A 72,089-nucleotide genomic window follows, 5' to 3' on the forward strand; every position below is an offset into this window, starting at 1 on the left:
CAGTTAGGTGGTATATATTATAATAATAATACAATTATGGATGGACGGACTGCCTGCCGACTGCCGACACAGAGGTAGCCACAGCCGTGAACTACCGCACTGTACACTGGTTGATAAAGAGATAGTAGTATACTCGTAACAACTAGTATGACACTATGACGACGGTATAAAGAAAGAAAAAAAAATACCACAGTTAGGTGGTATATATTATAATAATAATACAATTATGGATGGACGGACTGCCTGCCGACTGCCGACACAGAGGTAGCCACAGCCGTGAACTACCGCACTGTACACTGGTTGATAAAGAGATAGTAGTATACTCGTAACAACTAGTATGACACTATGACGACGGTATAAAGAATGAAAAAAAAACCACGGTTAGGTGGTATATATTATAATAATAATACAATTATGGATGGACGGACTGCCTGCCGACTGCCGACACAGAGGTAGCCACAGCCGTGAACTACCGCACTGTACACTGGTTGATAAAGAGATAGTAGTATACTCGTAACAACTAGTATGACACTATGACGGTATAAAGAATGAAAAAAAAACCACGGTTAGGTGGTATATATTATAATAATAATACAATTATGGATGGACGGACTGCCTGCCGACTGCCGACACAGAGGTAGCCACAGCCGTGAACTACCGCACTGTACACTGGTTGATAAAGAGATAGTAGTATACTCGTAACAACTAGTATGACACTATGACGACGGTATAAAGAAAGAAAAAAAAATACCACGGTTAGGTGGTATATATTGTAATACAATTATGGATGGACGGACTGCCTGCCGAGTTCCGACTGCCGACACAGAGGTAGCCACAGCCGTGAACTACCGCACTGTACTGTGTCTGCTGCTAATATAGACTGGTTGATAAAGAGATAGTATACAATACATACAACAATATACTACTATACTGGTGGTCAGGCACTGGTCACCACTAGTCACACTGGCAGTGGCACTCCTGCAGCAAAAGTGTGCACTGTTTAATTTTAAATTAATATAATATTATGTACTCCTGGGGGCTCCTGCTATAACAACCTGCAGTGCTCCCCAGTCTCCCCCACAATTATTATAAGCTTTGCCTTTTATACATTGATGTGCAGCACACTGGGCTGAGCTGAGTGCACACAGACTGAGTCACACTGTGTGACTGGCTGCTGCTGTGTATCGTTTTTTTTCAGGCAGAGAACGGATATAGCAGAGAACGGATATATTATATTAAAATAAATAAAAGTTAACTAACAACAACTGCACTGGTCACTGTGGTAAACTCTGTCTGACTCTGCACAATCTCTCTCTCTCTTCTAATCTAATTTCTAATGGAGAGGACGCCAGCCACGTCCTCTCCCTATCAATCTCAATGCACGTGTGAAAATGGCGGCGACGCGCGGCTCCTTATATAGAATCCGAGTCTCGCGAGAATCCGACAGCGTCATGATGACGTTCGGGCGCGCTCGGGTTAACCGAGCAAGTCGGGAGGATCCGAGTCTGCTCGGACCCGTAAAAAAAACATGAAGTTCGTGCGGGTTCGGTTTCAGAGAAACCGAACCCGCTCATCTCTAGTTAATAATACTATGGGATCAAAATGACCCCCAAATTCTATGATTTAAGCTGTTTTTGAGGGGTTTTTGTAAAAAAACACCCGAATCCAAAACACACCCGAATCCGACAAAAAAATGTTCAGGGGGGTTTTGCCAAAACACGTCCGAATCCAAAACACGGCCGCGGAACCGAATCCAAAACCAAAACCCTAAAAATTTCCGGTGCACATCACTAATTATAAATGACATTATTGAACCATATCTAAGGTAAACATATTTGTCATGGGGCACTAGGACCCCTGCATGCCATTCCAAAAACGGCTGTCAGGTTCTGAGTTTGTACAGTACCCCGGACTGGGACTGCAGGGCAGGACTGGCTTAGAATGAAGTGAATAAATCTAGGAGGGTGAATGATACTTTGCATCCGGGATCACCAAAAATGAAACACAGGAGAATAGAGTAAAACTAGGTTAAAGCAAGTATGCTACCTGGCTGTGGCAGTTATATAGTACAGTAAATGGGATGTAGTTATGTGACCGGCAGTTACATTACCGACAGCTAAATCCCGCACCCCGTTAAATCAATTGGCATGCCGACTAGCAGGACCTATTCCCACTCGTTGGTGCCTGAGCCTGCAAGGGGCTTATTGCACTTGCCCCGCCCACCGGCATTCTGCTGCTGGGATCCCGCGGTCGGTATGCTGACCGCCGGGATCCCCAGTGGGAGTAACACATACCCACCATAGTAAATAAACTAGAACACATCAGTGCTATAGATACAGTATGATTCAGTCTGTAACACACTAGAACATGTACAGATCTAGCAGTCCTCATCTATCCTGTGATCTGTAAGCACAAATGACGGGATAGATTTGTGTGACCAGGTACGAATAGTCAAACCCGCAATTAGACAATGCATTGACTATGGGTAACGGGGGCAAATAATAGTACATGCCCATTCTTGGGCACACTATCCATCAAAAAATAATCATGGGTGCAATAATTCACATGCTAGATGATGATGATGATGGCTACATCTGTATGTCTGCAATAGCAGCTGTGGAACTGGTGACAGTCAATGTTTGCAGCTCTGGACATGGATAACAGGTAGTGCTGGAGACTACATGCAGGAGGCTACAGAATAGTAGATCATAGTTGGAGGCACAGGTAAAACTGCAGGTAGCAGACGGCACACTGGTGTATGATGAGCGCTGATTACAACAGGGAGAGTAGATTATTATTCCTTGCTGCAGAATGGAGAGCAGTGAGCGCAGGGCTGAATCAGGTAGTAGTAGAGTAGAAAACTCTGATTAACACTGGAGAGGAATTGAAGCAGATGCCACTTTTGACTAGAGATGAGCGGGTTCGGTTCTCCGTACCGGACTTCACCACCCGAGCCCAGATCCGAGTCAGGTTTGGGTTTTCCCGCCTGACTCAGAAACCAGAACGAGGCAAAACGTCATGATCCGCTGTTGGATTCTCGCGGGGTTTGGCTTCCATATAAGTTGCCGCTATTTTCACTCCGGCATTGGAGAGTGCAGAGAGAGGACGTGTCTCCGTCCTCATTGTCCTGCATCAGTCCAGTGGTGGTGTCTTATGCTGGATCAGTCCAGTCACAGTGGTTGTGTCCTCTGCTGCCATATGATGTTTATTAAATGCACACGGATTATAACAGAAATAGAAACGGATGAACTTGAAATAATTTGGTACAGGAAATGCTGACAAAGGTAATATAAACAGTCACAGATATTCAGTCGGTCTGGGAACCAGTGCAGTAATATAGGCAATGAACCAGTCTGGAAACTGAAATAGCAATCTGATAGTGATCACTCCCACAGATGGATTGAAACCCAGCAATAATTCGTCACACAGTCAATAGTAATGCAAAGTCCACAACCAAACAAGGTTTAAGCAGGAGACTGCATGAAATGCACATGAAAAGGTTGTATTAAGTGCCAGATGTCATAGCACAATGCAGCAAGCAAGTTAACCATACACAGGTGAAAACAATAGATAGCACCTGGAGAGAAGTCTCTACTGCAAACGGTGGAAGCTGACTGAAGCAGAAGCTGGAGCTGATGTAATGCTGGGACCTGTAGTTCCACAGGAATGCTGGAACCGGGAGATCACTTGGAGATAACAGAAAATAGGAGATTGCTGGAAACAGGAGTCTGAACACTGGAGACTGGAAACAGGAGTCTGAACACTGGAGACTGGAAACAGGAGTTTGAACACTGGAGACTGGAAACAGGAGTTTGAACACTGGAGACTGGAAACAGGAGTTTGAACACTGGAGACTGGAAACAGGAGTTTGAACACTGGAGACTGGAAACAGGAGTTTGAACACTGGAGACTGGAAACAGGAGTTTGAACACTGGAGACTGGAAACAGGAGTTTGAACACTGGAGACTTGAAACAGGAGTTTGAACACTGGAGACTTGAAACAGGAGTTTGAACACTGGAGACTTGAAACAGGAGTTTGAACACTGGAGACTTGAAACAGGAGTTTGAACACTGGAGACTTGAAACAGGAGTTTGAACACTGGAGACTTGAAACAGGAGTTTAAACACTGGAGACTAGAAACAGGAGTTTAAACACTGGAGACTGGAAACAGGAGTTTAGACACTGGAGACTGGAAACAGGACCGGGAACCAGGAGACGCAATGCAAAGCGTTGTCCAAGGCAATGAGACTGAGCCAGGAACTGGAGTTTATACCCCTTGCTCAGTAATGATTGGATGTTGCATCTCTGTGAGAACACACCCCGCTGGATTGGGTGTTCAGATCAACTGTGAGTTAGCTGGAGCTAATGATTCATCCGGAGAGTAATTCTGCAATGCACTGCTGATTGCTGGCTGGGCTCAGTAGTGCACCGGGAGTAAATGCTGTTAACTAGAAGCAATGTGTACTCCAGGCTGCTGGCTGAAACCAGTAGTTTACCAAATGATAGTACTGGTTGGGTGGAGCACAGTGAGCTGTAGGCTGCAGGAGACTGAAGACTGGAACGGAACTGAAACTGGAACCGCTGGGACCTGTAGTTCCACAGGTCCAATTCACAGGGGATACTCTGAAGACAGAGGACTGAAGCCAGGAGATGCCTGTTCACAGGAAGTGATGCGATGGAGAATGCAGATTCCTGACACCGGGATTCCTCCGGAGGATCCTTGAGTGGTACTCCTGCTGTTGCTGCCGCTGCTGCTGTTGCTGCTGGGAGTCGATCGTCATCCCAGAAGGGAAGTCGGAAGACCACTTGTCCTACTTTCAGTAAGCAATTGACTGTACAACAGTCCTTTGTGAGGAAGATGAATTATGACAGCAGTCATCCTGTTGCAAAGTGGATAACTGAGACCTTGACAGCTATGTTGGTGTTAGACGTGCGTCCATTATGCATGATTAGATCAGTGGGACTTAGAGAATCCCATCTAGATTCCATTTCACTAGGCAGGCGATACGAAGAATGTACACAGACAGCAGAAAAAGTGTCCTCAGTGTCCTAAAAAATGCAGTTGTACCCACTGTCCACTTAACCACGGACATGTGGACAAGTGGAACAGGGCAGACTAAGGACTAAATGACTGTGACAGCCCACTGGGTAGATGTATTGCCTCCCGCAGCAACAACAGCAGCGGCACCAGTAGCAGCATCTCGCAAACGCCAACTCGTTCCAAGGCAGGCTACGCTATGTATCACCGCTTTCCGTAAGAGGCACACCGCCGACACCCTCTTGCGGAAACTGAGGGACATCATTGCACAATGGCTTACCCCAATTTGACTCTCCTGGGGATTTGTTATATCGGACAACACCACCAATATTATGCGTGCATTACACCAGGGCAAATTCCAGCATGTCCCAAGTTTTTCACATACAATTAATTTGGTGGTGCAGAATTTTAAAAAAAATGACAGGCGCGTGCAGGAGATACTGTCGGTGGCCCAAAAAATTGCGGGCCACTTTCGACATTCAGCCACTGTGTGCCGAAGACTGGAGCGCCAGCAAACACTCCAGAACCTGCCCTGCCATCACCTGAAGCAAGAGGTGGTAACGAGGTGGAATTCAACATTCTATATGCTTCAGAGGATGGAGGAGGAGCAGCAAAACGCCAATCAAGCCTATACATCCACCTATGATATAGGCAAAGGAGGGGGAATGCACCTGACTCAAGGGCAGTAGAGCATGATTTCCAACCCTTCGAACTTGCCACACGTGAAGTTAGTTCAGACACTGCCAGCTTGAGTCAGGTCATTCCCCTCATCAGGCTTTTGCAGAAGCAGCTGGATAAATTGAAGGAGGAGCAAAGACGGAGCGATTCCGCAAAGTATGTGGTACTTGTGGTTGGAGCCCTTCATTCGCTTTGCCGGGATTCAAGGGTAATCAATCTGTTGAAATCAGAGCACTACATTTTGGCCACCGTGCTCGATTCTAGGTTTAAAGCCTATCTCTCTTTCTGGCAGACACAAGTCTGCAGAGGTTCAAAGATCTGCTGGTGAGAAAATAGTCAACTCAAGCGGAACGTGACCTGTCAACAGCTCCTCCTTCATTTTCTACCACCACTGGGGCTGCAAGGAAAAGGATAAGATTTCCTAGCCCGCCCGCTGGCGGTGATGTAGGGCAGTCAGGAGCGAGTTCTGACATCTGGTCCGGACTGAAGGCCCTGCCAACGATTACTGACATGTCTACTGTCACTGCATATGATTCTGTCACCATATGAGTGACAGCATCCAAGTAGGCATGTCAGACAGTCCGTATGTATATTGACAGGAAAAAGAGGCAATTTGGATGCCCTTGCACAACTGGCATTATTTTACCTAAGTTGCCCCCCCCCCCCCCCCACACCTCCATGTGTACTCCGAAAGAGTGTTTAGTGCAGCCAGTAACCTTGTCAGCAATCGGCATAAGAGGTCAATTCCACAAAATGTGGAGAAGATGATGTTCATCAAAATGAATGATAAATTCTTCCGGGAAGATCTTTACCAGCAATTGCATCCAGAAAATACACAGGGACCTGTGATGGTGTATTCCAGTGGGGACGAATTAATACTCTGTGAGGAGGAGGATGTACACAGTAAAAGGGGTGAGGAATTGGAGGATGAGGATGAGGTCGACATCTTGCCTCTGTAGAGCCAGTTTGTGCAAGGAGAGATTGCGTGCTTCTTTTTTGGTAGGGTCCCAAACAAACCAGTCATTTCAGCCACAGTCATGTTTATACAACATAAGAGTGGGTGGGAGGGCCCAAGGACAATTCCATCTTGCACCTCTTTTTCTTCTTTGCATCATGTGGGGACTAGTTTTTTTAAGTGCCATCCTGTCTGCCACTGCAATGCCACTCCTAGATGGGCCAAGTGTTTGTGCCGCACACTTGTGTCGCTTAGCTTAGTCATACAGCTACCTCATTGCACCTCTTTTTCTTCTTTGCATGATGTGCTGTTTGGGGCCTATTTTTTAAATCTGTCATCCTGTCTGCCACTGCAGTGCCACTCCTAGATGGGCCGCACACTTGTGTCGCTTAGCTTAGTCATACAGCCACCTTGGTGCAACCTTTTTGCCTAATAACAATATTGTGAGGTCTTCAGAATGGACTGGAAATTAGTGAAAATTAATGTTATTGAGGTTAATAATACCGTAGGAGCAAAATTACCTCAAACTCTGTGATTTTATCTGTTTTTATGGTTTTTTCCCCCCCAAAATCATCTAGATCCAAAACCAAAACCAAAACACGAAAGGGTGGTTTTGGCAAAACCAATCCAAAACCAAAACACGAGCGGTGAATTAGAACCAAAACCAAAACACAAAACACGAAAAGTGCCCACCACACATCTCTACTTTTGACACAGGATACCTAGAAGACTGGTTGTACTGGCAAAGGGAAGGTGGCAGTGAGTGGTTTAAATCGGGAGCTCCAACACAGGAATGGATGTTGACATCATGGGCCTAATTCTGACTTGATTGCTAGCAAGCGATTTTTTGCACTGCTGCGATCAGATAGTCACTGCCTACAGAGGGAGTGTATTTTAGCTGTGCTACGTGTGCGGACGCATGTGTAGCACAGCTGTACAAACTGATTTTGTGCAGTCTCTGCACAGCCCAGGGCTTTCTCAGCCACTGCGATCACATCAGCCTGTCCGCGACTAGAATTGACGTCCGGAACCTTCCCTGCCAACGCATGGACACGCCTTCGTTTTTCCAGACACTCACTGAAAACGGTCAGTTGACACCCACAAACACCTTCTTCCTGTCAATCTCCTTGCGATCGTCTGTGAGATTGGATCCGTCACACAAACCCATCGCTGAGTGTCGATCCACTTTGTACCTGTGCGACGCACCTGCACATTGCGGTGCATACGCATGCGCAGTTTGGACCTGATCGCCCGCTGTGTGAAAACGCACAGCAGCGATCAGCTCTGAATTACCCCTCATGTGTAGCATAGAGACACTGGACATGGCTGAATCCATCTGATCTCAGGCAAACTGGCAGCACACACGCCACGCCAGCCCACAGCTACAGGGAGATCCTGAGATGACTGGATAGCGGCATGTACCAGCCAGTAAGAAACAAAAGAGTCTCACATATGCAAATATGCATGGGACACTGGATGAATTCCGCTAAGTAAAATTCCTGTTTATGAAGGACCAAACTAAATGAAAACCATAATTGTCCATCTTAAACACAATTTGACATGCAACCACCGTTCTCAGTTGACAAGTACCCATCCAGCAAACAAGTTAAAAAGATTAGACCTACAAGCAATTAGAGAACAGACACAGCCTCAACAAATGATAACAAGTCAAATGTGTGCAGCAATTAGTTCCTCGGGTACATTTAACCATTGGCCATCATTTAAACTGCACCCAGTACCTCAGCATCCAGCAACCATGTCAGCAGCTACTACACCATCAAGATAGAGGGGCGGAGGCAGATTGATCTCTGTGCACGGGCAACAAAGTCAAACCTTTTGCATTTAGCGCATGCTCAGAAGTGGCTTTCTGCATATTTGTGTATCCAATAGCACGGAGGCCATGCACCCTCTACTAGCCCCACCCCTAAACCTGTGATGTTGTGACATCACACCTAGAGGGCAGGGCCGCCGAATCTGGGAAGTAGAGCTCTGCCCCAAGCATCTGCATTTCCAGCGGCTGCAGGGTGTTTGCATGGAGCATCCTTTGGATGGTCTGCGGGGCTCTGCAGTAGAGTTACTGGCTGCCATACACCCTATGTGACAGCACCACTTGCATACCCAATGTTATGGTCCTGTATTTGTGTATGCTTATCTTATTCTGAGTCAGACACAACTTGGTCATATCTGTCATCTGTGACATAGGGTGTTCTTCGTGGCAGGTGATGACTCATACAATAATTTATGCAGCCCAGGCACTGCATACTGAAGTTACAGCAAGACAACGGTTCTAGATCAGTGGTTCTCAAACTCTGTTCTCAGGACCTCACACAGGGGGTAATTCCAAGTTGATCGCAGCAGGATTTTTTTTAGCATTTGGGCAAAACCATGTGCACTGCAGGGGAGGCAGATATAACATGTGCAGAGAGAGTTAGATTTGGGTGTGGTGTGTTCAATCTGCAATCTAATTTGCAGTGTAAAAATAAAGCAGCCAGTATTTACCCTGCACAGAAATAAAATAACCCACCCAAATCTAACTCTTTCTGCACGTTAAATCTGCCTCCCCTGCAGTGCACATGGTTTTGCCAAACTGCTAAAAAATTTCCTGCTGCGATCAACTTGGAATTACCCCCACTGTTCACTTTTTCAGGTCACCCGGCAGGTGCGCTGTGTATCATCTACAATCACATTTAAAAAGACCACAGGTGACCTGGAAAACATGAACTGTGTGGGGTCCGGAGGACCGAGTTTGAGAACCTGTGTTCTAGATGATCTCTCACTTGTTGATAGAGATTCAGGATGTGTATGCTACTTAGCCGAGACATATATAGTACCTCCTGATATGGGAGGGAGTCCAGGGTCATTCTAGCTTTAAAAACACATCTTGCGCATAACCTTTGTGGTTCCTTGTTCTGATTTTCTGTCTGCCTACCTACACTACTCCTCACTGAGACTAAGGAGGTCCCTGAATCAGCACTTAAAGGTGTTTCCAAATGCTGTCATCACTACAGTCACACACAAGGAAAATTGCCTGTTTTTTTTGTTTTAAATGTGTTATAATAGACCACATATGTGTAACTGTGCCTCAAGTGTATGATTTCATCTCTCTTGCTTTCCAGGGCCACGTCTGTTGGTTTATTTGGTGCATTTTTATCGACTATACAGCTCTCTGGCTATGACACCTGGCGACTTATATGTTTAACGTTAAAAAATTGGGATATTAACTTGGGTCGCGTTGAGTGTGATTCTGGTGGGTTTCTGATTCTATTACAAACATGCAGGAAATCTGATTGGGATCGTATCAGTTTCTTATTATCAGAGGCTATTACATTCCACACATTGTCAGTGTTGTGACTGCATATAGAGTGTCGGAAACAGGAGGAATGTGGGTTTTGTAGTATAAAGTTCAACTTGGTTGTTGGAATTCACAATTAATAACTTCAAAAAATGACTTGATGTTATCACATTATTATTAATAGCAGATTGTCTACAAACCAGCCTGTACAGTATGTTGCTTACATCTGGTATAAGACATCCTTACGTCTGTTATCTCAACTGAAGGCTATTTACCAGTCTGTTGTAAGGATAACTGTTCATTTCGCTTTGCTACCTCACCAGCAGGAATGATATCCATTTCAAAATGAACTTGGTCTGAGAAAGTGCTGGATAATGTGCAGTGGAAAGTACAATGTTTAAAAGTGTAATGTGATAACAACTTCTGATATTAGTACTTCTGATATGACACTATATTGCTTCCACATTATGTATTATGTTTTACAGCAAATAAAGGTCATCTAATAATGAAAAGGGCAATTTTTACACATTTACAATCTTCCATATTGTAATCTAGATTGAGGTGTATTTTGCTTTCATGTAACATTTACTTGCATGGGGCTCAACAATGACAAAGTAAAAGGTTGGAGTCACTGAGCCTGGTTTTGAGTCACATGAGGTTCTGTACAGGGGCGTTTTAAGAGACGAGGGGACCCGCGTACAGCCTCCGTCACGGACCCCCCACTCTCTGGCAGCTAGTAGACTCTGGCTTAAAGCCAGAGCCTACTGCACATGCGCAGGTCTCCAGCAACATGGAGTCCGCTCCTTGTTCCTGGGGACACCTCCAGTGCCCATGTGTAAATTACTCGGAAATGGCTGTGCCGGCCATTTTCCAAGTGATTTGTGTCCACACTGCAGAGCCTCCACCGTGGGACTCCGGAGGGGTAAGTAGACTCTATGGGTGCAGTGTGTGCACTCATTATAGAAATGCCTATGGCTCTATATACAGCTGCATGTTGAACGTGTATATTTAGCTAACAGAAATCTGATGTGACTATATGCACGTCTTCCAGCGTACGCACCGCACTGCACACTTGTGCTATGTCTGCAGTTGTCATCATTATTTGTATCAGGACTTACACCCACCCATTGCTGGATGCCAGACATTTATCTGAAATAAGCTCCATATCGACATACGCACCCCTCAGAATTGGATGCAACCAGTGGAGGCTCCAGAGGTGGAGCCACTCCTACTGCTAGTGAGTCAGTTTGGGATGACAGTTGGTGGCAGTTGGTGTGGCTCTCCTATTTGAAATTAGGACTGTGCTGCAGCCTCACCTCTGGAGGTGTTGGGGATGGAATGCAGGCGGCCGGGATCCTGGAGGTTAGAATGCCGGCAGCGGGGTAAGCTCTAGAAATACCCTTTGCAGGCTCTCTGCATTCGCAACGCTGTGAGCTTGATGGCTCGTTGCACTCACCAATGGTTCTATTCCCACTGTATGGGTGTAGTGGACACCCATGAGTGGGAACAGCCTTGTGCAGCTGTTGGCATTCTCGGCCGTTGGGATCCCAGCGTCGGTATTCTGAACGCAGGGATCCTGACCACTGGGATATTAACTACATCCCCTCTGGAGCCACCATTGGATGCAATTCCGAGTGCATGCCATAGCACTCCCATGCATGAGTTGCAATGTTGCTACCCAGTTGCATCAGAGAAATACCCATTTAATGGCCACAGAGAGATGGCTGAGATCTGTCCAACTCGGAATAGACATGCAGGGATGCATATGTTTGATACAGCGCATGCTCAGTTTCCTAAATTCACTAGATACGATCAAAGATCTTGTTTTAGACAAGATTTATTTAAAATTTGCTCATCATTTGTGTGATACACAGGAATCCTTTTTTGCAATTTGTTGAAATAGAAGTAATAAGTTTAGTACCCGGTTTAATAATTTTGATGTCTTGTAAATCACTTTTTTCCTGGTTCAAATTAGAAGAGAATTTAACAGGAACAAAGTAATATACCAGGTGTCAAAATTATTAAACCGGGTACTAACCTTATTACTTCTTTTTATGTCAAACCTACTGACCGCAAGACTTCGTTGCAGGTCCAAAGCTGTCACCTTAAGAATCTAAAAATGGGGTTACTGTTTCGCAAATGTTAAGGGTTATGAGGATTAATAGTGATAGACAATTTGTAGATTGCTTAAATGATAGATAGATAGATAGATAGATAGATAGATAGATAGATAGATAGATAGATAGATAGATAGATAGATTAGTAAAAAGAGGATATGCTTGTACTTTCTACTTGATACTTGGTATGATAGGAAATCCTTGCTATCCCAAAGACCTAGCAAAGATACTCAAAATTCAGTTTACCTTTGGTCTGTAGATTTAATGGAGCTTCCCTACAAATTAATAACATTTCTAAAAACATACTGTATGGCCCATTATTCAATCATTTGAGGTACTTAATTTAACTCGTACTAAATTGATGTCTTGCTATTCTTTAGTACATATCCTCAGAGATCTTGGTCAACCCTAGAGATATCTTGCTTAATTAAGTCTGATGTTTCCAAATTACTTTAGGTAAACAGCCTTCTAAACATTTTCTACCTAGTAATAGTCAGGGCTCTTTTAAATGTTTCTGTGTTACTTGCCAGTAAATTATTGCAGGTAAAATATTTTCTTATCCACAATTTGCCAAGATGTATGGCATTATTTATACACTGCTCAAAAAAATAAAGGGAACACTAAAATAACACATCCTAGATCTGAATGAATGGAATATTCTTATTAAATACTTTGTTCTTTACATACTTGAATGTGCTGACAACAAAATCACACAAACATTATCAATGGAAATCAGATTTATTAACCCATTGAGGTCTGGATTTGGAGTCACCCTCAAAATTAAAGTGGAAAAACACACTACAGGCTGATCCAACTTTGATGTAAAGTCCTTATAACAAGTCAAAATGAGGCTCAGTAGTGTGTGTGGCCTCCACGTGCCTGTATGACCTCCCTACAACGCCTGGGCATGCTCCTGATGAGGTGGCGGATGGTCTCCTGAGGGATCTCCTCCCAGACCTGGACTAAAGCATCCGCCAACTCCTGGACAGTCTGTGGTGCAACGTGGCATTGGTGGACGGAGCGAGACATGATGTCCCAGATGTGCTGAATTGGATTCAGGTCTGGGGAACGGACGGGCCAGTCCATAGCATCAATGCCTTCGTCTTGCAGGAACTGCTGACACACTCCAGCCACAGGAGGTCTAGCATTGTCTTGCATTAGGAGGAACCCATGGCCAACCGCACCAGCATATGGTCTCACAAGTTGTCTCAGGATCTCATCTCGGTACCTAATGGCAGTCAGGCTACCTCTGGCGAGCACATGGAGGGCTGTGCGGCCCCCCAAAGAAATGCCACCCACACCATCACTGACCCACTGCCAAACCGGTTATGCTGGAAGATGTTGCAGGCCAGAGCCGGCCTTAACCAATATGATGCCCTAGGCAAGATTTTGGCTGGTGCCCCCTAGCACCGCCGCTAGTTTTGCAGGAGATGCCTGGCATGAGTCAGCTGGCAGCTCTGCTAACATCGGGCGCCTTTTGTTTATGAAAATGCATCTTATTTGCATTACTGTGTGGCTAGGATGCACAAGCAGCTTCTGTTGATTAAAATGATATGCAGCATGCCTATATACTGTGTGAGACTGTGGCTGTATCTGCATACGAAATGCTACATTACAGTGATTTCCAGGAATACCCTGCAATATAGCATTTTGTATGCAGATACAGCCGCAGTCACACACACAATATAGGCATGCCGCATATCATTTTAATCAGCAGAAGCTGCTGGTGCCCCTAAGCATACCAAATGCCCTATTCATTTGCCTAGTTTGCCTATGCCTAAGGCCGGCTCTGTTGTAGGCAGCAGAACGTTCTCCTTGGTGTCTCCAGACTCTGTCACGTCTGTCACATGTGCTCAGTGAGAACCTGCTTTCATCTGTGAAGAGCACAGGGCGCCAGTGGCGAATTTGCCAATCTTGGTGTTCTCTGGCAAATGCCAAACGTTCTGCACGGTGTTGGGCTGTAGGCACAACCCCCACCTGTGGACGTCGGGTCCTCATACCACCCTCATGGAGTCTGTTTCTGATCGTTTGAATAGACACATGCACATTTGTGGCTTGCTGGAGGTCATTTTGCAGGGCATTGGCAATGCTCCTCCTGTTCCTCCTTGCACAAAGGTGGAGGTAGCGGTCCTGCTGCTGGGTTGTTGCCCTCCTACGGCCTCCTCCACATCTCCTGATGTACTGGCCTGTCTCCTGGTAGCGCCTCTATGCTCTGGACACTACGCTGACAGACACAGCAAACCTTCTCACATTGATGTGTCATCCTGGATGAGCTGCACTACCTGAGCCACTTGTGTGGGTTGTAGGGAGGTCATACAGGCATGTGGAGGCCACACACACTACTGAGCTTCATTTTGACTTGTTTTAAGGACATTACATCAAAGTTGGATCAGCCTGCAGTGTGTTTTTCCACTTTAATTTTGAGGGTGACTCCAAATCCAGACCTCCATGGGTTAATAAATTTGATTTCCATTGATAATTTTTGTGTGATTTTGTTGTCAGCACATTCAACTATGTAAAGAACAATGTATTTAATAAGAATATTTCATTCATTCAGATCTAGGTTGTGTTATTTTAGTGTTCACTTTATTTTTTGGAGCAGTGTATATAAATACAGTATACTGTATAAACTCTCATCTCTCTCAGTGATTAGATTCTAAATTTATACTACTGTATTGTAAGAAGAAAATATTATTTAATGTTACAAGAACTGTTTGTTTGTTTTTTTCGCTTTGTTATTTTTGGTAAACTCTGAAATCAAAAACAAAACATTAACCTGATTTTGCCAAGATCAAAACCAAAAAATAAGGTTTGACTTTGGAACAAAACCTAAGTCATAACACTTGGTACTGTAACTCTCTCATCCTATATAATAAAAGGCTAACGCTGCTCCTCACCTCTATGGGGGAAGTTAAGTGTTTTGCATGCCAGTGGCCTCTAGATGCTGCCCGCCGGAGCAATTAATTTTGACGGACTGGTAACTAGTCTAATATTAAAGTAATAAGAGGCCTGTTTACCTAGCCCAAAAATATAGTCTTTCCACGGAAAGCATCAGTTTTTTTGGAGGATTGATGCTTTTTGAGCATTGGAGGTATTTAACAAGCATGTAAGAGAGCAGATATCAGATATACTGTATCTGCTCCGTTCCCCCCTGTATAATTGCAAAAGCAACCGCTACACTGTAGCTTTCTTTGATGACTATGTAAAAGTCAGATTTACCAAGCTTCCAAAGGCTTTGCTTTTCAGAGTTTGTCCCTGCTAGCAAACACCATTTGTGGATGGCATTAGCCCGTTGTAGCCTGACAGAGATGGATCATTTGGATCACTGGCCAGTACAGTAATTCTCACATTGGCTTAGCCGAGTCAGGACCTGGAAGCAAACTGATTGCATAAGACAAAGGGGGTAATTCAGACTGCATCATTGCAGTGGCAACGATCGCAGTCTGAATTACTATGCGCAGTGCGCTCGCGCAGCTGGCGCACTGCGCATGTGCAGCCAGTGAGATGCAAAAGCATCTCACTGAAGCAATGCGAAAGCATCTCACTGAAGCAATCACCTCTGCCTTAATGACAGGTAGAGGCGGTCGCAGGGCAGGAGGGGTCCGGACAATGGAGGCATGTCGGACCACTGGGTGGGCGGGCTGCGGTGGCTGTGTAATGTCACATGCAGCTGCTGCAACCCGGGATGCACCGGTTAGCCCCCTGGCAGGGAGCTATTTGTCAGATACAAAAACATCGCCGCTGTGCGATGCTTTTGTACCTGTACGGGGGGGGGGGGGGGGCTGACATGCGGGGTGGACTAGACCTGTGCTGGGCGCCCCCCCCCCCCCACATGTCAGAGTAAATGAAAGTAGATGTGCTAAATTTAGCACATCTACGATCAACTCTGAATTACCCCCAAAGTTTCCCAAAGTCTGTAGGTACAGTCCGGGTTTTAAGGATATCCATGTTTGAATCCAGAAGGTAAAAATAAATTGATGACGTACAAATGAAGTGACCTGTGCTCAAGCAAGAATATCATTAAAACCTGGACTGATAGCAGAGTTTGGAAACTGAAGTAAAATATCCTTTTATGTTTTAGAGTTTGCAGGGACAAGTGTGCAATTAAATTAATTGAAATCAACAATAAGATGCTGTCATCATCAGCAGCATATTACTATTTCACTGATGCACACACAGTATTGTTTAATTATGTGAGGAGATTTTAAACTTACTAATCATCAATAATATTCCATTATAGTTTAATTAGTCATCTTCATTACTTTTTTTCTGTGCTCTGGACTACTTTGTCATTGAATATCTTAAATTTATTTAAAATTATGTTCTTTGCCTAACTCAGTGGTTCTCAAACTGTGCCGTGGCACCCTGGGGTGCCTAGGGGTATTTGCAGGGGTGCCCTGGGTTGATGGTCCAGGACCTATTCAAATTATTTATGGTCAGTGTAATAGGCAAAATGAGTGCTTGTGGCTGCCAATCATAAAACATGTGGACAAACAAAAGCAACTCGTGCCCCTCACCACATAACTGAACCTACAGTAAGGATGACATATAAACACAGTTTACTTAATTTATTATTTTTTTCTGAATTCCTCAATAAGAAACTTTTGGCCTAGGGGTGCCGTGAAAATAATTCTGATTCTATAGGGTGCCATGACTCAAAAAAGTTTGAGTACCACTGGCTTAGCTAATGTTTTGTTGCTGAGTTAATGATGCTTTTGAGGTGTTATTGAATTATTCAAATGATACACTACGGGCCTAATTCAGACCCAAACGCAGCCGTAAAGCCTCTACGCAGCAGCTGCATTCAGGTTGTCTGCATTGTGGCCACATCCAGAAAGGTGATTGACAGTGGTGGCTGTTGAAGGGGGGTGCGTTGTTGCGGCATTGGGGGGCGGTCGAGGAGCTAAATGCATATCTGGCTACATATGCAGTGATCTGCATTCTTCTCTGAATAACCCCCTACATGCTGAAACAGACTTAGAGAATCAAAGACAGTTTATGGCAGGCAAGTTTCCCCTTTTTACACATTATGGCAGGCAAGAGTCCCATTTTTACACATTATGACAGGCAAGAGTCCCATTTTTACACATTATGGCAGGCAAGTGTCCCCCTTTTTACACATTATGGCAGGCAAGTGTCCCATTTTTAAACATTATGGCAGGCAAGTGTTCCCTTTTTACACATTAGGCAGGCAAGAGTCCCCTTTTTACACATTAGGCATGCAAGAGTCCCCTTTTTACACATTACGGCAGGCAAGTGTCCCCCTTTTTACACATTATGGCAGGCAAGTGTCCCCCTTTTTATAGAGAGAGAAAGAAAGAAAGAAAGAAAGAAAGAAAGAAAGAAAGAAAGAAAGAAAGAAAGAAAGAAAGAAAGAAAGAAAGAAAGAAAGAAAGAAAGAAAGAATACTTACAGAGGTGATTCCCGCTCTTCGGCCCACCTCACCAGTCGTTCCTCGCGCCGTCCACCTCTCCCTCTTCTTAGCTTGGCTCCCCCCTCCTAATCAGGACTCCGCTCAGGGGGTGCGGAGTTTCGCGGGATGACGCGGTTATGTTGTGACATCCCGTGACGTGTGACGTTGTGACGTGGCGTCATTCTGTGAAACTCCACCCCCCGAGCTGGGTACTCGGGGAGAGGGAGGAGGGGGAAGCCAGGGAGCCACAGTCAGTGCCGCGGCAGGCGCCCCATGCGATTGCACAGCTTGCCCGCCCCAAGAAACGGCCCTGGACACTAGTGTAACTAACAGTCACCAAACTACTATAAGGGCTCCCTTTAAGAATGAGTCACAACCCCTTTAGCACTTGCTATAGGGGTTATGTTTTCCTTTCCGAAGTCAACAAACAACGGTAAACTAGAATTACCACTGTGTGAACTATCCGTGATCAGTAGTGAAATGTATATTATAAATATATAAATACTCAGGTGCCAATGCGTTCACAGTGGACAGTAGTGTGGGAACCCCAGGAGGGGGCACAGGCAGTGTTGTGGCGCTCTATTCTTATAGGTCTACAGCGGTCAGTTCCCTAACACTGGTGATCTTCTGGCTACAAATCTGCATTATTATGGTAAAACCTTTCACAATGTTTCACCCATCTGCAACAGAGGAAAGTTTTTTTTAAATAGCACCACAAACATCATATAGTATAATCACCTGAATAGTGATTATTAGTATGCTTCTAAATTGGAATAAATGAACCTGTACACAATAAGTAAATGAACAGGCAGGATTAGGGGCACTAGTAGGGACAGAGGCCCTCATTCCGAGTTGTTCGCTCGGTAAAAATATTCGCATCGCAGCGATTTTCCGCTTAATGCGCATGCGCAATGTTCGCACTGCGACTGCGCCAAGTAAATTTGCTATGCACTTAGTAATTTTACTCACGGCTTTTTCATCGTTCTGGCGATCGTAATGTGATTGACAGGAAATGGGTGTTACTGGGCGGAAACAGGCCGTTTTATGGGCGTGTGGGAAAAAACGCTACCGTTTCCGGAAAAAACGCAGGAGTGGCCGGAGAAACGGAGGAGTGTCTGGGCGAACGCTGGGTGTGTTTGTGACGTCAGACCAGGAACGACAAGCAGTGAAATGATCGCAGATGCCGAGTAAGTCTGGAGCTACTCAGAAACTGCTACGAGGTGTGTAATCGCAATATTGCGAATACATCGTTCGCAATTTTAAGATGCTAAGATTCACTCCCAGTAGGCGGCGGCTTAGCATGAGCAAATCTGCTAAAATCCGCTTGCGAGCGAACAACTCGGAATGACCTCCAGAGTCACCAGTGAGGGATGGAAGAAAGGAGCACAAAGGTACACTAGTGACTAGAATAGTCCCAGGTGGAGAAAATTAAGAAGGAGGGCCCTGAGAGGGAGTTGTGTAACCAGGTGGGTGGCTATTGTGGTTGACTATAGAGTTATGGGGAGGGCTGATAGGCTTTTAAAACGTGGTACATCTTAAAGACTTGTTTGAAGTTATGTATGCTGGATTGTGTGTATTTTGTCGACAGATTGTCAACATGATAATGTCGACATGCTCATAATATCAACATATAACATTGCAGATGCAGAGGAAAGTACCTTAAGTCTATCCCTGAGCCTCACCCTAACTCATCAGTTGCAGCTAATGGACTCGATGCACTAAAGGAAAAATGCGCAAGTCTCATTATCAGTGTTTTTACCGCATTTCCATATGTACTAACCCCTCTATTCCTGGGCTTCGGTGCACAGGGTATTGCCAGCAAAAGCTGGTGTTACCCCATAGAATTCTATGGGCTTCTTTTCACACTGTGCTGTGAGGGGGATCCGATTGGCAACTGTGACCAACCCACTAATTGGGACCAGTACTACAATCTCTCAGAGGGTGCTTTGGAGGATTCTTCAAATTCAAAGGATTGCTTTCCCAGGAGAAAAACATCCTGTATCGGTGGACACTGGTAATTATAATCTGCCGGACAGTGTGCTCTGTCCAAAAGACATTTTGCCTTTTCTAAACCCTGATGCCTATAAATCTAATGTGGGCACTTTGAAAATGGACATTTTTGACCAAGCAGCTTTAAATTATTCTGGTTTTAATTACAACAGGTGTTGAACCTCATATAATTAGGGATAAACAGGTTCAGATCTCCGAGATCTGAACCCCCCGACCTTCACGATCTGTGCAAGGATCCGAGTCCAGCTCGGGTTTTCCCGCCAGACTTGGATCCCAGATCGAGGCAAAATGTCATCATCCTGCTGTCGGATCTCACGGGTTTTGGATCCCATATATAAGATGCTGCCCATCGGCACCATCTTCACTCCAGAATTGGAGAGTGAGGGAGACAGATCTCTGTCTCTCTGTGGGTGGTGTCACTGTGTGTGTGTTGTTTAGGGGTGCTGTCCTGTGTGTTGTTAGGGGTGCTGTGTAGGGGTACTGTACAGTGGTGCTGTCCTGTGCTGTTAGGGGTGCTGTACAGGGGTGCTGCTCTCCTGTGCTGTAATTGGTGCTGCTGTCCTGTACAGGGGGCTGTCCTGGGGTGCAGTCCTGTGCTGTCAGGGGTGCTTTACAGGGTTGCTGTCCTGGGTTGCTGTTAGGGGTGCTGTCATATACTGTTAGGAGCGCTGTCCTGTGTGCTGTAAAAATAAAGGGGTGCTGTGACGCAGTCCTGTGTGCTGTAAAAATAAAATGGCACTGTCCTGTGTGCAGTAAAAATAAAAGGGCACTGCGACGCTGTCCTGTGTGCTGTAAAAATAAAGGGTTGCTGCCCTGTGCTGTTAGGGGGGTGCTGTACAGGGGTGCTGTCCTGTGCTGTACAGGGGTGTTGCAGTCCTGTGCTGTCCTGGGGTGCTGTCCTGTGCTTTTAGGGGCACTGTCCTATGTGCTGTAAAAATAAAGGGGCACTGTGGCACTGTCCTGTGTGCTGTAAAAATAAAAGGGTGCTATCATGTGCGCTGTAAAAATAAAGGGGCACTGCGGCACTGTCCTGTGTGCTGTAAATATAAAGGGACGCTGTCCTGTGTGCTGTAAAAATAAAGGAGCGCTGTCCTGTGTGCTGTAAAAATAAAGGGGCACTGTCCTGTGCTGTTAGGTGTGCTGTTAGGTGTGCTGTACAAGGGTGCTGTCCAGTGCTGTACAGGGGTGCTGTCCTGGGGTTCTGTCCTGTGCTGTTAGGGGTGCTGTCCAGTGCTGTACAGGGGTGTTGAATTCCTGTGCTGTCCTGGGGTGCTGTACAGGGGTGCTGTCCCTCTACCCTATCAGTCCAGGGGTGCTGCCCCACTGCTGTTTAAGTCCAGGTGTGCTGCTGTCTGTCATCTGTGCTGTGTAATTCTCCAGGGGTGCTGCCTATGCTATATAAATCCAGGGGTGCAGCCCATCTGCTGTATAAATCCAGTGGCGCTGCCATATAATTCCAGTTGTGCTGCTCTACTTGATCCTAGGTTTAAACTAAAACCTAGAGCAGAATATGAAAGAAACTTCAACATCACAACCAGATTTGTGAAAGCATATAGCCACAAAGGTGGAAATGGAAATTCCAAGTTTGACGAAGTGTTTCCAATAAACATACAACTCTGAGTACAAAATGGGGAGAGACCACATTTGTGGCCAAAGTCAGTCAGAAGAGACAGAATCATAATCCAGTGGAATGTGACATGGCAACATCTCCTTTTTCATTTTTCCAAACACACCTATGTCTATATGTCTGTCATATTATTCCAGCGGTGCCCTGTCTGAACTCGCTCATCTCTAGTAGATATATCTTCTACTGTGCATTAGCGAGAGGTTCTTCTCAATTATTTCATGTTAGGGACTCAAATTAATGGCTCCAAATAGTCAACCTTAATTTTGATTTATTAATGTTCCACAGTTTGGGATTATTTACAAGATGCGCATTTATTGTACAGGGTTTTTTTCCTTTATTTTGTAAATGTGTTCTCCTTAATAAGTGTCACGCCCGGCGACAGGGGGGGTCAAAGAGGACAGTTATACCAAGCTCCACATTTCAGAGGGGACCCGAGGCAGAAGGGCACAGAAAAACGGGAGTCAGAGCTCCTGATAACTTTTACTACATAATCCGCTCCGCCCACAAATTAAGTGAAATAAAAAATAAAAAAACTTGCCCCTCTGTCCATTGTGGTCCTGCACAGCCAATTTACGATGCTGCGCCGGACCTCCCACCAGGCACATCATCCAGGGTAATAACCCCCACACCCGGTGACCTTCTCTCTCCCGGCGATGCCTTCTCCCCCAGCACACCTCTCCCCGGCAACCCCATCAAATGGGTCACCTGGTGTTGTAATAATGAATGACGCCGTTGTCACTGTGCCCGTGTCATCTCTCTGTTGCATTAATCTCTGACACCCTGCTGAAGGAGAAGACCTGGCTGTCTGCTGGATGCAAGCTGATGCTGTCTGGTACTTTTAGTTTATTTAATTGACATTCTAAGATATATATATATATGTATATACACTGCTCAAAAAAATAAAGGGAACACTAAAATAACACATCCTAGATCTGAATGAATGAAATATTCTTATTAAATACTTTGTTCTTTACATAGCTGAATGTGCTGACAACAAAATCACAAAAATTATCAATGGAAATCAAATTTATTAACCCATGGAGGTCTGGATTTGGAGTCATCCTCAAAATTAAAGTGGAAAAACACACTACAGACTGATTCAACTTTGATGTAATGTCCTTCAAACAAGTCAAAATGAGGCTCAGTAGTGTGTGTGGCCTCCACGTGCCTGTATGACCTCCCTACAACGCCTGGGCATGCTCCTGATGAGGTGGAGGATGGTCTTCTGAGGGATCTCCTCCCAGACCTGGACTAAAGCATCCGCCAACTCCTGGACAGTCTGTGGTGCAACGTGGCGTTGATGGATGGAGCGAGACATGATGTCCCAGATGTGCTGAATTGGATTCAGGTCTGGGGAATGGGCGGGCCAGTCCATAGCATCAATGCCTTCGTCTTGCAGGAACTGCTGACACACTCCAGCCACATGAGGTCTAGCATTATCTTGCATTAGGAGGAACCCAGGGCCAACCGTACCAGCATATGGTCTCACAAGGGGTCTGAGGATCTCTTCTCGGTACCTAATGGTAGTCAGGCTACCTCTGGCAAACACATGGAGGACTGTGCCGCCCCCCAAAGAAATGCCATTACTGACCCACTGCCAAACCGGTCATGCTGGAGGATGTTGCAGGCAGCAGAACGTTCTCCTTGGCGTCTCCAGACTCTGTCATGTCTGTCACATGTGCTCAGTGAGAACCTGCTTTCATCTGTGAAGAGCACAGGGCGCCAGTGGCGAATTTGCCAATCTTGATGTTCTCTGGCAAATGCCAAATGACCTGCACGGTGTTGGGCTGTAAGCACAACCCCCACCTGTGGACGTCGGGCCCTCATACCACCCTCATGGAGTATGTTTCTGATCGTTTGAGTAGACACATGCACATTTGTGGCATGCTGGAGGTCATTTTGTAGGGCTCTGGCAGTGCTCCTCCTGTTCCTCCTTGCACAAAGGTGGAGGTAGCGGTCCTGCTGCTGGGTTGTTGCCCTCCTACGGCCTCCTCCACGACTACTGATGTACTGGCCGGTCTCCTGGTAGCGCCTCCATGCTCTGGACACTACGCTGACAGACACAGCAAACCTTCTTGCCACAGCTAGCATTGATGTGCCATCCTGGATGAGCTGCACTACCTGAGCCACTTGTGTGGGTTGTAGGGAGGTCATACAGGCACGTGGAGGCCACACACACTACTGAGCCTCATTTTTACTTGTTTTAAGGACATTACATCAAAGTTGGATCAGCCTGTAGTGTGTTTTTCCACTTTAATTTTGAGGGTGACTCCAAATCCAAACCTCCATGGGTTAATAAATTTGATTTCCATTGATAATTTTTGTGTGATTTTGTTGTCAGCACATTCAACTATGTAAAGAACAAAGTATTTAATAAGAATATTTCATTCATTCAGATCTAGGATGTGTTATTTTAGTGTTCCCTTTATTTTTTTGAGCAGTATATATATATATATATATATATATATATGTATATGTGTACATATATATATATATGTATGTGTGTGTGTGTATATATATATATATATATATATATATATATATATATCCACAAAGAGTACAGGCTCTCACCACTTCCTTGATGATGAAAAATTTATTACAACTCACAGTTGTATCTCACATAGAGACAGTCAACAGCATGTCAGCAAAAGATGTCGACATTTCGGCTCCTTCTGAGCCTTTTTCAAGACAGATACGATCACATCAGGTTCACACCCAGCAGCCCATAACACACACCAAACCCTGAAGCACTTTTATAGCAGAGGCATATCACAAACGTCGACATCTTTTGCTGACATGCTGTTGACTGTCTCTATGTGAGATACACCTGTGAGTTGTAATAAATTTTTCATCATCAAGGAAGTGGTGAGTGCCTGTACTCTTTTTGGATATGTTTTGGACTTCTTGAGAGCCCTTTACCGAGCACCGCCCATGTTGTGAACTGCAGCAGTGAGTGTGGACTTACCGGATATATTGGGGAATGGTTTGTGTTGCAAATTGTTTCTTTAGTCCGACACCCGCCTTAATTTCCATATAAGATATTTTTTGTGGAGTCTTTTGTTCCCAACTAGCCCTTATGCCATCCTTTTCACTAACATATGGTGATTTTTTAACTGTTTTATAATTTTTTGGATAATCATCTGTGAACTCTAGTGTCGGCCCCTGGTCCAAATTTTGTGTTTGTTATTAGATTACTTAAGTGTTGTCTAATTGTGTTGTGGTCAGTATGTCAAATGACCCTAATCAAGTGATTGATGAGGCTACCTTTCAGTTAGCACACAGCACTTTTCTATCTTTGACTGATGACGACGCTGAAAAAGTGCTTTTTGACCATATTGAATTTGCCAAGTTACCGGATGAGACACCACATGACTTGTTCCATAAAATATTGAGATTAAGGAAGCGGGAGGTCGATCTCACTCTACACAGCTAATTCCTCTCGGACTACTATAGGAATAAGAAAATCCCAAGAGGATTTCGTGTAAACAATGTACCCACCATTGGTCGCAATAGTCCAACGTTCTGCACCAAATGGTGTGGTGTTCTAAATAAATGTTCATTGGACCTCATCCTCCTCGTTATTGAGGAGGTTGGGGTAGAATTGAAACAAGTGCGAGAGGAATTGGTCGTGTTTAATTCTACACATTTGTCCACACTGGTGGTTGATACTGCTGACAAGTGGCTTGATCGCTTGACTGAACAAGTCAACACTTATCAGCAAGAACTCATCACGTTTAAGCGGAAGAAATTGGTTACTGTAAATACTGATTGCACCAATAATCAAGTTTACAGGAGGTTGAGGGGTGAATCTAAGGGCAAGGACGGTCGGAGACCGTGTTTACAGACTAGAAGTAGATATCAAGGTCCCTTGGACAACTCCTCATCTCAATCCAATTCTGAGAGTGAGGTGATTGACAACAGACCTCCCTCTGGCGCTTTTTTAGGGAGGAGCACCCGGATCGATACCAACCCCAACAGAAACGCAGAACGAGGTTCCCCTCAAAGAGGGGTGGTTATAAGGCAAAGAGGTCGCCTAAGGAAATATCAGTAGATGCTGTTTTCAATCTGTCAGAATATACGCTTTCACCTGTGGAAATAGAAATACTAGCACTAGGCCTTTCATTTGTTCCCACTGTCCCACATAATAGATTTGGGTGGGTTGTAGACCATTACAAATTTGGGAGAAAGCTCAGGTTATGGGAGTTTTTCTCCAATAAAACAAACGAAATGACTCAGGTTACTGGTCAAACCAGACCAAGTGTGTTTGACCCCCAGTCGACAAATCCGAGTATACGCACATTTCTCCGGTTAACCGACAGTGAGATGCATACCGGGGTTGCACCACCACGGTATAACAACCTCTCTCCGGCACAAAGGGTTGCATTGAAGAGTTTGATCAACAATGAACAGTTTGTGATTCGACAAGCCGATAAGGGCGGTGCCGTGGTGGTGCAGGACTGGTGCAAATACAATGCTGAAATACTTAGACAATTGGCAGATTCCGAGGTATATGTAAAGAGCAGAGGTAGTCCAATGTTACAAATCAAAAAACAGGTTGATACCACTATCAACCAGGCTTTGGTGTGTGGATGATTGGACCAAAAAATAGCTGGCTATCTGACAGTGGACAGTCCAGTGTGTCCAATCATCTACACACTACCGAAAATACACAAATCCATGATTGACCCTCCCGGTCACCCGATTATTTCGGCGATGGGTTCTGTTTTACAGCCACTGGCAATTTTTATTGATTCATTTCTTCAACCACTTGTAACGATAATGCCTAGTTACATCAGGGACACTGCAGATCTGCTTGACAAGATAGACTCTCTTGGCGTTATACCTGAGGATGCCTGGTTAATAACTATGGACATTCAGTCCTTGTACACAGTTATTCCACACACAGAGGGCCTAGAGGCTATGCGTGATGCCTTGATTGCGGGTCCTCATGAGGGTCCACCATCTTAACTTTTGCTTGAACTCGCGGGTCTAGTATTGAAAAAAAAAACATTTTGCCTATGGCAAGGACTTCTATATTCAGTGTAGCGGCACTGCGATGGGGTCAAATTTGGCCCCATCGTATGCCAACTTATATATGCACAAATACGAATCTAATAATATCATACCAAGGTTTGGGTCTAAGTGTTTATTTTTTGTTCGTTATATTGACTACGTTTTCATTATTTGGCTAGGGACTGACACGGAGTTCTATGAGATGATTGATTATCTTCATAGTCTAGATAGCCCTATCCGCTTCACATATCACATTGATCGTGATAAAGTGATTTTTTTAGACGTGTCTCTTTTTCGACACAATGGAAGACTTGCCTTGACCCTCTATAGAAAAGAGACTGATAGGAACACACTCCTTCATGCCTCCAGTCATCACCCCGTCCATCTAAAAGAGAGTTTACCTATTTCACAATTCATGCGTGTGCTACGAAATAATACCACGGATGAGGACACTGAGATACAGATTAAGGCGATGGCTGAAAGATTCTATGAACGTGGCTATACGAGGAAAACCGTTGAAAGATGTTTAAACAAACCAAGGTACAGGCACTCCCACTCTAACAACAGTTGTCGTGCCAAGCGAGCCGCTAATAGAATGATTTTCACGTCTACATATGACGTTGCTTCACCACATTCCGAAAAAGTGCTACGCAAGCATTGGCCGATTGTAGCCACTGACCCAGTCTTTAAAGGATTAAGTCAGCAGCCACCGCTCTGTGCCTACAGACGTGGAAAAAACCTACGGCAAATGCTAATGCGTCCGACTTTACAACCATCAGTCACCAGCAATACCTGGTTTCCAGACACCAAGAAAGGTTGCTATCGGTGCCCCAATTGTACCACATGCCGTTCATTGATGACTGGTGCGAGTTTTGCCCACCCACATAGTGGTCAACAAATTAAAATCCGCCACCGGTTGCACTGCACCATGGACCATGTAATTTACATCATTGTCTGTCCCTGTGGGTACTATTATGTTGGCATGACAACAAGAAACTTTTGTGACAGGATGGCCAACCATCGCACATCAATTCGAGCTGCACTGGTTTCCAAGGTGTCTGACAAACCAGTAGCGCAACACTTCGCAACTAGAGGGCATTCAATATCTAGCTTGAAGTGTATGTTGATTGATTACGTACCAAGGCCTCCACGTGGGGGTGACTGGGAAAGGCTGTTACGGCAACGAGAGGCTAAATGGATCTACGAGTTGGACACTTTAGCACCACGAGGATTAAATGAGGCAAATCCATTTAACATTTTTCTCGGATAGGGCTATGACTAGACATCTCTTTTTAATTATATATGTTTTTTAATTATACATGTTTTTCACATGTATGATTATATATATATATATATATATATATATATGTGTGTTGTTTTGATTTTTACATTGTCTTCTATGTTGGTGATTACCCTGGATTACCTAATGGCAGAGGCTATATCACACACCCTATATGGATTCCATTATGTCCTGGGATATGTATATCCATATTCTTTAGACTTAGTACTTTTGCATTACACATCCTCAAGCTAATCTTGATAGTTTTTATGAACTGTTCTGTCTATATACAGGGGAGTGTTGGTGGGCTACCTGGATACTATCTGGTGGCTACCGGTATTTACCATAGGAATATGGTTATCTTAGGTTGTGTTAATATCGAAATTGAACAAAGATGTGTTTATTGTGATATAAATGTTTATTGCTTATCGAAATTGAACAAGTATGTGTGTATCGCGATAAGTGTTTATTCCTTACCCAGGACTGTTATGGAGTCCATACCTAAGCTCGTTGCATCCATTATTTGTTTGGTGTGTTTCATCTGATTCACACACTCTATTGGATACAACTAAGGTTTTTATCGTTTTGTTTTCTTTTGTTGTCATGCCAGCCCAGTTAGGCCATGTGATCGCGTTATGCAGTTCTATTACATGTATCACGGTGACCAGTATTGCCAGTGAGGTTGCTTAGCGACGGCCGGCAGCCGTCTTACGCAGCCTGTGTTTCCGGTCATGTGGGTGCGTTCCATGGACAGTGGAACGCACACCACTTCCGGTATCATGACTCACTTCCGCAATTAGCAATTCTGACGAGTGCGTCCCATGGGCAATGGAACGCACATCACTTCCGGCATCGCGGCTATTAGCCGCAATTAGCCATTTTTATGGACCAACAACCCATTTTAATGTGTCCATATGCTATGTATATATTTGGCGCAATGACACAGTGGATGGGCTATATCTATATTCTAGATTAGGCACCGTAGTACTAGTGTTTTAGCTACTTCCTGTTGGTTGATTGATGGGCGGGGTTTGTGATATGCCTCTGCTATAAAAGTGCTTCAGGGTTTGGTGTGTGCTATGGGCTGCTGGGTGAAAAAGGCTCAGATGGAGCCGAAACTTCGACATCTTTTGCTGACATGCTGTTGACTGTCTCTATGGGAGATACACCTGTGAGTTGTAATACATTTTTCATCATCAAGGAAGTGGTGAGTGCCTGTACTCTTTTTGGATATGTTTTGGACTTCTTGAGAGCCCTTTACGGAGCACCGCCCATGTTGTGAACTGCAGCAGTGAGTGTGGACTTACCAGATATATATATATATATATATATATATATATATATAGTGGGGGGTCCCTGCACTCTCACTTAATAACAGTAAATGGTGGGGTGCCAGTCAGAGTCCAATCTCGTGAGAGATGGGGCCCATAGTACAAACAAACAGTATTTCCACTATGTGGAAAAGACAGCAATCTCCAAATGGATTTTCAAAAAATCAAAAAGGTGAATATTTATTGCAAAGTTTGTCTCACAGTTTTCCAGGAAATGTCCAACGTTTCGGTCCACACCGGGACCTTTTTCAAGGTATACAGCATCAGCAACAACCAGACAGCAATGCAGCATAGATCAAAGTGAGCAGGGAAACTGGAGCACCGGATGTGCCTCACAGGCCCCTGTTATATACCCAGAAATAGTGCTATTCCCGCCTTCCAGATGATTGGGGGCGTGTTGGAACGCATGGTGGAACGCAAAGGACCTCACTTCCGGTTTCGTCGGAAGTAGGTCTCGTGGGCCGACTGTAATGTTAATGCACATCTACTAGACTGTGGCTACTGTAATCTATTGAATGGGTGCTCAGTGGTAATCTATCATCACAAGAGAGAGCTATAGTGAGAAGCACAGACGCGCCGGGTCCTGATACGCAACCGTCACTTCCGGTTTCGCCGGACGCGGACCGCGTGACTGAATAACAGTGCAGTGGGGCTATTGTAGTTACTTAGAGAAAGGTGTATGCACAATCATCGTATTGGCATGGCTGGAGGGGGCTATAGAGGGGAGCACATTCGTACCGGATCCTGACACGCAAATGTCACTTCCGGTGTTAACCGGAAGTGAGTCACGCTTACAGCCCGGCTGGCGAGAGTCATACAAGGTTGTTATTGCAAAGGAGCCAAATGAGGGGACTAGTGATAGGATTACCCTCAGTTGAAGCCTATGTTGCTTCCGGTGGGACGCATGTCGAGACGCATGTGTCACTTCCGGTGTTAACCTGGAAGTTAGTGGCAATGTAACAGCAATACACTGCCAGTATGATAAATACAAGGGCTATAATCATAAAGCACATAGGTACAAAGTAAATATATAAAAAAATGATGAATAATCAATCAAACTACAGGGTTTCTCAATGGGGTATATAGGAGGCCTGTGAGGTCACTTCAGGTAAAACATGACATGTATTACTGAAATCAGAAAACATATTGAACAATAGTGTTAGTGTTGAGACATAACAAGCAAATCGTGCATATGGTACAAAGGTATGGGGTGAACAAGGGTTTCAGGATTATTTCAAAAAAATAGACAATGGGTTGTTTTCGTTCATGCCCCTAGGGGCAATGGTGTCCAGTCTGTGGATCCACGAATTTTCCTTCTTCTTAAGCAGCAAGATGCGGTCTCCCCCTCTGGGCGGTGGGGGTATCCAGTCTATCAGTTTTGATCTGAGGTCCGATACCTGGTGTCGTGATGTCAAAAAATGACGGGCTACTGGTAATGTCGCTGTGCCGGTTGTGATTGCTTGATGGATTGAGGTTCTGTGGTTAGCCATCCTATCTCTAAATCTCCTAGAGGTCATCCCAACATAGTACAGTCCACACGGGCAGGTTAAGATGTAAACGAGGTGGTCCATCAGACAATGTAGTCTATATTTAATTGCTATTGATCGTCCAGAGTGGGGATGTGGAAAAGACGATCCTGTGAGCATGCCTCTGCATGTAGTGCAACCTGTGCACTTGAAGCAGCCCGGACGTTGTTCATGCAGCCAAGTGTGTGTCGTGGACGGACTGTGCTCAATCAGGGGTCTCATCAGTAGTTGTTTCAGGTTGGGTGCTCTACGATAAGCCATCATAGGAGGTTTGCTTCTTTTTAATTTAAGTTGGTCATCAGTTGCGAGTATTGGCCAATGTCTACGAATAGACCTTGCGATCCTGTTTGATTGATTGCTATATGTGGTTGTGAATACCATCCGATCTGCAGTTGCTGTCCTCTGTGTGTTAGTGGTGGTTGGTTCGGAAAACTTCTTCCTGGCTTTTACCAGACACTCAGATACTCTCCCTTTCTTGTAGCCTCGGTGTATAAATCGGGTGGTCATCTCGGATATCTGACTCTCCATGGTGTCCATATCTGAGTTATTTCTCATCACCCTGAGGAATTGTGACATAGGGAGATTGTTCTTTAAAGCAGGTGGATGTTGGCTACTAGAGAGTAGCAGAGTGTTTCTGTCTGTAGGTTTTCTATACAGGCTAGTGGTAATGCGGCCATCAATCAGGGTTACAGTTATGTCCAAAAAGTTGATGCTGTGTGGGTCGCATTGACAGGTGAATTTGACCGGGCTGTCGAGGGCATTCAGGGAGCTCACCATCTGCTTAAAAGTATCCATATCCCCTTTCCATATTACGAAAATATCATCTATAAACCGTTTATAGAATAATATTTCAGTCTCATAGTTGGACAGGATGTTTGATTGCTCGTACTGGGTCATATAGATGTTAGCATATGCCGGTGCCAAATTCGAGCCCATAGCGGTCCCCTCGCGTTGAAGATAGTATTTCCCTCGATATAGGAAATGATTCTGTTTGAGGACTAATCCAGCTAGATCCAGGAGGAAACCCACTGGTGGTCCAGTCGGTGGTTTTTGTAATAAAGCTCTTTCTAGTGCTAGGAGGCCTTGTTCGTGAGGGATTATAGTGTAGAGAGAACTCACATCCATAGTTGCCAGTAGAGTATTATCCAGATCTGAGTGGAGGTTGGCCAATTTTTGCAGAAAATCCGAGGTGTCATGCACATAGCTACTACTGAGTTGTACTTTGGGTTGTAAAAAAGTGTCTAGGTAAATGGCTAACGGTTGTAGAAGTGAATTTCTAGCAGAAATGATCGGTCTACCTGGTGGGTGTACCAGGGTTTTATGGATCTTAGGGATGGTATAGATAATTGGGCACACTGGTGAGTCAACTGTCAAAAATTCATATGTATGTTTATCAATGTGTGATGATTGGAACCCAAGGTGTAATAGGTCATCCACCTTGGCTTTGATGGTGGGGATGGGGTTGCTCTGGAGGCAGGTGTAGGTCATGTCATCAGATAGCTGTCTGGTTATTTCGGAGTCGTAATCTCTCCAATCTTGTACCACCACTGCACCTCCCTTATCAGCAGGTCTGATTACAATGCTGGTATCTTTCTTAAGTGCAGTAAGTGCCTTCCGCTCGGTGAAGGAGAGATTGTCAAATCGTTTTTTAGTAGTGGGTGTGCGTGCATCATGTTCAACAAGTCGAGTGAACGTCTTGATGCTAGGGTTTGAGGAGGTCGGATCGAATGTGGATGGCCTATGTAGGCATGTGCTATCTCTTTCGTGTTCTATAGGGAAAAATTCCCGTAATCTGAGTTTGCGGCCAAACTTATATATGTCGACTGTAGTGTCGAACTGACTACAGGGAGTAGTGGGGACAAATGACAGACCTCTGGAGAGGAGTTTTAAAGTGGCGTCATCTAGGTGCTTACTGGATAGGTTGAAGACTAGGTCAGGTTCTTGTCTCTGCATTTTTGCCATGTATCTCCCCTTCCTTGAATGCGGCCTTCGTTGCTTATGGCTGGTGGCCGGCCGGTGGCTGTTGTACAATCTAAAAAAGCTCCTTGGGGTGGACGGTTGTCTGAGGATTCCGTCTCTGAGGCAGATGCGGAGGAGGCTGTGTCATATATGTTGGGTTGCCTACGCCCGGGTCTACGAGTCCGATAGGGTCTTTGAGGTCTGGTGGATCTAGAGTCACCGACCAGCCACCTATATACCGTATGATTCTGGTAATCAGAGTTTACATTGGAGAGTTTACTGCGTTTAAAAGCAGTGATCTCCTTTTTGTATGTATCAACCTGGTTCTGAAGTTTGTCGATCAGATTATTGCTCCTGTCGTTCCTAATGGTGGCCAAATGTATCTCGTTAAAGTTAGTGATCTGGGCCTTAACTTTCTTCAACTCGGTGCCGACCTCCTCTATAACCAATAGCATCAGGTCCAGGGAGCACTTATTCAGGACACCACACCACCGACTGCAAAAGGTGGGATTGTTTCTGCCTATTGTTGGTATGTTGTTAACCCTGAAGCCTCTGGGTATCTGTTTTTTTCTGTGGTATTCGGATAAAAATTGACCGTGTAGGGTAAGATCTATTTCCCTTCTATTAAGTCTGAGTAGCTGATGGTATAGATCAGTCGGAGTCTCAGCCGGTAGTGTATCAAAATCTAATTGGTCAAATAACACTTTTTCCGCATCATCGTCTGTGAGGGAGATCACACCATGTTCTGCTTGTGCAAGTAAATTGTCATAGAGGAACCCTAACTGGCTCTGTGCCATGCCGTGGGGTGTTGAAAACCGAAGGAACCTGTAATGGATAATTATACTTACCGCACCTGGTATTCCACGAGGTCTCCCTATCGTGTACTGACCAGGCCCAGCACTGATTGGCTTCCAAGTTCGGATGGTATCGGGCTTGGCCAGTGTGGTATGGCGGTAAATACACCCAAACAGATGAGGACCGTACCTCTAGACACATATACTATTACATGCATGTTACCCAAAGTGATGAATCCAGTGTTATACAGTGTCTACTCATGAGAATATAATATAATACAGGGTGGGTGCAGGAGAAGAAACAATACGTAACCACGGATTGGATCTATATATAGTGGGGGGTCCCTGCACTCTCACTTAATAACAGTAAATGGTGGGGTGCCAGTCAGAGTCCAATCTCGTAAGAGATGGGGCCCATAGTACAAACAAACAATATTTCCACTATGTGGAAAAGACAGCACTCTCCAAATGGATTTTCAAAAAATCAAAAAGGTGAATATTTATTGCAAAGTTTGTCTCACAGTTTTCCAGGAAATGTCCAACGTTTCGGTCCACACCGGGACCTTTTTCAAGGTATACAGCATCAGCAACAACCAGACAGCAATGCAGCATAGATCAAAGTGAGCAGGGAAACTGGAGCACCGGATGTGCCTCACAGGCCCCTGTTATATACCCAGAAATACCCAGCCATAAGCAACGAAGGCCGCATCCAAGGAAGGGGAGATACATGGCGAAAATGCAGAGACAAGAACCTGACCTAGTCTTCAACCTATCCAGTAAGCACCTAGATGACGCCACTTTAAAACTCCTCTCCAGAGGTCTGTCATTTGTCCCCACTACTCCCTGTAGTCAGTTCTACACTACAGTCGACATATATAAGTTTGGCCGCAAACTAAGATTACGGGAATTTTTCCCTATAGAACACGAAAGAGATAGCACATGCCTACATAGGCCATCCACATTCGATCCGACCTCCTCTAACCCTAGCATCAAGACGTTCACTCGACTTGTTGAACATGATGCACGCACACCCACTACTAAAAAACGATTTGACAATCTCTCCTTCACCGAGCGGAAGGCACTTACTGCACTTAAGAAAGATACCAGGATTGTAATCAGACCTGCTGATAAGGGAGGTGCAGTGGTGGTACAAGATTGGAGAGATTACGACTCCGAAATAACCAGACAACTATCTGATGACATGACCTACACCTGCCTCCAGAGCAACCCCATACCCACCATCAAAGCCAAGGTGGATGACCTATTACACCTTGGGTTCCAATCATCACACATTGATAAACATACATATGAATTTTTGACAGTTGACTCACCAGTGTGCCCAATTATCTATACCATCCCTAAGATCCATAAAACTCTGGTACACCCACTGGGTAGACCGATCATTTCTGCTAGAAATTCACTTCTACAACCGTTAGCCATTTACCTAGACACTTTTTTACAACCCATAGTACAACTCAGTAGTAACTATGTGCATGACACCTCGGATTTTCTGCAAAAATTGGCCAACCTCCACTCAGATCTGGACAATACTCTACTGGCAACTATGGATGTGAGTTCTCTCTACACTATAATCCCTCACGAACAAGGCCTCCTAGCACTAGAAAGAGCTTTATTACAAAAACCACCGACTGGACCACCAGTGGGTTTCCTCCTGGATCTAGCTGGATTAGTTCTCAAACAGAATCATTTCCTATATCGAGGGAAATACTATCTTCAACGCGAGGGGACCGCTATGGGCTCGAATTTGGCACCGGCATATGCTAACATCTATATGACCCAGTACGAGCAATCAAACATCCTGTCCAACTATGAGACTGAAATATTATTCTATAAACGGTTTATAGATGATATTTTCCTAATATGGAAAGGGGATATGGATACCTTTAAGCAGATGGTGAGCTCCCTGAATGCCCTCGACAGCCCGGTCAAATTCACCTGTCAATGCGACCCACACAGCATCAACTTTTTGGACATAACTGTAACCCTGATTGATGGCCGCATTACCACTAGCCTGTATAGAAAACCTACAGACAGAAACACTCTGCTACTCTCTAGTAGCCAACATCCACCTGCTTTAAAGAACAATCTCCCTATGTCACAATTCCTCAGGGTGATGAGAAATAACTCAGATATGGACACCATGGAGAGTCAGATATCCGAGATGACCACCCGATTTATACACCGAGGCTACAAGAAAGGGAGAGTATCTGAGTGTCTGGTAAAAGCCAGGAAGAAGTTTTCCGAACCAACCACCACTAACACACAGAGGACAGCAACTGCAGATCGGATGGTATTCACAACCACATATAGCAATCAATCAAACAGGATCGCAAGGTCTATTCGTAGACATTGGCCAATACTCGCAACTGATGACCAACTTAAATTAAAAAGAAGCAAACCTCCTATGATGGCTTATCGTAGAGCACCCAACCTGAAACAACTACTGATGAGACCCCTGATTGAGCACAGTCCGTCCACGACACACACTTGGCTGCATGAACAACGTCCGGGCTGCTTCAAGTGCACAGGTTGCACTACATGCAGAGGCATGCTCACAGGATCGTCTTTTCCACATCCCCACTCTGGACGATCAATAGCAATTAAATATAGACTACATTGTCTGATGGACCACCTCGTTTACATCTTAACCTGCCCGTGTGGACTGTACTATGTTGGGATGACCTCTAGGAGATTTAGAGATAGGATGGCTAACCACAGAACCTCAATCCATCAAGCAATCACAACCGGCACAGCGACATTACCAGTAGCCCGTCATTTTTTGACATCACGACACCAGGTATCGGACCTCAGATCAAAACTGATAGACTGGATACCCCCACCGCCCAGAGGGGGAGACCGCATCTTGCTGCTTAAGAAGAAGGAAAATTCGTGGATCCACAGACTGGACACCATTGCCCCTAGGGGCATGAACGAAAACAACCCATTGTCTATTTTTTTGAAATAATCCTGAAACCCTTGTTCACCCCATACCTTTGTACCATATGCACGATTTGCTTGTTATGTCTCAACACTAACACTATTGTTCAATATGTTTTCTGATTTCAGTAATACATGTCATGTTTTACCTGAAGTGACCTCACAGGTCTCCTATATACCCCATTGAGAAACCCTGTAGTTTGATTGATTATTCATAATTTTTTTATATATTTACTTTGTACCTATGTGCTTTATGATTATAGCCCTTGTATTTATCATACTGGCAGTGTATTGCTGTTACATTGCCACTAACTTCCAGGTTAACACCGGAAGTGACACATGCGTCTCGACATGCGTCCCACCGGAAGCAACATAGGCTTCAACTGAGGGTAATCCTATCACTAGTCCCCTCATTTGGCTCCTTTGCAATAACAACCTTGTATGACTCTCACCAGCCGGGCTGTAAGCGTGACTCACTTCCGGTTAACACCGGAAGTGACGTTTGCGTGTCAGGACCCGGTACGAATGTGCTCCCCTCTATAGCCCCCTCCAGCCATGCCAATACGATGATTGTGCATACACCTTTCTCTAAGTAACTACAATAGCCCCACTGCACTGTTATTCAGTCACGCGGTCCGCGTCCGGCGAAACCGGAAGTGACGGTTGCGTATCAGGACCCGGCGCGTCTGTGCTTCTCACTATAGCTCTCTCTTGTGATGATAGATTACCACTGAGCACCCATTCAATAGATTACAGTAGCCACAGTCTAGTAGATGTGCATTAACATTACAGTCGGCCCACGAGACCTACTTCCGACGAAACCGGAAGTGAGGTCCTTTGCGTTCCACCATGCGTTCCAACACGCCCCCAATCATCTGGAAGGCGGGAATAGCACTATTTCTGGGTATATAACAGGGGCCTGTGAGGCACATCCGGTGCTCCAGTTTCCCTGCTCACTTTGATCTATGCTGCATTGCTGTCTGGTTGTTGCTGATGCTGTATACCTTGAAAAAGGTCCCGGTGTGGACCGAAACGTTGGACATTTCCTGGAAAACTGTGAGACAAACTTTGCAATAAATATTCACCTTTTTGATTTTTTGAAAATCCATTTGGAGAGTGCTGTCTTTTCCACATAGTGGAAATACTGTTTGTTTATATATATATATATATATATATATATATATACGATCACCAATGTTGCCGGCACTCGGATTGCCCGATGGGCTACCTTGCTCCGGTGCCTTCAACTAGGGTGTTACCCCCATATCCAAACAGCAAATAAACGAGGTGGCACTCAGAGACTTGTACTTCAACGTGACTTTAGTGAAAACACAGCATATCAACGTTCGGGGCGCAAAGCCCCTTCATCAGGATAACCAGTGCATAATACAAAACACCCTTAAATAGGTACACTCACCCCCTGAAGTCCACCCCATCCCGGGTCGCCGCGGCCGCGGTGCTCCAGGCCCGTCATCCGCCTCCCTGGAGTGATCACTTCTGCTGGAAGTGACGTCGCGAGGTGACGACGCGGGTCCCGGCCGCGTTACCATAGCGACCCTGTGAAGCAACACACACTTGTTCAGGAGCAGCCTGCTGACAGTACAGAAACTAGGCTACTGGCTATGCATATGTTTAAACGGCAGCTCAAAGGAGCCTAACATTGTAAAGTGCATCAGAACATTGCATAATGCAAGGTGCATCAGTGAACAAAAGTAAAGTGCATCAGTGCAAGAATATCCAATAACACAGTGTTACGAACAGTAATAAAAAAGTGTAAAAATTGAACACTCATGTGCCATCATTCATATAAGTCTCATAACAAGCTCTCCATCCAGAGAGCAGGTAATATATCACATCTCCGCTTACGGTTCTCAAGTATTGAATGTGCAAAATAGGTGTAAGTAACCTGTAGCCTGTTCTGTACTCCCAGGACGCTTCCCAAACAGTACCTCTGACATAGTATAGTAACAATACTTATCACCACCAACAGTTAAAAAACACAGTTAAAAACAACACCAACCAATATTGTACATAAAAGAGATTTGTGTGTAAATAACACTAATACACATAGCTGATGAATACAAAATGCTAAACATGAGAATACATAATCCATGAAGCACATGAGGAGAGCACATATAGACTCCACACAGTGGGCAGCAGCATCCAGTTAACTGAAAACATATACATTAGATTTCAAATAAAGCTATGAAATAATTACTTATACCACAGGGCCATGTTGTACCATCAGACCGACAACTGTATCACCCCCTCCACTCAACTTCTAGACCCTTTCTCTCTAAACAAAATAGTTGAGACCCAGAGATTCATTGAGACCCTTTGGTCTTATAGTATCTAATCTAAAGATCCAACGCGACTCAAGTTGGAGTAGTTTGAGGGCCCTATTGCCCCCTCTGATCGATTCTGGCACATGGTCGATAATGCGATACTTTAAAGTTGCCATCCCATGTTTGAACCCTACAAAGTGACTGGCAACTGGCTGATCACTTGAACCTGAATTCAAGGCAGCCCTGATGGCCTGTCTGTGTTGGGCCATTCTGATTTTAAACTGGCATTCCGTTTTCCCTACATAGTAGAGTCCACACGGACAAATGATGACATAGATGACAAATTTGGAATGGCATGATAGAGGCCAATTTATGGTTAAACGTCTTACCAGAGTGGGGATGTGCAATTATGTTACTAGCAGCCATATATCTGCACGTTGTACATCTGATGCATTTATAGCATCCGTTTCCCCTGCTTGAAAAATGTTGTGGCACTTCTTTTTTTAATTTACTTAAATCGGTCTTAACCACCAGGTCTTTAATATTTTTACCCCTTCTATAGCTGGGCATGATCCTAGTATTCCTTAAACCCTTTAAGTTGGGGTCTGATGTAATCATCGGCCACAGGGTCTTAGCTCTCTTGCTGGTGTATCTGCTCATTGTATCATACGTGTTGACCCAGGGTAATCTCTCTTGATTGTTTTGAATGGTCTTTTTAGACAACAGCTTACCCCTCCCCTGGGAAATAGCCTTAGCACGAGCTTGTCTCAACAGAGACCTAGGGTAGCCTTTAGAGATGAGCGGGTTCGGTTTCTCTGAATCCGAACCCGCCAGAACTTCATGTTTTTTTTTCACGGGTCCGAGCGACTCGGATCTTCCCGCCTTGCTCGGTTAACCCGAGCGCGCCCGAACGTCATCATGACGCTGTCGGATTCTCGCGAGGCTCGGATTCTATCGCGAGACTCGGATTCTATATAAGGAGCCGCGCATCACCGCCATTTTCACACGTGCATTGAGATTGATAGGGAGAGGACGTGGCTGGCGTCCTCTCCGTTTAGAATAGATTAGAGAGACACTTGATTTACTAATTTTGGGGAGCATTAGGAGTACTCAGTACAGTGCAGAGTTTTGCTGATAGTGACCAGTGACCACCAGTTTTATTTATAATCCGTTCTCTGCCTGAAAAAAGCGATACACAGCACACAGTGACTCAGTCACATACCATATCTGTGTGCACTGCTCAGGCTCAGGCCAGTGTGCTGCATCATCTATTATCTATATATAATATTATATATATCTGTCTGACTGCTCAGCTCACACAGCTTATAATTGTGGGGGAGACTGGGGAGCACTACTGCAGTGCCAGTTATAGGTTATAGCAGGAGCCAGGAGTACATAATATATTATATAGTGAGTGACCACCAGACACACAGTGCAGTTTATTTAATATATCCGTTCTCTGCCTGAAAAAAGCGATACACACAGTGACTCAGTCAGTCACATACCATATCTGTGTGCACTGCTCAGGCTCAGGCCAGTGTGCTGCATCATCTATATATATTATATATCTGTCTGACTGCTCAGCTCACACAGCTTATAATTGTGGGGGAGACTGGGGAGCACTACTGCAGTGCCAGTTATAGGTTATAGCAGGAGCCAGGAGTACATAATATTATATTAAAATTAAACAGTGCACACTTTTGCTGCAGGAGTGCCACTGCCAGTGTGACTAGTGACCAGTGACCTGACCACCAGTATATATAATATTAGTAGTATACTATCTCTTTATCAACCAGTCTATATTAGCAGCAGACACAGTACAGTGCGGTAGTTCACGGCTGTGGCTACCTCTGTGTCGGCACTCGGCAGCCCGTCCATAATTGTATATACCACCTAACCGTGGTTTTTTTTTCTTTCTTTATACATACATACTAGTTACGAGTATACTATCTCTTTATCAACCAGTCTATATATTAGCAGCAGACACAGTACAGTGCGGTAGTTCACGGCTGTGGCTACCTCTGTGTCGGCACTCGGCAGCCCGTCCATAATTGTATATACCACCTAACCGTGGTTTTTTTTTCTTTCTTTATACATACATACTAGTTACGAGTATACTATCTCTTTATCAACCAGTCTATATATTAGCAGCAGACACAGTACAGTGCGGTAGTTCACGGCTGTGGCTACCTCTGTGTCGGCACTCGGCAGCCCGTCCATAATTGTATATACCACCTAACCGTGGTTTTTTTTTCTTTCTTTATACATACATACTAGTTACGAGTATACTATCTCTTTATCAACCAGTCTATATATTAGCAGCAGACACAGTACAGTGCGGTAGTTCACGGCTGTGGCTACCTCTGTGTCGGCACTCGGCAGCCCGTCCATAATTGTATATACCACCTAACCGTGGTTTTTTTTTCTTTCTTTATACATACATACTAGTTACGAGTATACTATCTCTTTATCAACCAGTCTATATATTAGCAGCAGACACAGTACAGTGCGGTAGTTCACGGCTGTGGCTACCTCTGTGTCGGCACTCGGCAGCCCGTCCATAATTGTATATACCACCTAACCGTGGTTTTTTTTTCTTTCTTTATACATACATACATACTAGTTACGAGTATACTATCTCTTTATCAACCAGTCTATATATTAGCAGCAGACACAGTACAGTGCGGTAGTTCACGGCTGTGGCTACCTCTGTGTCGGCACTCGGCAGCCCGTCCATAATTGTATATACCACCTAACCGTGGTTTTTTTTTCTTTCTTTATACATACATACTAGTTACGAGTATACTATCTCTTTATCAACCAGTCTATATTAGCAGCAGACACAGTACAGTGCGGTAGTTCACGGCTGTGGCTACCTCTGTGCCGGCACTCGGCAGCCCGTCCATAATTGTATATACCACCTAACCGTGGTTTTTTTTTCTTTCTTTATACATACATACTAGTTACGAGTATACTATCTCTTTATCAACCAGTCTATATTAGCAGCAGACACAGTACAGTGCGGTAGTTCATGGCTGTGGCTACCTCTGTGTCGGCACTCGGCAGCCCGTCCATAATTGTATATACCACCTAACCGTGGTTTTTTTTTCTTTCTTTATACATACATACTAGTTACGAGTATACTATCTCTTTATCAACCAGTCTATATATTAGCAGCAGACACAGTACAGTGCGGTAGTTCACGGCTGTGGCTACCTCTGTGTCGGCACTCGGCAGCCCGTCCATAATTGTATATACCACCTAACCGTGGTTTTTTTTTCTTTCTTTATACATACATACTAGTTACGAGTATACTATCTCTTTATCAACCAGTCTATATATTAGCAGCAGACACAGTACAGTGCGGTAGTTCACGGCTGTGGCTACCTCTGTGTCGGCACTCGGCAGCCCGTCCATAATTGTATATACCACCTAACCGTGGTTTTTTTTTCTTTCTTTATACATACATACTAGTTACGAGTATACTATCTCTTTATCAACCAGTCTATATATTAGCAGCAGACACAGTACAGTGCGGTAGTTCACGGCTGTGGCTACCTCTGTGTCAGCACTCGGCAGCCCGTCCATAATTGTATATACCACCTAACCGTGGTTTTTTTTTTCTTTCTTTATACATACATACTAGTTACGAGTATACTATCTCTTTATCAACCAGTCTATATATTAGCAGCAGACACAGTACAGTGCGGTAGTTCACGGCTGTGGCTACCTCTGTGTCGGCACTCGGCAGCCCGTCCATAATTGTATATACCACCTAACCGTGGTTTTTTTTTCTTTCTTTATACATACATACTAGTTACGAGTATACTATCTCTTTATCAACCAGTCTATATATTAGCAGCAGACACAGTACAGTGCGGTAGTTCACGGCTGTGGCTACCTCTGTGTCGGCACTCGGCAGCCCGTCCATAATTGTATATACCACCTAACCGTGGTTTTTTTTTCTTTCTTTATACATACATACTAGTTACGAGTATACTATCTCTTTATCAACCAGTCTATATATTAGCAGCAGACACAGTACAGTGCGGTAGTTCACGGCTGTGGCTACCTCTGTGTCGGCACTCGGCAGCCCGTCCATAATTGTATATTAGTATCCAATCCATCCATCTCCATTGTTTACCTGAGGTGCCTTTTAGTTGTGCCTATTAAAATATGGAGAACAAAAATGTTGAGGTTCCAAAATTAGGGAAAGATCAAGATCCACTTCCACCTCGTGCTGAAGCTGCTGCCACTAGTCATGGCCGAGACGATGAAATGCCAGCAACGTCGTCTGCCAAGGCCGATGCCCAATGGCATAGTACAGAGCATGTCAAAACCAAAACACCAAATATCAGTAAAAAAAGGACTCCAAAACCTAAAATAAAATTGTCGGAGGAGAAGCGTAAACTTGCCAATATGCCATTTACCACACGGAGTGGCAAGGAACGGCTGAGGCCCTGGCCTATGTTCATGGCTAGTGGTTCAGCTTCACATGAGGATGGAAGCACTCAGCCTCTCGCTAGAAAACTGAAAAGACTCAAGCTGGCAAAAGCACCGCAAAGAACTGTGCGTTCTTTGAAATCCCAAATCCACAAGGAGAGTCCAATTGTGTCGGTTGCGATGCCTGACCTTCCCAACACTGGACGTGAAGAGCATGCGCCTTCCACCATTTGCACGCCCCCTGCAAGTGCTGGAAGGAGCACCCGCAGTCCAGTTCCTGATAGTCAGATTGAAGATGTCAGTGTTGAAGTACACCAGGATGAGGAGGATATGGGTGTTGCTGGCGCTGGGGAGGAAATTGACCAGGAGGATTCTGATGGTGAGGTGGTTTGTTTAAGTCAGGCACCCGGGGAGACACCTGTTGTCCGTGGGAGGAATATGGCCGTTGACATGCCAGGTGAAAATACCAAAAAAATCAGCTCTTCGGTGTGGAGGTATTTCACCAGAAATGCGGACAACAGGTGTCAAGCCGTGTGTTCCCTTTGTCAAGCTGTAATAAGTAGGGGTAAGGACGTTAACCACCTCGGAACATCCTCCCTTATACGTCACCTGCAGCGCATTCATAATAAGTCAGTGACAAGTTCAAAAACTTTGGGTGACAGCGGAAGCAGTCCACTGACCAGTAAATCCCTTCCTCTTGTAACCAAGCTCACGCAAACCACCCCACCAACTCCCTCAGTGTCAATTTCCTCCTTCCCCAGGAATGCCAATAGTCCTGCAGGCCTTGTCACTGGCAATTCTGACGAGTCCTCTCCTGCCTGGGATTCCTCCGATGCATCCTTGCGTGTAACGCCTACTGCTGCTGGCGCTGCTGTTGTTGCCGCTGGGAGTCGATGGTCATCCCAGAGGGGAAGTCGTAAGCCCACTTGTACTACTTCCAGTAAGCAATTGACTGTTCAACAGTCCTTTGCGAGGAAGATGAAATATCACAGCAGTCATCCTACTGCAAAGCGGATAACTGAGTCCTTGACAACTATGTTGGTGTTAGACGTGCGTCCGGTATCCGCCGTTAGTTCACAGGGAACTAGACAATTTATTGAGGCAGTGTGCCCCCGTTACCAAATACCATCTAGGTTCCACTTCTCTAGGCAGGCGATACCGAGAATGTACACGGACGTCAGAAAAAGACTCACCAGTGTCCTAAAAAATGCAGTTGTACCCAATGTCCACTTAACCACGGACATGTGGACAAGTGGAGCAGGGCAGGGTCAGGACTATATGACTGTGACAGCCCACTGGGTAGATGTATGGACTCCCGCCGCAAGAACAGCAGCGGCGGCACCAGTAGCAGCATCTCGCAAACGCCAACTCTTTCCTAGGCAGGCTACGCTTTGTATCACCGCTTTCCAGAATACGCACACAGCTGAAAACCTCTTACGGCAACTGAGGAAGATCATCGCGGAATGGCTTACCCCAATTGGACTCTCCTGTGGATTTGTGGCATCGGACAACGCCAGCAATATTGTGTGTGCATTAAATATGGGCAAATTCCAGCACGTCCCATGTTTTGCACAAACCTTGAATTTGGTGGTGCAGAATTTTTTAAAAAACGACAGGGGCGTGCAAGAGATGCTGTCGGTGGCCAGAAAAATTGCGGGACACTTTCGGCGTACAGGCACCACGTACAGAAGACTGGAGCACCACCAAAAACTACTGAACCTGCCCTGCCATCATCTGAAGCAAGAAGTGGTAACGAGGTGGAATTCAACCCTCTATATGCTTCAGAGGTTGGAGGAGCAGCAAAAGGCCATTCAAGCCTATACAATTGAGCACGATATAGTAGGTGGAATGCACCTGTCTCAAGTGCAGTGGAGAATGATTTCAACGTTGTGCAAGGTTCTGATGCCCTTTGAACTTGCCACACGTGAAGTCAGTTCAGACACTGCCAGCCTGAGTCAGGTCATTCCCCTCATCAGGCTTTTGCAGAAGAAGCTGGAGGCATTGAAGAAGGAGCTAAAAGGGAGCGATTCCGCTAGGCATGTGGGACTTGTGGATGCAGCCCTTAATTCGCTTAACAAGGATTCACGGGTGGTCAATCTGTTGAAATCAGAGCACTACATTTTGGCCACCGTGCTCGATCCTAGATTTAAAGCCTACCTTGGATCTCTCTTTCCGGCAGACACAGGTCTGCTGGGGTTGAAAGACCTGCTGGTGACAAAATTGTCAAGTCAAGCGGAACGCGACCTGTCAACATCTCCTCCTTCACATTCTCCCGCAACTGGGGGTGCGAGGAAAAGGCTCAGAATTCCGAGCCCACCCGCTGGCGGTGATGCAGGGCAGTCTGGAGCGACTGCTGATGCTGACATCTGGTCCGGACTGAAGGACCTGACAACGATTACGGACATGTCGTCTACTGTCACTGCATATGATTCTCTCAACATTGATAGAATGGTGGAGGATTATATGAGTGACCGCATCCAAGTAGGCACGTCACACAGTCCGTACTTATACTGGCAGGAAAAAGAGGCAATTTGGAGGCCCTTGCACAAACTGGCTTTATTCTACCTAAGTTGCCCTCCCACAAGTGTGTACTCCGAAAGAGTGTTTAGTGCCGCCGCTCACCTTGTCAGCAATCGGCGTACGAGGTTACATCCAGAAAATGTGGAGAAGATGATGTTCATTAAAATGAATTATAATCAATTCCTCCGCGGAGACATTGACCAGCAGCAATTGCCTCCACAAAGTACACAGGGAGCTGAGATGGTGGATTCCAGTGGGGACGAATTGATAATCTGTGAGGAGGGGGATGTACACGGTGATATATCGGAGGGTGAAGATGAGGTGGACATCTTGCCTCTGTAGAGCCAGTTTGTGCAAGGAGAGATTAATTGCTTCTTTTTTGGGGGGGGTCCAAACCAACCCGTCATATCAGTCACAGTCGTGTGGCAGACCCTGTCACTGAAATGATGGGTTGGTTAAAGTGTGCATGTCCTGTTTTGTTTATACAACATAAGGGTGGGTGGGAGGGCCCAAGGACAATTCCATCTTGCACCTCTTTTTTCTTTTCTTTTTCTTTGCATCATGTGCTGATTGGGGAGGGTTTTTTGGAAGGGACATCCTGCGTGACACTGCAGTGCCACTCCTAGATGGGCCCGGTGTTTGTGTCGGCCACTAGGGTCGCTAATCTTACTCACACAGTCAGCTACCTCATTGCGCCTCTTTTTTTCTTTGCGTCATGTGCTGTTTGGGGAGGGTTTTTTGGAAGGGACATCCTGCGTGACACTGCAGTGCCACTCCTAGATGGGCCCGGTGTTTGTGTCGGCCACTAGGGTCGCTAATCTTACTCACACAGCTACCTCATTGCGCCTCTTTTTTTCTTTGCGTCATGTGCTGTTTGGGGAGGGTTTTTTGGAAGGGACATCCTGCGTGACACTGCAGTGCCACTCCTAGATGGGCCCGGTGTTTGTGTCGGCCACTAGGGTCGCTAATCTTACTCACACAGCTACCTCATTGCGCCTCTTTTTTTCTTTGCGTCATGTGCTGTTTGGGGAGGGTTTTTTGGAAGGGCCATCCTGCGTGACACTGCAGTGCCACTCCTAGATGGGCCCGGTGTTTGTGTCGGCCACTAGGGTCGCTAATCTTACTCACACAGCTACCTCATTGCGCCTCTTTTTTTCTTTGCGTCATGTGCTGTTTGGGGAGGGTTTTTTGGAAGGGCCATCCTGCGTGACACTGCAGTGCCACTCCTAGATGGGCCCGGTGTTTGTGTCGGCCACTAGGGTCGCTAATCTTACTCACACAGCTACCTCATTGCGCCTCTTTTTTTCTTTGCGTCATGTGCTGTTTGGGGAGGGTTTTTTGGAAGGGACATCCTGCGTGACACTGCAGTGCCACTCCTAGATGGGCCCGGTGTTTGTGTCGGCCACTAGGGTCGCTTATCTTACTCACACAGCGACCTCGGTGCAAATTTTAGGACTAAAAATAATATTGTGAGGTGTGAGGTATTCAGAATAGACTGAAAATGAGTGTAAATTATGGTTTTTGAGGTTAATAATACTTTGGGATCAAAATGACCCCCAAATTCTATGATTTAAGCTGTTTTTTAGTGTTTTTTGAAAAAAACACCCGAATCCAAAACACACCCGAATCCGACAAAAAAAATTCGGTGAGGTTTTGCCAAAACGCGTTCGAACCCAAAACACGGCCGCGGAACCGAACCCAAAACCAAAACACAAAACCCGAAAAATTTCAGGCGCTCATCTCTAGTAGCCTTCTCTAGAAACTTATTCTCCATGGTGTCTAGTTGTGTCTCTAGATCACTGGCCGTGCTTGTGATTCTACATACTCATAGAAATTGGGAATAGGGCAAACCCTTGATGGTCGGAGTGGGATGAAAGCTACTATAGCTGAGCACGGTGTTTCTGTCGGTAGGTTTTGTGAACAGGTTAGTAGTAATCTTTCCTTCACAGATCTTGATGGAAATGTCCAAAAACTCAATCTGTGTCAAACTACATTTGAGGGTAATTTTAATGGGACTATTGGAGTTATTCTGTGCCCTAATTACCTCCTGAAGCATTTGCTCACCACCTGTCCAGAATATTAACAAATCGTCTATGTAACGATAGTAAAGGAAAATTTCCTTAACCACCACAGGATTTTCATAAAACATACATCTCTCCACCTCCCACATGAATGTGTTGGCAAACGCGGGTGCCACCGCAGATCCCATCGCACAACCCGTGACCTGTCTGAAGAACTTGTCTTCAAACAGGAAATAGTTGTGAGTCAGGGTGAAATTCAACAACTGTAAAAATAGATCAATATCAGGACCTGTGTAAGCAGCATTTCCAGTTAACAGTCTCCTCACCGCCTGCAACCTTCCACTGTGCGGGATGCATGTATAGAGACTTGTGACATCTACAGTAGCTAACAACATCCCCTCAAGTACACTCTCAATACTAGTAAATTTATCCAGTAACATATTGGAGTCTTTTAAATGTGTGAATGTTTGTTGCACACACGGCTGCAGAAACGCATCTTAAAAGATGGCTAAGGGTTCGCACAGAGACCCCCGGGCTGAGATAATTGGTCTCCCGGGAGGTCTCTGTGCGTCTTTGTGAACCTTAGGCAAGGTGTAAAACACCGGTACCACCGGATGCTCAACAGTAAGTTTCTGGATCATCATATTTGACAACAAGCCCTGTTCACCTGCATTTTTCAACAAAAGCCTCAACTCCTTTACATATACCAACGTGGGGTCTTTCTCAAGCGGGCAATATGTATCCACATCATTTAACAAACGATAACATTCCCCAATATAATCCTTGGTGTTTTGTACAACCACAGAGGCCCCTTTATCCGCCCCCCTGATTATAATGTCTTCTCTTTTACTGAGAGACATAAGCGCAGAATTTTCCTCCTTGGACAAATTGTTATGGACCCTTGGCGAAATCTCTGTCCCCGCCCGTTCTAGTAGCCTACTGAAAGTTTTCAAAGATGCATTATTGGACTGTGGATCGAAGCGGGAACTGGGACCCAGTTTTCTAATTCTCATAGGCATGTTGGTGTCGGAGGGAATGTTGGGCTGTTTGTCAAAATGTTCTTTAATTTTAAGAGTTCGGTAAAGTCTGAAAGTGTCAATTTTCCATTGGAATTTATTTGGCCTGTTCGTCGGCACAAATGATAGACCCTTTTCAAGGACGCTTACCTCAGCGGGTAACAGGGGGCTTGATGAAAGATTAAAGATTAGGTCCTTCTCGCTCTTGGTGGTCTTCCCCTTCTTTTGCCTGTCTGCTTGTCCGCCACGTCTGGTGTATCGACGTCTCGTGCCGTTGGAATTGCCCGAGACTTTACCCCTAAAGGGGTCGCCTGTGCCGGTCCTTTTTTCTGTGTATATCCCTGGTCCTCAGAATCACTGGCAGATGTATGGCCTTGGCGAGAGGCAAGATACCTTTGACGAAATCTTGGCCCTTTGTTGCCTGTTGTATTGCCACCTGTGCTACCTAGCCACGTATATACACGGTGTTGTGCATAGTCTTGTTGTACCTTCCGCAGTTTTTCTCTTTTAAATTTCAGGAGGTCAAGGCGGTATTTTTCCACTTGTTCTCCAAGTTTCCGCGATATGGCCTGGTCCGTCGTAAGTAGGTCACTGTGTTCAGACTCATAAGACCTGATCTTTTCCTTGGTGACATTGTGTTCACGAGTGGCCTCCTCAATGACCAAGAAAAGGAGGTCCATGGAACACTTGTTCAACACTGCAATCCATCTTTTACAGAAATTTATGTTGTGCCTTCCGATAGTTGGTGCATTGTGTATGCGAAACCCCCTCGGGATTTGTTTCGCCCGGTAATAGTCGGACAATGTGCGACTATGGTAAAGGAAATCGACCTCCCTTTTCTTTAACCTCAGTAGTTCCTGGAAGGCGTCATCATTAGAGGTAACAGGGCTGTCTCCAAACGCAGATTCTTTACACAGAATGCCTTCAGCCTCTAAGTCCGAGAAACCCAGGGTATCATAAGTGTCACATTGTAAAAGAAACGTGGAAGCATCTTCGTCAATCCCCTGTGGTGTAGCCATATTAAGATTACTGCGAACCCATTACGTCAGGCTCCCACCATATAGAGTCAAAGTGCAAAACAAATGTGCAACAGTGCAAACAGTTCTTTAAAAGCATGGAACAGAAGTTTCCTGAGATGAGAATCAATGGTATATATAAACGTCCGGTGCCTTGCACAGCTCACCACCTTGCCAACAGTGCTAGAGTCATAGATACGATCACCAATGTTGCCGGCACTCGGATTGCCCGTTGGGCTACCTTGCTCCGGTGCATTCCACTAGGGTGTTACCCCCATATCCAAACAGCAAATAAACGAGGCGGCACTCAGAGACTTGTACTTCAACGTGACTTTAGTGAAAACACAGCATATCAATGTTTCGGGGCGCAAAGCCCCTTCATCAGGATAACCAGTGCATAATACAAAACACCCTTAAATAGGTACACTCACCCCTTGAAGTCCACCCCATGCCGGGTCGCCGCGGCCACGGTGCTCCAGGCCCGTCATCCGCCTCCCTGGAGTGATCACTTCCGCCGGAAGTGACGTCGTGAGGTGACAAACAGCCCAACATTCCCTCCGACACCAACATGCCTATGAGAATTAGAAAACTGGGTCCCAGTTCCCGCTTCGATCCACAGTCCAATAATGCATCTTTGAAAACTTTCAGTAGGCTACTAGAACGTGCGGGGACAGAAATTTCGCCAAGGGTCCATAACAATTTGTCCAAGGAGGAAAATTCTGCGCTTATGTCTCTCAGTAAAAGAGAAGACATTATAATCAGGGGGGCGGATAAAGGGGGCTCTGTGTTTGTACAAAACACCAAGGATTATATTGGGGAATGTTATCGTTTGTTAAATGATGTGGATACATATTGCCCGCTTGAGAAAGACCCCACGTTGGTATATGTAAAGGAGTTGAGGCTTTTGTTGAAAAATGCAGGTGAACAGGGCTTGTTGTCAAATGTGATGATCCAGAAACTTACTGTTGAGCATCCGGTGGTACCGGTGTTTTACACCTTGCCTAAGGTTCACAAAGACGCACAGAGACCTCCCGGGAGACCAATTATCTCAGCCCGGGGGTCTCTGTGCGAACCCTTAGCCATCTTTTTAGATGTGTTTCTGCAGCAGTGTGTGCAACAAACATTCACACATTTAAAAGACTCCAATATGTTACTGGATAAATTTGCTAGTATTGAGAGTGTACCTGAGGGGATGTTGTTAGCTACTGTAGATGTCACAAGTCTCTATACATGCATCCCGCACAGTGGAGGGTTGCAGGCGGTGAGGAGACTGTTAACTGGAAATGCTGCTTACACAGGTCCTGATATTGATCTATTTTTACAGTTGTTGAAATTCACCCTGACTCACAACTATTTCCTGTTTGAAGACAAGTTCTTCAGACAGGTCACGGGTTGTGCGATGGGATCTGCGGTGGCACCCGCGTTTGCCAACACATTCATGTTGGAGGTGGAGAGATGTATGTTTTATGAAAATCCTGTGGTGGTTAAGGAAATTTTCCTTTACTATCGTTACATAGACGATTTGTTAATATTCTGGACAGGTGGTGAGCAAATGCTTCAGGAGGTCATTAAGGCACAGAATAACTCCACTAGTCCCATTAAAATGACCCTCAAATGTAGTTTGACACAGATTGAGTTTTTGGACATTTCCATCAAGATCTGTGAAGGAAAGATTACTACTAACCTGTTCACAAAACCTACCGACAGAAACACCGTGCTCAGCTATAGTAGCTTTCATCCCACTCCGACCATCAAGGGTTTGCCCGATTACCAATTTCTACGAGTTTGTAGAATCACAAGCACAGCCAGTAATCTAGAGACACAACTAGACACCATGGAGAATAAGTTTCGAGAGAGAGGCTACCCAATGTCTCTGTTGAGACAAGCTCGTGCTAAGGCTATTTCCCAGGGGAGGGGTAAGCTGTTGTCTAAAAAGACCATTCAAAACAAGCAAGAGAGATTACCCTGGGTCAACACGTATGATTCAATGAGCAGATACACCAGCAAGAGAGCTAAGACCCTGTGGCCGATGATTACATCAGACCCCGACTTAAAGGGTTTAAGGAATACTTGGATCATGCCCAGCTATAGAAGGGGTAAAAATATTAAAGACCTGGTGGTTAAGACCGATTTAAGTAAATTCAAAAAAGAAGTGCCCCAACATTTTTTAAGCAGGGGAAACGGATGCTATAAATGCATCGGATGTACCACGTGCAGATATATGGCTGCTAGTAACATAATTGCACATCCCCACTCTGGTAAGACGTTTACCATAAATTGGCCTCTATCATGCCATTCCAAATTTGTCATCTATGTCATCATTTGTCCGTGTGGACTCTACTATGTAGGGAAAACGGAATGCCAGTTTAAAATCAGAATGGCCCAACACAGACAGGCCATCAGGGCTGCCTTGAATTCAGGTTCGAGTGATCAGCCAGTTGCTCGTCACTTTGTAGGGTTCAAACATGGGATGGCAACTTTAAAGTATCGCATTATCGACCATGTGCCAGAATTGATCAGAGGGGGCAATAGGGCCCTCAAACTACTCCAACTTGAGTCGCGTTGGATCTTTAGATTAGATACTATAAGACCGAAGGGTCTCAATGAATCTCTGGGTCTCAACTATTTTGTTTAGAGAGAAAGGGTCTAGAAGTTGAGTGGAGGGGGTGATACAGTTGTCGGTCTGATGGTACAACATGGCCCTGTGGTATAAGTAATTATTTCATAGCTTTATTTGAAATCTAATGTATATGTATTCAGTTAACTGGATGCTGCTGCCCACTGTGTGGAGTCTATTTGTACTCTCCTCATGTGCTTCATGGATTATGTATTCTCATGTTTAGCATTTTTTATTCATCAACTATGTGTATTAGTGTTATTTACACACAAATCTCTTTTATGTACAATATTGGTTGGTGTTGTTTTTAACTGTGTTTTTTTTAACTGTTGGTGGTGATAAGGATTGTTACTATACTATGTCAGAGGTACTGTTTGGGAAGCGTCCTGGGAGTACAGAGCAGGCTACAGGTTACTTAGACCTATTTTGCACACTCAATACTTGAGAACCGTAAGCGGAGATGTGATATATTACCTGCTCTCTGGATGGAGAGCTTGTTATGAGACTTATATGAATGATGGCACATGAGTATTCAATTTTTACACTTTTTTATTACTGTTCGTAACACTGTGTTATTGGATATTCTTGCACTGATGCACTTTACTTTTGTTCACTGATGCACCTTACATTATGCAATGTTCTGATGCACTTTACAATGTTAGGCTCCTTTGAGCTGCCATTTAAACATATGCATAGCCAGTATCCTAGTTTCTGTACTGTCAGCAGGCTGCTCCTGAACAAGTGTGTGTTGCTTCACAGGGTCGCTATGGTAACGCGGCCGGGACCCGCGTCGTCACCTCGCGACGTCACTTCCGGCAGAAGTGATCACTCCAGGGAGGCGGATGACGGGCCTGGAGCACCGCGGCCGCGGCGACCCGGCATGGGGTGGACTTCAGGGGGTGAGTGTACCTATTTAAGGGTGTTTTGTATTATGCACTTTTTATCCTGATGAAGGGGCTTTGCGCCCCGAAACGTTGATATGCTGTGTTTTCACTAAAGTCACGTTGAAGTACAAGTCTCTGAGTGCCGCCTTGTTTATTTGCTGTTTATATATATATATATATATATATATATATGTATATAAAAGTGAGGGTTCCCAATTGCGCTCAGGAGTAACACAAGCAGCACCTCTTGATGAACTTCCTGTTAGCAGAAGTTCAGAAAGCAATACAAATAATACAAATCAGAGGGCGCTGAATGTAATGGAATATTCCTAAAATTCACCATGCATTTTATAAAATAGTTGAAAGCATTAGCTTAAAAATGTATTCACAAGCTCAATTCATTCCATAATAGTACAATATCATGACAAATTTTCCAGATTTAAACTTCTCAGACTGACAACTACTTTGGGTAAATTCCCTTGTTGCCGTGAATTCAGCGTGCACCAATATGTGGATCAAAAGAAGGACCCAACGCGTTTCGTCCCGTAGTACTTTCTCTGGGGTACTAGATCAATTGGTTAGATACAACGTGATTAAGGTAGCTTGAAAAAAGTGACAACATCACTGTGAATATTGATTCAGGTGAATCGGCATATGTCTGATTAATAAGCTCTAGACACAAACTTTAAAAAGGTCTTAAGTGATCAGACCTGTGATCTAAAACAGACCAAAACGTTGTGCAATAATAAACAGCACTGGACGTTAGAGAATGGCGTAAATTCCTCGTTCACCGGACTGTGTGAGGAGCACATGTACCTCTGCGCTTCATCTTTATAAATTGTATGAGGAATTTGCGCCATTCTCTAACGTCCAGTGCTGTTTATTATTGCACAACCTCAACTTCTTGACACTGTCCTCTTCCTCTTGCCTCTTCTCATAATGCGAAAAGTGATCAAATATGGAGGTGGTATGTTTGTAGCGAGTTATGATTCAGAGAATTTGTTGAGCTTTTTCCAGGGGGACCAACTGTCGCTGAAATGATGGGTTTATTAAACTGTGCATATCCTGTTTAAACAACATAAAAGTGGGTGGGAGGGCCAAAGGACAATTCCATCCTGCACGTCTTTTTTTCTTTGCATCCTGTCTGCAACTGCAGTGCCACTCCTAGATGGGCCAGGTGTTTGTGCCGCACACTAGTGTCGCTTAGCATAGTCATCTAGCTACCTCGGTGCAACATTTTGGCCTAAAAACAATATTGTGAGGTGTTCAGAATAGACTGGAAATGAGTGGAAATGAATGTTATTGAGGTTAATAATACTGTAGAAACAAAAACAAAAAACAAATTCTGTGATTTTTAGCTGTTTTTATGTTGTTTTTAAAAAAAATACAGATCCAAAATCAAAACCAAAACCCGATAGGGGTTTTATGGCAAAACCAATCCAGATCCAAAACACGAAAGGAGATCCAGATCCAAAACACGAAAGGAAATCCAGATCCAAAACCAAAACCTAAAACCCAAAAAGTGACCGGTGCACATCTCTACATTTAATATTGATTTTTTTTTAAATGTTTTTTTTAATGCTAATTAAAACGTATTGTTCTATACTACTTTATTGTTATTAGGGCTGCTATCTCTTTTATGTTCCCTCCGAGCTGCCGCGTCACTCTGGGCATACACAGAAGGACTCCTTGGGCAGATACCCGGAAGCAGTGACATGCAGTGGGGTGAGGCAGGTGAGGCAGAGCCATTCCTGTCATACTAACATTTGTGCCAGAGTTTTGACTGTATAAAGTATATGAAAAATACAAAGAATATGTTTGAAATATTTTCTTTGCATTATTCTAATTCTTTTTATAGCCAAAACTCTGGAGTAAAAAGTCTATGGCAGGTGAGGCAGTGCCTCACCTGGCTAACGTTTCTGCACATCTCTGAGCAAATCTAACCAAAGTTCCAGGAGTTTATACTGCTACACCTGTGTATAATACCCAGATGTACGCTTTGGCTAAAAAATTGCATGTAAATCTGACTCTGGTTCTAGCTAGTGCCTCCTGAGCTATTTAGCTCACCGCACGTCCCTGCCCGGAAGTCCAGTAACCGTTGCACTACGCAAAGGACAGCTCTTATCAGAAGAGCTGCCCTTTGTGTTACTAATCACATATGTTAGTGCATATGAAATGAGTACAACTGTGATGCCGATGCGATGTGTGGCAAAATGTATTCTGCCTTCTTAGTGCATCCCGCCCAAGGTGTCGGTTAGCAGTTGCAATTCTACAAACTGTACTCTGCATTTTGCAAAATGTCAGCATATCACATGTTTACATTTACAAAGTTGCCATTGTGAACATGTCAACTTTTTTGCAGATGTCAACATGTTAGTTGTTCACATTATGAATGTTGACTTTGTGACTGTCTAGTGACATGCTGACCACATCCCATGCTGGTAGAGGAAGTGTGAGCGATGGGGCAGCACGAGAGAAATCTTTGATGCCAGAGTGAGAAATGGTGACCAGAGCTGTTAGGTCCACAAGAGTCACTTCATAACATAAAATTCATGGTAAGGGAATATTTCTAACAGAACAGAATGTAAGTTGCTCACATTAATTAGAAAAAACTATTCGGGTGCGTGAAAGGGAGGGGGTAGTCTAAGCTAGAAATACATTGGTGATGTCCCCCAGCACACCGAGCTGTACCTGTACTAAGACATGAAGGACTATAGTATATATAGAAATATAATAGAATTCCAGAGGTCTTAGTTAAATACATTTGCAAATGAATGATGAAGCCACCAGGCCGCGACAAGGCTCCTCTGATGCTGGTGTCCCTAACTGTAGGTCAGGTCTGGGCCCCATGGTATTTCAAGGGAATATTTCTGTAAAGTGAATTTAAAATACAATGACTACTGTTCAACCTGAACCTGTAATTGTAGTCAGTTTCTCTTGCAACTCTTTCCAGTTCTAAATAAGATCATCTGTAATCCAGGCAATAAAAAACCTGCATGATCTCTGTACAGGTTACTATCTCCAAAAACGTGGCTCAACTCCCACCATCCCATTTAAGATGATGCAAGTCATTTTGCCTTTACTTTAATTTGGATGTGATTTACATAATCTTCCGTTTCCACTTTATATAGTTAAATACATTTCTAGGTGCATGTGTACCAATATAATAAAAACATTCAAATATACCAACAAGTTCAAAGACAGGACCAGGTGATAAAGACAGGACCAGTGTCCTCTAAAGCTGAGGATTTCAAAATACATAAATGAGGCTGAACAAAACAGAGTTTTGGTAAAATACTGGTCAGTTTTACTACTGTACTTGTGGTAGTACAGTAGGTAGGACTGAAATTATTTTTAAGCAATTAGAAAATTCAGAAAAACAGAGGGCATTACCAAAACTCAGAATAAAGGTACTATGTTATTGTAATGTAGATGACAGATAAGGGGCCTGATTTAGAGTAGACTCTGCATACATCGCTGCTGCAGTGCGCTGTGCCAAGTGATAATGTCGATATTATCTTAGACCGTAAAGCTATACCTCTAGATACACTTTTACCGTGGCGCCGCTATGGCCGCTAGACTGAATACACGTGCTACACACTTTGTACGCTATTTGCGTACAGAGTCCCATACGTGGTACGTACTTGGTTTATCCACGCCGCGCTGAGTGTACAGAGAACACACAGCGTGCGCACACACAATTGATAACCTTTAAACCTTGAGAGTGATACAATGCAATGATATGTTTACACTTTAAACCCTTAGCAGCAAAGTACTGCAACGATGTTATAACTTAAACCTTAAGTAGCGCTGACGGTATAAAGTACCCGCAGTGCGTACACCTTATCAAGACTTATAAACCTTATACAGATAAATATACTTTAAAACCCTTGCAGGAAAGTGAAGATACAACACCGATTTGTAGTTGAAACCACAGGGTTCTAAGGCCACCGTGGATTATTCCAAAAGGTAAAACAGTACAAATCATACACTACAGGCTAACAAGATAAATCTAAACAGAATAATGGCTACAGAGAATGTACATACGTGAGAATGTTCGCAAGCGCAACCCGGCCGGTCCACCGCTCGTCACATAGATAGCGTTCAGAGTCTTCTGACCGGCCAGGCAACAATGGGCTTTTTATACACAACTTACATACACAATACAATGGTCACTGTAATCTCATTGTCCATTGGACACAGAGATGTGTCTTTTCATTACAGGAGAGGTCATAGGTCGATTTGAAAAGATGGGTGATGTCTTTCCCCAACTGCTCTTGTGGGTGGTATCCTCTGGATTCCCGCCGCATACATAATATACAGTAAATACAGTTAATATCTATATTCTACTTCTGCACATAACTATACGCTGGAACATGCGATCTTTCTCTAACCAACACCGGAATGTTACCCTTAAAATACCCTACAGCTGGATACTAGACATCACCTTCCAACCTTTATCTGACCCTTCCTATCATGCAAAGGCGAATCCCTTAGTCCTGGAACTGTTTAAACTGTTGATACTCGCTGATGTGGTGTAGGGGAACTATGTGTACAAAATGCACTATTTGGGTTAAATATGTAATGTTCTAATAACCCTCTACGCGCTCACAAACTCTGCCGTAAATACCCATACCACGCGCATGATCGCAGGAGCGATCCTACGCAAATTGCGAATATGTGCACGCACGGCGGACTGAGTGCACGCGCAGCGGGCATGTGTATGGGGTTAGTACAGGGTATATGCATTACAATATTTTTCGACTTTGACAGTCCACCCTTTGGCAGTCAACAATAACTGCCACTTTCTAAACATTAAACAGAAAAATATACAATACAATATCTACAGATGATTGGATAAAAATATACAATACATTTGTCCATAGATGGTTGGATGGTAGGAGGAGAGGTGTAGGCGAGAAATGTATGACCTAGTGGGATAGTAAAAGCATGTGTGTATGAAATCCATGTCTGAGTCCATGTAAATCCATGTATCATCGTGCCGTATATGTTCTAGATAAGCTTCGAGGTATTGTGAAGTATACATTAAATCCTTCTCATCCCGTATTAAGGGTCTGTAAGTGGGCCAACAAACACTACCGAGCTCTTTTCGCTTCTTGTTCCAACAAATGGGGTGCACATTTAGTTGATGATACATGGAGGGGGAACACATGTGAATGCTAAAATGTGGATATCACCTGTCGACTATGTGTGTCACTATCTGAAGGTTGTAGAGATGAAGATAAGAAACATATCAAAGATACATTCACATGACATTTGCGTAATCATTCTTGGGTGTTGATTGAAGTCTTCTCCGGATGGGTGTATTTTTGCTGAGGGAAAACAAAGGAGAAACTGGTGAAAGAAACAGACCATGGAATCACGTCTTATCACAACATTGTCTCTATTGATGGGTTATAAATTAAATCAGTTGCTGTAACAATGCCCCCGCTCCTCAAACTCATCACTTTGGTACCGCGCTTGCGCCACGTTAAAATTTGAACACACCTAAATATCAAACCAATCATTATGACAACTCCCAGGATACAAAGGAGAAACTTTCCTACACTCACGATAACATTTTGAGCCCATTCTCCTAAACCTGAGAACCAATTGCGTGGGTTCAACCATGAGACCCAGCGGGTCAGTTCATTACTCACAGCAGTAAGGGTAAGGTTGTGTCTCCTCCGGAACTCCCACTTCAATTGCAAGATATCGTCCATCTTTTGATCTATGACCTCGGTTGGGTTATCAGTGCTGTTTGTTATGTACGTGCAGCACTTCACACCATACTGAGTTGCCAAAGTGAAACAGTACCCGCCTGTCACCGCTGTGATATAATTGAGGACCATCCTGTGCTGGATCAGTTCCGTTTTGTAAGCTTGCAACTCCCTCCCTGTATACCTGAAGGTGTTATCATACATCTCGGTGATATTATATATTAGGTTCGCTAGCGCGTGGATATACCTATAATTTATAATTCCTCTGGCGGTACGGGTGATGTCTAACGCGAGTAGGAATTGAATCCCGGTGGATTTGTGGATCAAATCAGAGGCTGCGTGCTCTGTCCTATCTATAAGGTGTCTCTTAACGATGTGTTCGTAGTGAGTATGAGTGTAAGGAGCTTGAGCATTGCGGTGAACGTCTTTCATCTTATTATGGGTTATGGTCATAACTTCTGGTAACAATCTTCCAATGTAACACAATCCCTCTGAGTTTGGGGCAAGCCACTTATACGCCTTCCTCCCGCATATGAAATATGCATCATCGGGGAGAACATATGGGACAGAATATGACATTACCATATTGCAAACCTTCCAAGTGAAAAATCCTATCCCTAACTCTCATCTGTTCAGTACACGTATCAGGCTGTATGATATGCGCACAGTACCCTGGTGATACTTCTCCAACCCGCATGGTCCTACTTCCTAGAGTATACCTATACCGAAAATACCTTCCACCTTCGGCTATTTGACGTATAAGTTCAGAGTCTACGGGCATTCTGTCAGCTCTGTGTGAAAATGCCATGGTTTGGTTATTCCATGTCACTTCCCAATTTCCCGGCTTTCGGGAATTGGAAATGTTGAAACATACTAAGGATCTATCCACGTGATATTGGTGGAGCTTCAAACTAGGGGGCCTAGAAATATTAAATTTCTTGTCCACCGGTCTCCCGCCCCGTAATTTAAGTACCTCATTTATTGTTAAAGGATACGGTACTAGTCCTGACTTGCTCTGACCTTGAGGTACTTGTGAGCACACCCAGCATTCTGTTTGGTTTAAAACCTTACCCACTAATGAGTGATAATCACTCAATGGATGATGGTCCATGTTGATATTAAGGCTGGACTGACATCTCTGGATGCACCCATCCTCAACTATGTTTTCACAGTTTTTACAAATACAATTTTCCTCAGCCAATAACCCTTCACAGTGCCTCCTAGTTTCTTGACTACCAGATCATTTTCTGATACTCGCCTTTGCTCGGTGGATGTGTTGCTCTTGGAATTCTACAAATCCGTCTTTGCCATCAGAACCCATTCCAGATCCTTTCTCGACCTCTCTGGTACTCTCACCGAAACAGACTGCTCTGGTCAACAACAGGGTCAACAGGAAAACCCGGAATGCAGTTGTGGCATACTAGAATGTTAGTAGACAAGAGATATTGGAAAGTTCCAAAAGCCTTTTAATTCTTATCAGTGAGTGGGGGAGTTTTATGGCCCCAAACCAGTTCTAGCAGACCCTGCCACATGTAGGGGGTTAGGACAGGAAGTGCACGGGGGTTTTAGGAAAAGGAACAAAGCACAGGACAGTTCAGTGTGAGCTGAGGACTGAGGATGGAAGGCACAGGCTAAGTGTCCAGGAGAAACGCAGGCTGGGGACTGTGGAACAAGAATGGCACTCCACAGTCCCTGGCATGATGGAAAGAAGAGCAGCGTGTGGGTGTTGCTATGAAGAGAGGGAGAGCCCATATCTGCAGTGTGACAGGAGAGCCAGCAGCTTCAGCGAGAGATGGAGAGTGCAGTGTGAGAGCCACAGTATGCAGAGTACAGTGGAAGGAACCAGGAACAAAGGACCTTCAGGGGTACCCAAGAAGCAGGACGGGAGGTGTGAGTCTGCGGGATAGGACGAGCTGGGTGAGTGGTAGAAACCACGTTTGGCGGAAGGCCCCCAGTAACGTGTACATGAGATCCCGTTTAGATGGAGCCCCTAGCGAATGGGGGAGAGCACACTAAAATAAATTTCAGTTTGCGAAAGCCGCACTACTGATTCCCAGAGACTGCGCTGGTATGTACTGTACTGTAATGATGTCACATCACTGGAAATGCTGTTATTGCCCGTGAAGCAAATGAAAGGAGATGTAACTTGATGTAACCCATATGAATATTGCGCTGGAGAGGAGAACAAGGAGTTAAATGTTACTGTCGTGATAACCCTTTCTGAACTGTGAATAAACTGCTTGCTTATGTGATGACATGGCCTGGCGTGACAATGCTTTTTAAAAATAACTGATGGGCCGGCCGCTGCCCGGCTATCACACAGTTTCTTGGGGTAAGTACATCTTGTTAAGGGGAGAGAAAAAAGGAGCAAGAAGGGGGGGAAAGGAGGGTAATGGGAGATGGAGAAAATAATAAAAAGGAAAAAGAAATTTGGTGTGACAACCGCCTCTGGTCTTGTAGTTCTCCGTGCTCAGGTGCCGTGACAACAGTCCTGCCTCTCAACCTTCCCGGAACAGACCCTCCAGTGATACGATTTCCTCTACACTCTGCTCTTTGTCACGGGTTCTCTCTGGGTCAGTGACCTTCTTACAGTGGGACGAGTGGACCCAAGTCTCTCTCTCGGCAACCTTTAATGCTGTCGTGCTGGTTAGTAAGACTTGGTATGGTCCTTCCCACCTGTCAATGAGGCAACCTGAGCGTAGAAAATTTCGAATCATTACATAATCCCCAGGTTCAATGTCATGACAATTACTGTTTGGTAGGTCAGGAATCACCAGCTTTAGATTTCCGTTTTGATTCCTCAACTGCTTGTCACCTCATTATTGCATTTCAAATCATCCTGGGGGTCAATCATTACATGGGGTTGTCAACCAAAAAGAATCTCAAAGGGTGATAGATTAAGGGGGGACCTGGGAGTGGTTCTGATGCTGTACAATACAAGTGGCAAAGCTTCTGGCCATAACAATCCAGTTTCAGCCATCACTTTGCTCAGCTTGTTCTTAATAGTGCTGTTTACTCTTTCCACCTTCGCACTCGCCTGTGGACGGTACGGAGTATGCAGCTTACTATTAATTCCCATCAGTTTGCACATAACCTGAAAGACTTCACCTGTAAAATGGGTACCCCTATCGCTTTCAATTATCCTAGGGATACCATATCTGCACACAAATTCCTGCACTATTTTCTTTGCAGTAAACGTAGCAGTATTTGTGGCAGCGGGGAACGCTTCTACCCAATTTGAAAACACATCAATACAAACTAACACATATTTTAAATTTCTGCAGGGTGGTAACTGTATGAAATCAATTTGTATTACCTGAAAAGGGCCATCTGTTGGCGGGATATGGGATGGTTCTGTTGGTATTGACTTTCCAATATTCTTCCTCAAGCAGATAAGACATGTCATTACTCTCTTACCCGCATGAGAAGAGAATCCTGGTGTGCACCAGTAGGCTCTCACCAGCTTACACATGCCTTCTTTGCCCAGATGAGTCAGACCGTGTGCCGCCTCAGCTAAGCTTGGAAGATATGCTCTGGGGGCTACTGGCTTACCCTGTCCATCTGTCCAGAGTCCTGAGGACTCCTGGCCATATCCTTTTGACCTCCAGACTGCCATTTCCTGTGGAGAACACAAATTTTGCATTTCACTTAATTTTTGTGTGTTGACGGTATTGAATACCATCAGTTGTGTGATATCTGTCTGTATGGGGGTGCTGGCTGCTGATTTAGCAGCTTCATCTGCCCGGCTGTTACCAAGTGACACTGGGTCTTGACTGTAAGTGTGGGCTTTGCACTTGATAACAGCCACTCTGTCAGGTTCCTGTATCGCTGTTAGATGCCTTTTTATATGGGATGCATGCGCTACAGGTGTGCCAGCTGCCGTCATGAAATTTCTGAGGCGCCATAGGGCCCCGAAATCATGCACTACTCCAAAGGCATACCTAGAATCTGTATATATATTGGCTGACTTACCCTTAGCCAATTCACACGCTCTGGTTAGGGCGACCAGCTCAGCAACTTGTGCTGAGTGCAGTGGGCCCAGGGGTTCAGCTTCTATGATTCCTCTGTCATCTACGACTGCATATCCAGTACACAAGTCTCCCGAGTCCGTCTGTCTGTGGCAAGTACCGTCAGTGTAAAAAGTAAAATCTACGCCTTCCAGTGGGTTGTCACTAATGTCGGGTCTTGCAGTGAAAGTTTGCACCTTTGTGCCTGTCCAGGCACACCCGGGAGATAAGTTGCAGTATTTAGTGCGCTGCATCTCCTTATGGTGATGTTTACAGGGGCCATTAGTGCTAATTCCCACCTTGTAAACCGTGCTGATGAGACATGTCTGGTTTGGGCAGAGTTCAGTAAGGCTGACACTGCATGAGGTGTATGGATGGTCAGGTTGTGTCCCAACACTACATCTTTGCTTTTACTCACTAGCAAAGCTATCGATGCAACACTTCGCAAGCATGTGGGGAGAGACCGTGCTACTGTGTCCAACTGTGCACTGTAGTAAGCTACCGGCCTGCTGGCATCACCATGTCTCTGGGTTAGGACACCTGCCGCACACCCAGCACTTTCCGTACCGTACAACTCAAAGGGTTTCCCATAATCTGGCATGCCTAATGCAGGTGCCTGTGATAGGCATTGTTTAAGTCTCTCAAATGCCAGTTCGGACTCTTCTGTGTGAGAGATTCTATCTGGTTTGTTCGAGGAGACCATTTCCTACAAAGGTAAAGCCAGTATGGAGAACCCTGGGATCCAGTTTCAGCAGTACCCACACATTCCAAGGAAAGTGAGGATCTGCTGCTGGGTTTGTGGCAGAGTCATGTCGCGAATCGCCTGTATTCTATCAGCGGTGAGATGTCTAAGTCCTTGTGTCAAGCAATGTCCCAAATATTTTACCTTGGTCTGGCACAACTGTAACTTATCCTTTGAAACCTTGTGTCCCGTATTAGAAAGGTGAAACAGAAGCTGTTTCGTGTCTTTCAAGGATGACTCGAGTGAATCTGAACACAGCAGTAAGTCATCTACATACTGTATTAATACTGATCCGCTCTCAGGTTGAAAGGATTGTAAACAGTCATGCAAAGCCTGGGAGAAAATACTTGGGCTGTCAATGAAACCTTGGGGTAGGCGAGTCCAGGTGTACTGTACTCCCCTGTATGTAAATGCAAACAAATATTGGCTGTCAGGGTGCAGAGGGACCGAAAAGAAAGCAGAACAGAGGTCAATGACAGTGAAAAATTTCGCAGTAGGGGGAATTTGCATGAGGATGACAGCTGGATTTGGCACTACGGGGAATTGGCTCTCAACTATCTTGTTTATCCCCCTTAGATCCTGCACTAGCCTGTAACCCCTCCCCCCACTCTTTTTCACAGGGAAGATGGGACTATTGGCAGTGATGGACGTCCTAACTAGGATGCCCTGTTGTAGCAAGCGCTCTATGACTGGGTACACTCCTAATTCCACCTCTGGCTTCAGAGGATACTGTGGGATTTTTGGAGCTATCCTACCATCTTTTCTTGCACTACTACAGGAGCTACATTTGCCATCAATCCAGTGTCTTCTCCATCTTTGGTCCAGAGGGATTCCGGTATCTGGGAGATCATTTCCTTGGATGGACACTTGTCTATAACAGCAGAGTGTGACATTAACCTTTGTAGGGGGGTCTAACATATCCTGCACTTCCTGAACGTGATTCTTGGGTATATCTAAGAAGACACCCTCAGGAGTACCATATATGACACACCTCATCTCACACAATAAATCTCTCCCAAGTAGATTAGTCGGAGCCGATGCAGCCAGCAAAAAGGAGTGCTTGGTCTGCAAAGGCCCTATCGTAATCTCCGCTGGTCTACTTAAAGGGTAGTGTTGCACTACTCCTGTTACCCCCATTGCTGAAATTGTTTTACCCGTGGTTTTCATACCTACCGTTGAATTTAACACTGACCTGGCCGCCCCTGTATCTACAAGGAAAGGTAGCGATCTACCAGCTACATCAACTGTAACCTCGGGTTCATTTCCAAGGCTAGCAATCAACTTCACTGGCTGCAAACTACAGGTGTGGCCTAACCCCTATTGTATGTTGTGACCCTCCCGCAGCGCGCTGGCAGCTACAATATGTGAGGGGGGTAGCTGAGAATTTCCAGAGGTCTGCCAGTCCCTCCTAGGTGGGTACCTCCTTGTTTCCCCTGCGTGTGGCTCATAATTCCTCCTATGCGATCCCTGATCCCAATTACGTGTGTTATGCTGTGAGTCATGTTCTGGTCTAGGGGGTCGATATACGTTATGTGTTCCTTTATAATTACAGTTCCGTGCGTAATGTCCTTCCCTCTGGCAATTATAACATTTTACTACATACGACTTACCATCAGGGGTCTGGGATTTTGGCTGATGTGGCTTCGTTGTCAGGGCTATTATACTTACTGTCATCAGCTTATCCCCCTGTGACTCCCTGTGCTTAATGATGTTCCGGTCATGCTCGATAGCGTACTCTCTTAATGCAGCCACCGAGATACCTCTCCAGTTTGGTTGAGTGGTTTGTACCCTTGTCCTCAACGTTTCTTTTAAGCCGTCCATTAATACGGACACAGCTACCTCTCTATGATGTATATTTTCCTTAATGTCCTCGACCCCAGTGTATATAGTCATTTCCTGCAGTGCTCGATGGAAATATTCAGAAGCAGTTTCACCTTCTTTTTGTCTTATGGAAAAGATTTTATTCCATTTGACAACAGTAGGGAAATATACTCCTAACTGCAGATTGATCTGTCGTACATTCTCCTGAGTGTACTCATCAGTGAGAGGTACTTCTATGTCTAATTTACAATCAGCAATGAATTTCACAGGGTCAATATTGGAGGGCTAACATGCCCGTAGCACTGTCCGCCAATCTTTGTTTGTCGGTTCGGTGGCGTTACCTAATTCTCTGATAAACCTCTGACATGCGGCTAGATCCTTTCTGGGATCGTGAAATTCAGACATAATTGTTCTCAATTCTGTCCGGGACCAAGGACAATGCATAGCAATGTTCCTGACGGGAGTGACTCCCTGAGCGTGCACATACAGCATGCGCACACACAATTGATAACCTTTAAACCTTGAGAGTGTTACAATGCAATGATATGTTTACACTTTAAACCCTTAGCAGCAAAGTACTGCAACAATGTTATACCTTAAACCTTAAGTAGCGCTGACGGTATAAAGTACCCGCAATGCGTACACCTTATCAAGACTTATAAACCTTATACAGATAAATATACTTTAAAATCCTTGCAGGAAAGTGAAGATACAACACCGATTTGTAGTTGAAACCACAGGGTTCTAAGGCCACCGTGGATTATTCCAAAAGGTAAAACAGTACAAATCATACACTACAGGCTAACAAGATAAATCTAAACAGAATAATGGCTACAGAGAATGTACATACGTGAGAATGTTCCCAAGCGCAACCCGGCCGGTCCTCCGCTCGTCACATAGATAGCGTTCAGAGTCTTCTGACCGGCCAGGCAACAATGGGCTTTTTATACACAACTTACATACACAATACAATGGTCACTGTAATCTCATTGTCCATTGGACACAAAGATGTGTCTTTTCATTACAGGAGAGGTCATAGGTCGATTTGAAAAGATGGACGATGTCTTTCCCCAACTGCTCTTGTGGCTGGTATCCTCTGGATTCCCGCCGCATACATAATATACAGTAAATACAGTTAATATCTATATTCTACTTCTGCACATAACTATACGCTGGAACATGCGATCTTTCTCTAACCAACACCGGAATGTTACCCTTAAAATACCCTACAGCTGGATACTAGACATCACCTTCCAACCTTTATCTGACCCTTCCTATCATGCAAAGGCGCATCCCTTAGTCCTGGAACTGTTTAAACTGTTGATACTCGCTGATGTGGTGTAGGGGAACTATGTGTACAAAATGCACTATTTGGGTTAAATATGTAATGTTCTAATAACCCTCTACGCGCTCACAAACTCCGCCGTAAATACCCATACCACGCGCATGATCCCAGGAGCGATCCTACGCAAATTGCGGATATGTGCACGCACGGCAGACTGAGTGCACGCGCAGCGGGCATGTGCATGGGGTTAGTACAGGGTATATGCATTACAATATTTTTCTAATTTGACACAAGGTACATTTGCGATGCTGGCGCAGTGAGGAATCAGTTGCAGAGTGATTGACAGGAAGAGGCCCTCTAGGAGAGGTAACAAGGAGTGTGTGATCTCATAGGCATAAAACGTTGCAGGTCCCGCGGCCATGCTACACATCCGTGGATGCACTGAGGGAGTGGATTTTCCTCATATCTGCATCACAGTTGTGACGGAGTATGCAGTCGTTGATCATGTTGCAATAACTTTGGTGGAGTCACTATTCTCTTGTGGGCAGGTGCAACACTTGCGATGCCTCACAGTAAAGGATCACTGCTGCGTCAGCATTACAACTGCATCTGAATCAGGCCCAAGATGCATATGATAAAATAGAAAAATATCGCATGCCAGTGTATATTGCAAATTGTATATTGGCTTTAATTTATGGGTACGTATGGAGTCTTATTATTTGCACAATATGGCTTCATTTTAATCTGGATTGAGGAAAAAATAATATTCCCCAAATGTCTATTAATATTAAAACATATCTTCAATCCATTTAAAATAATTAGTCAGGTCATGTGATCAAGTGCTGTACGTTCCCTCCAGCAGATTAATCACCCCAATAACGTCACTGTCACCCTCAGGCACAAGGTTATAATATTACTGTAAAGCCAACGATGTTACTATTTTTTACATTTCCCATCCATCCCTAAGGAAAGATTCCAGCTCTCGAAACAAGCAGAGGAACCTTTGGCTTATATGCAACACAATCAGTTATCCAGTGTGATTTCAGGCAGCGTGTTAGAGAGAGATATCTGTGTAATTTACTCTACCTGCTATGTGTTCCCTTGGTGCAAGCCAACGGTTTCATTTAATAAAATAATAATGTAATATTTTACCTACAGCATGTGTAAGCTTTCTCGATATTACAATAAACAACAGCCTCTTACAAGACAACCACGCTCTCAAACTGGAAACAGTTGTCTGCTTTTTATTGCACTGTTATATTAAAAAAAAAAAAAGATGAAGATGAAACTCATCCCATAACTCCATTTAATTCTATCTCTGCTGAGGAATTGGACTGTAACAGGAGAGAAGGAACAAAGACAGGAGGGAGAGAGAGAGGATAGGTGAGCGCTGGCTGGGAAGTGGAGGGTTTGGAGAATAAAGAGCTATTGTTATTTCCATGACACTAGTCCTATCCACTGAGGAATGGACAGAGAACAGGAACAGACATTGAGGCTGGCAGAGCAGGCTGCAGATCTCAGGAGAGTCTGTAGACCTGAACGTCTACTAGTCTAGTGCTATTTTGGGGAAAATCTCTTTACTGAAGTTATAGTAGAAGTATGACGGAGTAATGGAGGTGTGTGTTTGTAGATACTGGTGAAGTGTGCAGGATTGTGTTACGCTGTGGAATCAGTAACTTTACATACCACTAATGTTAAGATCTACAGTATTCAGTCATTGCTCTGGACATAAGTCTTTTTTTGGGGGGTCAACTGGAGATAAATGACCAGGGCTGCCAAGAGAAATCATAAGCCCCGGTACACCAACTTCCTGGGCTCCACCCACCACCCCTCGAGGGGATGTGACCACAGCATTTTGGGGGCATGGCCACACCTCTTTGGGGCATGTCTAGCACATGAGAAGCACCCACTCTCAGGAGCATGGCCCTGCCTGGGCCCAGGTACTTTTCATGGGGCTGCGCCAGGAGGCGTGGCCATACACCCTTAGAAAAAAATACAGAAAAAATGGTATTTTAAGCGCCTCCCTGGCCACACTGCAGCCCAGCACGCAGCAGCGGGTGCTGGGCAGAGAAGAAAAGCTGCAGCTGCTGCTTCCAGGTAAGGGGGGAGAAGACCTGGTCCCTCACTGGGCCACTCCGTTAGACCTGTGCCCAGGTAATTTGTACCCTCTCCTCCCCCCGCTCTCGACGACACTGTAAATCCCTATACAGTCTCAGATGCAACATCCCTCTGTTGCTCATTATACTTAGAGAGGAGGAACAAGGGAAGGAAGGAGCATGCAGGACAGGGGCATAATTAGGACATTGTGGGCCGTATATAAATTTTTTAAAGGGGCCCGCATTGGCTTGTGAGAGACACCTCTCTCCACAGTACTTTTTTTTTATTGACAAATGGAAAAAAATCACTGTATATTAAATCTCCCGGGATGTAGTTACATTGATGGCAGTCAGGATCCCAGTGGTCAGGATACGGATGCCGGAATCCCGAACACTGAAAATGCTGCCATGGAATCCTGGCTAACAGGGGCTATTCCCACTTATGGGTGTCCACGATACCCATAGAGTGGGAATAGAACTTGTGGCGAGGGCAGCGAGCCACCGTGCTCCCAAGGGGCTTCGTTGTTTCCCCCCCCCCCCTGCCAGCAATCTAGCAGCTGGGTTCCCAGCATCGGTATACTGACCACCAGGATCCCAGCCGCCAGCATCACATACCTAAAGCAGTCTCCCTGCATATTGCCTTCCTTTCAGAACCTGGGTTGGGCAACACATCTGGGTGATGGTCCTCACAGTTAGTGATAGCCTGACATCGTAGTGCAGTGGTAGGCAGCATTTTGCTATTAGTGTCCCATATAAAACATAGTTAAACTCATATGCCTCCACATGCCTCTTATATGTCATCAAATTTTTCCACTTGCCCCATATACAGTATTTCATGCATTCAGGGAATTATAGAATGTTATTGGCTATGCGGTTTTATATCAACAATAGTTTAAAAGTACATTTTTGTAAGAAAAACCTGTACGCAGAGGTTCAGCATGGAGCCCTAGCACTTTAGAGCAAGTCGGGAAATTCTCTATTTCAAAAATCCCTGATTTGCCAATCCAGACCATTTTCAGTCAAGATCGGTAATAAAGATTCTTAAACTTGTTGGGGGCTCAATAAAAATATGCAGCTAATGTATGGGGATTTAAGAAGCAGCTCACCGGAGGGATCACCAGCGGCACCTCTTTAGTCCTGCCCCTTTTATCCACACCCTCTTTTTGACATAGTAGAAGTCAGTAGCAGTGGGGTACTGTGAAGCTTGACTTGGCTGCTTCCCAAATGTGCTTCTATTAATCTGGATCAATCCTGTTTAAGGTTAGCTGTGTGCAAGGAGAGGGAGAGGAGGGGGGTCCTGGATGGGCTTGGTCCTCATAGCAACTGCACCCCCTCAACCCACAGTAACTAAGCCCCTGGTGCAGGTCTAGGCCAAGTACAGTAACGGTTGTTTACCTCAAGTCAAACAATGTTGGGGGCCAGCCTACAGTATCTCATAATGAATGAGTCAAAAACTTTCAACCAAAAGATAATATGGATGATTCCTCAGGTTAATTTCTGATAATGTCAATCATGTCCTGTGTACTCCACATAAAAAAATCAAGAGAAACACTAATATAGTGTAGTGTAGTGTAGATATTTCTCCCAGTCATGTGCACATACTGTATTCAGGAAAAGTGTGTATCCAGAATCAACTACCACCTTCTCGGGGATAGGTAGGCTCAATCCCATACTGTAGTGGTTCCCAAACTTTTTGGAATCACAGCACCCTAGAGTATCAGCATTTTGTTCATGGCACCGCTAGGCGAAAAGTTTCTTACTGAGAAATTTAGAAATAAATATTAAATGAAGTAAATTGTGTTTATATGTCATCCTTAGGTTTAGTTATGTGGTTGGGGACAAGATTTGATTCTATTTGTCCACATATTGTATGACTGGCTGCCACCAGATCTGGCTTTGCCTATTAAACTGACCATAAATAATTTGAAGTAGTCCTTGACCACCAATCCACGGCACCCCTGCAAGTGTCCTGAGGCACCCCAGAGTGTCATGACACACAGTCTGAGAACCACTGCCCTATTGTATTCTACTACCAAAATGCAGTAAAATAATAGGCATATCTCATAACATTCTGAGTCTTCTTATCCTTATCAGGTGGTATCACCCACGTCTGTGTGATAAAAGTAGAAACGCTACAAAGGAGAAATGGAGAAACACTACAATTTATTATTACCTTATCTAATGTTTATTAAAATGACGTACACAGAAGTAAGAAAAAAAAATGTAATCCACCAACGCATTTTGACTCTGCTGGTCTTTATTAAACTAGTATGGGAGTGTGGCAGATCCTAGATTTTATACTACATCCGGACAATCCTGCTCCAGTTGTATGGGGAAACGCGTTATTTATGTAATGTTATAAATACACTATGGGGTAAATTCAATAACTGTCGGAAGCTGACGTCTTGTCGGAAAGACGGCAGCTCCCGACAGTTTTAGGTCGGAAGGGGTTCCAACCTATTCATTACGGCCCTATTTTTTTCGACAAGTCGGGAAACCCGACTTTTCGGAATGCTGTCGGAATGCACGCTGAACGGAGGCTTCAGCCGCTGATCAGCGTGCATTGTTGGAAACGGGGCCAAACCCGACAGGTTTTAGCCCCGTTTCCGACAATCTCAATCCGACTTTAAAAAAAGTCAGATTGAGATATGTGATCTGAGAGAAGGAGACGGGGGAGCAGGGACCCAGCGGCAGCGTCCACCCGGGTCCAGCAAGCGACGTCCCACTTGCTGGAGCGGGTGGACGCTGCCGTGAGCCTCTGCTGCTGCTGCCGCTGCTTCCCCCGTCTCCTCCTCTCCTTCGCCGTCCGCTCCGTCTCCTCCGCTCTTCTCCCCCCCCCCCCCCCCCCCGGTGCCGCAGACATCACCTCACCTCCGGCACCGCATCCCGCTTCACCCTCAGCTCCGGCGCCGGAGCCCGCTCCCCTCTACCCCCCGCCGCTGACAGCTCCCTCTGCCGCTGCTGTCAGCGCACCCACAGCACTGACAGCAGCAGCAGTACACGGGAGCGGCCAAATCCGACAGTCGGATTTGGCCGCTCATTTCAATACGGGTTGTCGGGTCCATTCCAACAACTGCATGTCGGAATGGACCTGACTTTTATTGAATATACCCCTATATGTACAAACGTAACCCATAATGAAATTCCTAGACATACTTAAATAATGCCAAATTGCACGTTAATAAAGTCCATACTATAAATATTTCTTAAAGATCAATCAGAGCCCCGCCCGGAAGTCCGTTTGAGTTCCACTCGGCGGATATCCTGTTTATAGATATCTTCTGTTGTATACAGATTAATTTGCCTAAGTTGTGGTGACATCTTTCTAAGATTCTATTCCAGTTCTCTTATGATGCAAGAGCTGAGGGTAATATCTGTCACAGAATTATTAACGGTTTTACACTTCTTGTTCCAGCACAATAAGCAAAGGGGTTACAAGTACAAATATGCCACCTTCCAATTACTTTAATATATGATTTGGATGGCAATATTCTTTTTCCACCTGCCCGATATTGTGCATTTACTTTTCATCTGCACAATATGGTTGTAAAATCAAAATTTACTCTCTCAAATCCAATGCAATCCTAAGCACAATTACACAGCACTGACTGAAGATGCATCGCCC

At 44.8% G+C, this 72,089-nt stretch overlaps 1 pseudogene; it reads right to left on the reverse strand.

Moving 5' to 3' along the window:
- Nucleotides 1–33,080: 33,080 nt before the first annotated feature.
- Nucleotides 33,081–33,198, reverse strand: LOC134912807 (5S ribosomal RNA; annotated as a pseudogene).
- Between the last annotated feature and the right edge of the window lie 38,891 nt (nt 33,199–72,089).

The sequence above is a fragment of the Pseudophryne corroboree genome, chromosome 4, assembly GCF_028390025.1.
Source record: "Pseudophryne corroboree isolate aPseCor3 chromosome 4, aPseCor3.hap2, whole genome shotgun sequence".
Taxonomy (NCBI): domain Eukaryota; kingdom Metazoa; phylum Chordata; class Amphibia; order Anura; family Myobatrachidae; genus Pseudophryne; species Pseudophryne corroboree.